The sequence below is a fragment of the Urocitellus parryii genome, chromosome X (assembly GCF_045843805.1).
Source record: "Urocitellus parryii isolate mUroPar1 chromosome X, mUroPar1.hap1, whole genome shotgun sequence".
Taxonomy (NCBI): Eukaryota; Metazoa; Chordata; class Mammalia; order Rodentia; family Sciuridae; genus Urocitellus; species Urocitellus parryii.
Window position 1 is genome coordinate 91,618,876 of NC_135547.1, and position 72,089 is coordinate 91,690,964.

Here is a 72,089-nt window from a genome sequence, read left to right on the forward strand (position 1 = left end):
CACAGAATTGGGCAACTATGATGACAGTCTAATTTTTGAATGTTTTCATCACCTTCAAAAGAGACCCCAGGCCCATTAGCAGTTACACCTCATTGTCCTATTCCCCCAGCCCTTGACAACCACTAATCTATTTTCTCTTTATAGATTTTTCCTATTTGGGATATTTCATATAAATTGAATCATATAGTATGCAGTGTTTTGTAATTGACTCCTTTTATTTAGAATAATATTTTTCAAGGCTTACCCATATTATACCATGCATCGGTATGGATAAAGATCCATATTTATGGCTGAATAATATTCTACTGTATGGACATATCAAAGTGTGTTCATCCATTCCTCAGGTGATGGACTTTGGGTTTGTTCCCACTTTTTGGCTATTATGAATAATGCTGATTTGAACATTCATGAATATTTTTTGAACATTGGTTTTCAATTCTTTTGGGAATATATCTTGAAGTGGAATTGCTGAGTCATATGGAAACTTAACATTTTGAGAAACTGCCAAACTATTTTCCAATGTGGCTGTAATAATTTACATCCCTATCAACGATGTGTGAGTGCTACAATTTCTCTTTGTCCTCACTGACACTTGTTATTGTCCATGTTTTTAGCCACCTGAGTTTATGTGAAGTGGCATCTCATTTGAATTTCACTATGAACACTTTTCCATGCCTATTACTTTAAAAAGAATGTCTGTGGCCTCCTCAAATTCATATGTTAAAGCCCTAACCCCAAATGTGATATTTAGAGATATGGCCTTTGGGAGGTGAGGTAATTAGGTTAAGATGAGTTACAAGGGTGAGGTCCTTATAATGGGATTAGTGCCCTTATAAGAAGAGGAAATGATTAGAGCCTTCCATTCTCTCTGCTATATGAGGACATAGCAAGAAGGTGGCCATCTGGAAGCAGGATTCAGGTCCTTCCTTACCAGACATGAATCTGGTAGCACTTTGATCTTGGACTTCCCAGCCTCCAGAACTTTGAAAAACAAATGTTTGTTGTTTAAGCCACCCAATCGATGGTATGTTATGACAACACAAGCAGACTAAAACATATACATTATTTGCAGAGATGTCTATTGCAACCCATTGCCTTTTTTTATTTGGTTATTTTCTTTTTTATTATTGAGTTGTAAGAGCTTACAATAGCTTCTGAAAACAACTCCATTATTAGACATATGATATGGATATATTTCCACTATGTGATCTTCTCATTTTCTTAATAGTGTTATTTGAACATGAATATTTTTAATCTGTATGTACTCCAATTTATTATTTATTTGTTTACAAATATTTTTTGTTGTTTATAGACCTTTATTTATTTATATGTGGTGCTGAGAATCGAACCCAGTGCCTCACACATGCTAGGCAAGTGCTCTATCACTGAGATACAATCCCACCCACTCCAATTTATTTATAGACTTTTGTTACTTATGCAACATTGCTTGACTGAATGTCAGGAAGATTTACTCCTGTATTCTTTTTTAAAATTCTTTAATTTTAACTTTTACATTTAGGTTTATGGATTCATTTTGAGTTTATTTTTGTGTGTGGTATATGGAAAGGATCCAACTTCATTTTTTGCAAGTATATACCCAGTTGTCTCAGCACCATTTGTTCAAAAAGTATTCCTTCCCTGTTTTATTGTTTCAGCACCCTTGTTGAAAATTAACAGACCATAAATGTGAGGGTTTATTTCTGGACTCTCTATTAATTTCCATGTCTTATTCTTGTGCCTATACAACATTGTCTTGATTACTGTAGTTTTGCAGTAAGTTTTGAAATTGAGAATTGTGAGCCCTCCAATTTTGTTCTTTTCAAACATTGTTTTGGCTATTCTGGGTCTCTTGCAATTTCATATGAGTTTTAGGATGAGCTTGTCAATTTATGCAAAGAGGTCTGCTGGTATTCTAATAAAGATTGGATTGAATCTGTAGATCACTTTGGGGTATATTATTATCTTAACAATATTAAGGCTTCTGATCCATGAACATGGGATGTCTTTTCATTATTTAGAACTAATTTAGCAATACTTTGTGGTTAGCAGTGTAAAAGTTTTACATTCTTTTAAATTCATTTCTAAGTATTTTTTGATGCTATGGTAAATTGAATTGCTTTCTTTTTAAGCTTTACATTTTACTTTTATTTGTAATTGACACATAAGAGTTGTACATATTTATGGTACATATACATAAAGTGTGACATATATAATGTGTACAATGTAATGTATCAATGACATACGTTATGGTTTAGGTATGAGGTATCTTCTAAACACTCATATGTGAGAAAATGCAAGAAAGTTTAGAGGGCAAATGACTGAGATTTGAAAGCCTTAGCCTAACCTGAGAATTAATACCCTGATAGGCATTAACTAGGTGGTAACTGTAGGCAGGTAGGATGTGGCTAAATGTGGTAGGTCATTGGTGGCATGCCTTTGGGGTATGTATTTTGTCCACAGTGAGGGAGGCTCTCTCTTTGCTTCCTGGTGCCATGTTCCTAGCTGCTTTCCTCCACCACACTCTTCCACCATGAAGGCCCGCCTTACTTTAGGCCCTGGGGAATGTAGTCAGCCATCTAATGGACTGACACTTCTGAAACCATAAGTCCTGAAATAAACTTTTCCTCCTCTATTTTGATTATAGTAGAAAAAAAGCAACATGTATACAATGTATAATGATCAGATGAAGGTAATTGGTATAGCTATCTCTTCAAATATTTATCATTTCTTTTGTGGTGGGAACATCCAGGGATTTTGTTTTGATTTTGTATACTGCTATGGTTTGATCGTGTCCACCAGAAAGTATGAGTTGGAAGCTTAATTCTCAACGCAACAGTAATGGAAGGTTGGGACTAGTGGTAGGTGTTTAGATAATGAGGGCCCTACCATCATGAATGAATTAATAGTTATTATAAAAGGGATTGAGATGGTAAGTTCAATTTCTTGCTTTCTCTAACCCACTCTTTGCTCTTCTGTCATGGCTTTACATAGCAAGAAGCCACTCAGCAGATGCTGGCCCCTCAAACTTGAACTTCTCAGCCTCCAGAACCATGAGGTATTTTTCTTCATTATAAATTATCCAGTCTTAGGTATTCTGCTACAGCATCACAAAATGGACTAAGACATATTAACCTTGTGTCCTGCAACTTTGTCCTGAATTTATTTAGGCAGGTAGTTTCGAGCAATATGAGAAAATCAAGAATGTGCCTGGATTAAGCAAAGAAGACTGTGGTAATAGTTACCATGTACTGAATATGCTTGTGATAGGTCAGTGTTTCTCTACCATCAATATGCAAATGAATCTCCTGGGAATTTAGTTAAAATTGAGACTGTTATCACTGAGTTTGGGGTAGGGCTAGGGATTCTGCCTTTGTAACAACTACTCAGTAGATAGTAGCTTTTATTATTTTCAAGCTTAAACAACCTTGCTATGCAGATATTAATGTTTCCTTTTTACTGATAAGAAAATTATATTGGAAGCTGAGCAAGTAACCCAGGTTCATAGAATAGGCAGAATAATGATTTGAATATGGTTCCTTCTGATGCTAATGCTGGATTCTTTCCTCTATCACACTGGATAGCTGGAGTGTGAGAAGGACAGTTGAGAAATGAACAGAGTGTGGGTTAGGAAAAAAATAAGTTTTTAACATCAGAGCTGCTGCCTAGAATACATTTAGGTCTAAATGTACTTTCAGGTATTCTGGAGAGCTGATCAGATCCTTTGCTCTCCAGGGAGCTCAGGTGAAGTTGTGAGACTAGACAATCAGCTAGAAGTAAGATGATACTAGCAGACAGAACTCAAGATTGGAAGAAGTCTTGAAGGTGGTTTACTTCTGATCAGGCTAGACTTTAGAACTGGAATGTGTATACTGCTGAGGTCTATACCTGAGATTACTGTTATTATTGAATCTTCAATATTGAATACTGAGCGTTAGGTTATATTAATTATAATGGTGTCATTGACTAATGCTGTAGTTTGAATATAGTTTCAGTTTGTCCCCTAAGGGTTCATATGTTTGGAGCTTGGTTCTTAGTGTGTGGCAACAGAGGTGGGGCCTAGTTGGAGATCCTTTGGTCATTGGGATCATGTCCTCATAAGGAATTACATTAACTTTTATGGGACACCTGATCATGAGAGCACATTATAAAAACATGAGCCTTATCCAGGCTAGTGGTGCATGCTTGTAATCCTAGTGGCTGGAGAGGCTGAGACAGGAGGACCACAAGTCAAAGACAGCCTCAGCAACTTAGTGAGGCCTGAAGAAATTCAGCGAGACCCTGTCTCTAAATAAAATATCAAAAAGGGCTGGGGATGTGGCTCAGTGGTTAAGCACCCCTGAGTTCAATCCCTAGTACAAAAAAACAAAAACAAAAACAGGAGGCTGACCCCTGATTCACTCTTTGGCACCCTGATGTGATGTGATCTCTCTGTTACATGTGTTCTCACTACTGTGGCACCATCCACCATGAGGTCTTCACCAGAGTTAAACTGATGCAAATATCATGCCTTTGAACCTTCTGAACTGTGACCTGAATAAACCTCTTTAATTTGTAAAGTTACCTATGCTCATGTATGTTGTTATAATAATGGAAAAATGGACCAATATAACTACCCAAAGAGCAAGAAATATATCAGTGAACCAAAGGACAGAGCTTGTGGTCCTGAACTTCTTCTAAGTTGAAAAATGCCTTGCTTCAATCTTGTTGTAACAAGAGAAATTGACCAATGGCATAAACTCTGTGTCTCCTAGTCAAGTTGTTCTTAGAATAGATGTCTAAAAGCTGTTCCTTTTAAAAGGCTATGTCAGATCCTGCAATTTTACTAGGGATAATATATGGTATAGCATCAATATCATCCCTAAGAGCTCAAAGTAGAGGTTTAGGAATGTAGGAGGGCTCTGCTTGTCAAAGCTCTCTATGACAGACAATAGATAGGTGATCAAATTCCTTTGAGATACTTCTCAGCAGAATATTAAGGAATTTTCATAACCTGAGTCAAAACACATGAGACAATTATTTTTTGTCCTTAGCACCTTTTATTAAAATATGACCCTTGATGACAATCTGGCAGGCATATCTATGTCAGCCAAGAAGGGAGTGGTGGAGGACACAAATATAGAGACAGTAAGATTCAAAACAATAAGCTTCACCTGGGATTGATACCCCCCCACACAGTTGTACAACAAACACTGATTCTTTATCTATACAAATGGCCCATGACCCACCCACCCCCTAAAGATCTACTAATCTTCAAATAGTACAATATGCTGTTACAGAAATATTATTGGCATAGGCAACTCCTCTGGCCAAGACAGCAGGAGTTGCCAAGCTCCAGATGGGTGGAAGTAGCCAGAAATGTGCCCAGTTTCCTCTGTCTGGAGCCTGCTACTGGCAAAGCAGCACCCTCAGGGAGGCTGGGGTTCAGGATGTGGCTCTGATGACCTGGGGAAGCTTTTTGGCACATGAAGTTAAATGGAAAACAGAATCTGAACCCAGCCTTGAAAGAGCCATTTCATCTTTTCACCCTCTGTCCTTCCTTCCTTCTCCTATTCTCTCCCATGCTAGGGCTTTATTTTCAGTATCTCTGTCTCATTCTCTTGGACTCCACTTTGGCATTTACTTCTAGATCCTGGATGAGTGTCCAGCTGTGAGACAACAGTGGGACTCACTGCGGGAGATTCAACTATCCAGAGCCCTGGGGATGAGGGAAGTAGAGGGGACAACTGATAGTAACTCTTTTACTGGACTCCTTTCTATCAATCCACCATCAGCTTTCCTTTTTCCCCATAGGGGGCAATGTAAATATTTGAAGGGAAAGAGCAGAAGTCAAGACCAATAACTATCTTTGGGGATACCATCTGGCCTGTCTTCCAAACTGCTACCCCCTCAAAGGCCTTGGAAGAAGGCTGAGCCCCTTACACTGAGAATAGGGGAGAACTATTGCATCTTAGATAATACTGGCAGCTTTGTAGCACTATCTCTCACAAGGGGACTGCCATGGCAGGCAGGTGCTATATGCCAGTGTCTGTTTAGTAGTTCACCTTTATCTACTAAACTTCTACTGCTCAATAGAGTTTGGGGGTTACTTTTTAAGTATTTTGGGACCTATGGTTCTATGTGAAAATGAGCATCCTTGTGTTCTCATTCCAACTCTAGAAACTAATTTGAGGTGGGATGTGGTACAAAAATAACAGTGTTAAGGTTGGGGTTGTAGCTCAGTGGTAGAGTGCTTACCTAGCATGTGCAAGGCCCTGGGTTTAATTCCCAGCACCACAGAAACAAAACAAACAAACAACAACAACAAAAAACAGACTTAATATTTTTGGTATCACAAAATTAAGGTAAAACCAATGTAATGATGGCTAAAAAAAATAAAACACACACACACACACACTCTCTCTCTCTCACACACACACACACACACACACACAAACACACTAGCTATGCCATGGCGACCAGTTAAGTTGACCACTTTTTTCCCTGGGTACATACTTCAAATATCTATTCCAGATGGGCGTGGTGTCGCACACCTGTAATCCCTGTGACTCCGGAGGCTGAGACAGGAGGATCGCAAGTTCAAAGCCAGCCTCAGCAAAAGCAAGGTGCTAAGCAACTCAGTGAGACCCTGTCTCTAAATAAAATACAAAATAGGGCTGGGGATGTGGCTCAGTGGTAGAGTGCCCCTGAGTTCGATCCCCAGTACCCCTGCCCCAACAAAATATCTATTCCAGCCAAAAAATCTTGTAATGATGGAACATATTGGCATCATCTCCTAATAAAAGACATTTCAACTGGGCTTACTATTTACCTAGGGCTTCTGTTTCATTTTGAAAGGTGGCAATAATGGCCTATATTCAAAGCACTCTCCCAAATTTCTCAAGTTTCACTTGGGTAAATCCAGCCCTTTAAAAGCCATCAACCCTCCTGAATAGAGTAGAATCTTCCACCAGAGGGGAGAATGACAAGGTTGACATACTAACAGTGGTCTTGGCATTGGCAGCAGTACTAAGAGCATACCCAGGTCCCCACATAAAGGATTACCACCACCCTCAGGATACCCTCCTGGCCAAGATTTTCCTATTGTTTTCAGACACAATATAGAGGAAACTGAAATTAGTAACCAGTATTTGTAGCAGCAGCAAAGTTCCTTGGCAAATTCTTTGGTTGAGTGAGGTACCCCTGCTGCTACGGTTAAATTGCAAGGGCTCTGAGGAACTCAGCAGTAACAAGATGCCCTGGCTTGGCTGGGATGGGATTAGATGGGCTGTGTAATGCCAAGGATTGACCCTAGTTAGCAAGCAATGGGGACAATGAGCTGGGTAATAGGACACAGTTTGGTTATAATTCCCTTTCTGCCATTGCCCAATGACTAACTTTTCCAGGGTAGAAACTGGCTACAAGTTTCAGGGCCTTGGCAATAGCAGCAACTTCAGTTCTTTGTATAGTAGTCCCCCCTTATCTGCAGTTTTACTTTCTGTGGTCAACCATGGTCTAAAAATATTAAGTGGGAAATTCCAGAAATAAGCAATTCATAAGCTTTCATTTGTGTATCATTCTGAGCAGAATGATGCAATCCTGCTACATCCTACCTGGGACATACCTTTGTCCAACATATCCACACTGTATGGGCTACCCTCCCTTTAATTACTTAGGAGCCATTTCAGTTATCAGATTGACTGTTGCAGTACTGCAGTGTTTCTGTTCAAGTAACCCCTTTTTTATTTATTAATGGTTCCAAAGTGCAAGAGTAGTGAAGCAAAGGAGACACCAGGGCATAAAACAAGGAAGATAGATTAACTCTGGTACTATATGGCAATGCTGTAGGAGGTATAGGAAAAAACAGTACATATAAGTTTTGGTTACTACCCCTAGCTTCAGGCACCTACTGGGGTTCTTGGCACACAGCCTGCAAAGATAAGGATGGATTACCTTTGCCTAAGATCCTGGCTGGATCATAATTTGTTCCCAGCTATCATAGTCTGGGTTCCCTGAGCCAGGTCACAGGCTGAGATAAAAAGTTGTTAGAGGAGTGCCTCCACCCATCCCATGACTTGGAGATGCTAGAGAAATGGGCAATTATTGTTAATTTGGGGAAATTTCTTTGGTTTCAAATATTAGCACAAAAAAAGTTGAACTGTGCTGGGGTATGCTAAGTTCACGGTCGTCTAGATTTCAAAGGAAGAACATGGGCAGGCCATGGTAGGGTGGCTAGGAGTTCAAAGGAAGAACTCCATTCTTAGACACTTGTAGCTATGTGGGGAAGAATTCAATGCCTCAGTACTTGCTTACCTAGACTCAGTCTGATCTGCAGAAAATGCTCTTCTTCCCCTCTTTTTCTTTCCCCTCTCTAACTTCCCTCTCCTCACCTTATTAGTTCAAAAAATGAAAAAAAAAAACAATCAAAACATGAAAATAAATACAATCAAAAGGTCATTGAAAATATAACAAGAACCCTCTCCCCCAATAATGAAACCTATATCTAGAAGTCAACTGGAGTAGCTACTAAAAGCCCATAGTGTGAAGTCCTGGAATAGGCACCTGGAACTCCCAGTGATACAAGGGCAAGACCAAATATGAGGTGATAGGCCTAAGGTCTGAGGACAGGAAGAAGGCCTCACTAGTCAAGGATGGGAGTAGGCCTCTTCCCCTCAACTAGCTTCTAGGAAAGATAGAAGTGGAGCCAACTGTTTTAAGCCTGGCTTTTTCCTGAGGGCCACCTAAGAATGCCCTACCTTTGCCCATCTTCTGTCACATACAATCCCTCCTTCTATACCTCCCACTACAAAGCTTGGGTGAGGCTCTGAAAATCGTGGTAGATGAATGCCCTCAAGTCAGGCAGTTCTCTGTGGGAGATGACTGGGCCCTAAGCCCTGGAGCACAATGGAGCTGCACAGATGGGTGGGGAGTTCTTGGTCTTTGGTGTGCGGGTACAGAGAGAATAAAGGCACTTTGGTGATTCTGTGGGCAGTGACTGCTTGCCCACATACACTGTGGGAAGGAGAATGTGGTTGTGTGATCACACCTTGCCGCAGCTCCCTGCAGAAGCTTGATGACCCCCTAGGGTCCCCTCACTGGTTGGGACCACTGCTAGGGAAGAAGCAGTGAGACAGAGCCAGGGTAGAGGGCTGGGATGAATCACTAACTTGTTGCTGTTTACTTGTTAACAAACCACTACTGAAGATCGAAAGCACTTCCTTCCCACTGTGGCCAGGCAGGGCTGCTGTGGCAGTCTGCTAAGAGAATTAGAAATTGCTGGGCCCCAGGAGTAGGCTCTCCCTGAGACATTTCAGCTGCTCTTCCCCAAGCTTGATCTTCTCTTCCAGCTCTCGCTGTTCAATGATAAGAGCAGATTTCATCTTGACAAAGTGCTGGTAATCTTGGAGCTGATCCTGAGGCAGGTAGCGGGAGACCATTCCAAACACCAACTTCTCCCGGCGGTCCACGTGCTCCTTCAGCTCCTTGGCATCTGCTAACTGGCCTGTCAGCTGCTGCTTCTTCTCTATCAGCACCAACTGGGGAAGCAGAGGACCAATTAAGTGCTCTCCTAATTATCAGGCATCTGCCTAGCAGTGCTCACCAGGGAGGCAGCCACCAAGCAGCTACCCGTTCTGCTAATTGATCACTCCTAGATTTCCCAATGTAAAGGCCACCGCCATAGAAATGCCGTTCTCTCCTGTAGCTGGAGGAGCACAGACGTCACAGCCACTGTGGAGAGGGGGATGTGCTAGAACCTCTTTCCTTCTCTAAGGCTGTCTTTAATCTGTGAACTGTCACTGGGTTTGGCGATCAGGGAAGGCTCTAACAGAGCAGCCTCATGAACCATCACTGTGGTAATGCTTTCTCTATGGCGTGTGCCTCCATTTGAGTGGATGTGCACATGTATATGCATCCCTTATTGTGGTGATTTCAAAGCCATTTATATAGAGAAAGGTGCTGCAGTTTGGTTCAGGAATGGACACAGTGTGTGCCAACCTGTGAAACTGACAGTCTCTCCATCTCAACTGCTTGATGAAAACTCCCTTTCCAATTCTAGAGAGAGTGAGGCAAAATTGCTGCTGCTGCTCCTGCCATTACCACCATCACTACCACTGGCAGCTAACACCAACTCGGTATTTACCCTGGATTGCCTCAGTATTTAACATGGATTATCTAACTTCATCTTCACAACAACCCGACATGGCAGGTAGTGTGTTCACCTCATTGTACAAATGAAGAGATTGAGAGAGAGTGAGGTTAAGTACACTGTCCACAGTTACACAGCTAGTAAGTGGTAGAGTTAGAATTGGGGGACACTTGAAAGCCAGTGCTCACACTGCTAACATTCTACTCTTCTGCCTCTCATAATAGCCAAACATGAAAGAGAGAGTCCTAAGGAGAAACACCTGGCATTTCTCTCCATCCACATCCCCAAGGACCCCAATTCTACCTTCTCTTGATTGGCCTCTGAATCAATGCTGTTGAGAGCATTCTCCACCCGGGCCAATCGTCCAGAAAGTGACAGCAACAGGTTGACCACTTTGTCCAGGTCCCCAATAAACAAGCGATATTTTTCAAACTCATTGGATTTGCAGACGGCTTTTAAGTTAGCCTCCACTTCCTCCCCAAGGGCAGAATTGGCATTCACATCCTCCAGCAGCCCTCGCTGTGCCTCTCGCAGGACAGAAAGTTTTCGACCAATGCTTTCAATAAGCTGTATCTAGGGGAGTTAAACAGGAGAAGACCAATGATAAGCATGGGTACCAACAGAAACTGATCAGAGCCTGTCACTCTTATATTGGGATCCACATAACTGATGGTAGGCTCTACCCCAGTCATTGGAAACCAAGAAAATCGGAGCAAATGGTGAGCAATTCTGGTGCTCTGGACAGGCATCTGCTGTCCCTGTCTGGTAGGCATCTCCATGTCATCATCAGATTTCTTGGCATTAGACAAGTGCTACCCAAGGGCTAAGCCTTATTTGCTCAATGCAATTGAACATTTGTTGAGACTGTTTGATAAATAGGAGTGAGGTGAGATGTTTGTGAGATCCTAGGTTGGAAAAGCATGTGTCGTCATTTTTGATCACTTCATTCATTCTCCTTCATTCCACTGAAGTATCTCTCTGTTTATAGCACTGGGCTAGGTCCTTGCCCCCACAGCTTGGCCTTTGTGATGGTGCTGGGAATGGAACAAGGGTCTTGTGTATACTAGGCAATTGCTCTACCACTGAGCTACATCCTCCGCCTAAGATCCTTCTTAGGTTGGTTGGTTATTTATTTATCATGTGCTAGGGACAAAATCCAGGGCCTTGAGAATGCTAGGCAAGTGCTCTTCCACTGAGCTACACTCCCAGCCTTTTAGCTTGGCTTTCCAGGCCTTTGGATAGGAGTGTACATTCTGGAGTCACCATGACTTGGTTTGACTTCTAGTTCTGCCACTTCCTAATTGGGACCTTGGATGAGTTGACGTTTATGAACTTCTCTTTATCTGTAGAAGTTGTGAGGATATTTTCAGCACCCATTTCACTGAGTGGTAATGATTCAGTGAGATAATACATGCAAAGGGATTAGCACAGAGTAAGTGCCCAATAAAATCTAGGCTGCTGTTATTAATATTATAATCATTCCATCTTGTCCCCCCCTATCATTCTAATTTCACTCCTCAAAATCTTTCAGGATTAGCTCCTCACTGTTCTCTATGTTCCCCATATTTACCCCTGTGTTCCTTTGATGCTTCTACAGTTCTACCCGCTCATTCTTCCCTTTGGGTATTATGATTCTTTTTTTTAGGGCCCAGCTTTTCTCCCACCTTCACTATGGAAAGCCGTTCTCTGGGAGCTCTGGAAGGATTCTTTCAATGATCTTCCTCTCTTTCTTATTTTTTATCCAGAATTCTCAAGTTTTCTAGAATTATAACCCTTCAGAAAAATTTGAAGTTGTTCCTGTGGTAAGTCATGTGTGTGAGTGTGATCCCAGTTCTGGGACCACAGGAAGGCAATATGGAATTTTAGAGTTAGAGACACTTGGATTCCAATTCTACCTCCTCCAACTTTCTGACCTTGAGCAAGATACCTAATCCCACTAAGACTTCTATTTCCACATCTACAAACTGAATAAGTACTCCCTGCACCTGGTTGTTGCGATAGCGGTTGAGATAACAGAGGTAAAATATTTACTATTGTGTCTGGAACATGAAGTGTTCAATGCATGCTAATTGATGCTGCTGTCACTTCCGCCACCACCACCACCATCAGCAGTAGTAGCATCACTACTACTATAAGATCCCCTAAACTAAAGGAGACTCACCTAGCTGCAAGCTTCTGACAGGCATGTAGGCAACTCAGGTCACCCGTAGCTGTTTTAGAGAGTATTGCAAGTGGTTAGGAGTATGCACTTGAGTGCCATACTACTTGTGTTGGAACCTCAGCTTTGCCACAAAGTAATGGTTTGAATCTAGAACGAGTTACTCAATCTTTCTGTGCTTCGATTTCCCCATCTAAAAAAAATAGACTAACCATAATACTCATCTCATAGAGTGGTTATGAGGATTAAATGATTTAACATGTTACCTGCTTGGAATAGTATCTTGCATGTAGGAAGCATGCTTCAGTGCTTCTTTTTAGTATTATTCCAGCTCTGGTATTCTGGGACCATTGGCTTCCAGTTTTCTAGAATGTGTTCCTCACTGGTCATTTATTTAGAGAGGTCCAAGGTGACCAAGACTAAGAGAGTTTCCTCTGGGTTCTAGAGCCTGTTGTTATATTTTAGAAGTGTTCAAAAGGCAGGAGATCATGATTTCGTCAGAAGTGTTATAAGTGTGCATTGGGGGGAAACTCTAAAACCCACCAGGAACTGGGGATTGGTGATGTGAATGAGGCAACATATGTAGATATCAAAAGATTCCCAGGTTATTGTACCATTGTCTGCACCTCCACACAAAACACAATGCCAGGGACACTTAGAAAATCACCTACCCACCCCTGCTGACAGGCTCTGATGTGTGGAAGAATGAAGTAGAAGAGCCTTTTGTTTCTCAGCACTAGGATTCTGCAGCCTGAACCTCAGCCCTAGGGAAAATGCAGTATGTACAGCTGTGGAGTTATACAGACCCAGCCATAGATGGCTGTTTGTCTCTGTGATATTGCAAATCCGTGACCTTCCTCACCTTTCTTCCTCAGAAACAAAAAAACTGTCCTAGCCCACCCACAGTCACTTCAAATCATTGTCTGTTGTTCTGTGCTTTGCCATTTCTGATCATCGCTATCTTCTCCTGGCTAGACTTTTATTAGGTTTGCCCCTTGACAGGCCAGGCCCTGAGTAAGCGTGGAGCAGCCCTGTCATGCTCAGGGAACATGGAATCAAAGGAGCAATCAAACTTCGATACCAGCATGCTTCCATTTTTTTCTCTGACATTTTGCTTCAGATGGGAAATTGGAAGGAGGACTTTTGCAAATGGCCCTGTACCTTCCTACAGGTCATGTCCTGAAAGGGAAATATGGGCAGAAGAGCAATTTACATTGAGTTCACATGTCCACAAAACGGTAAATTGGGCTTTTGAGGTTGCCATGGCAACCCTATTTGCTTATGAAATAAAATGGGTAAGTGCAGGGAGGGCAAAGTGATTCCAGGAACTTGATTTAAAAACTAGGCTAGTGGTATTTAGAGGAAGAAAAGGAGGTTTTGGAACAACAACAACATCATCTCCATTTATCTATTTTGTATTTCTAAGAGATAATTGACCATCATTGCAAATAAATACCAAAGTCTGCCAGCCTATAATTTCTCCTTATTTTCCTTAGTCAAGTCTGTTCTCTCTCCCAGAAAGTTACATAGAGAATAAAAATCAATGACACTGCCATTGGCTAGAACTCACTGGCAGAAGCCCTTATGTGCCCTGGGCGTTCAGTTATCTACAAGGCTGACTTAACTCAGAGGGGTAGCTTGGTAGAGCACAAATCCAGAGTCTTGACTTGAAGTCCTGTATCTATCATTTAGAATATAACCCTTGGGAAAATCAATCCCCTAGCTGGTTAAACGACAACAACAACAACAAAAAAAAGAGCAATTCCTATCTTATATGATGGTCTTAAGGATCGGGGAGACTGATTTGATTACTATGACTGTTACTATTTCTTCAATCAAAAAGAAGCTGGAGTTGGATCCATGAGAAACCCAGAGAAACTGTTTGATTTCCATACTGAAAATACAGGAATGAAAGAGTTTTAGAGGGCATAGAGAAGCTGGTTACCCTCCAGATACAAATGTTAACAATCCCTAGGGCATACTAAGAAACTTTACCTTTTTTTGAGCCAGTTCGTGATCCACTTCCTCCTCTCCCAGGCCAATTTCTGCCATCTCTGGCTGGTCTTTCAACTTGTTCAGCAGCTCTGCTTTGGCCACAGAAATATTGTAATAAGCTGAGTAAGAGGTAGGGATTCCTGAGGTGCCTGGAGGAGGTGAGAAGTGCTGAAACTCTTGTCTGTGGAAACAAAGAGAGACCATTTAAGCATCTCTGTTGAAAAAGACTGCTGATCTTTCTACTTCCTTAATTTACCCATCTGTAAAATGGGACCCTGCTTCAGCAAAGAGTTGTTAAAAAATGGAATAAAATGCACTGTTCACATGTAAATAGGCCATACAAGGGCTCTCTGGAAGCCAAGTAAAGGCATACTTTAAGAATATTCTTAGAAGGCTATTTCTATAACCATCATTTTAGCAATTAGGAGGACCTTAGAGATAATTTGGTTTGGTCATTAACACCCTACTAAAATCTAGAAAAAAATGGCAGGCCCCAGAAGCTCTGGGCTTCTGATCATGATTCCTATTGGTTCATGGCCCCAGTGGAAGGGAGAGATGGTGGAGAAGTACCTGAGACCTTAGCTATGGGTCGTCCAAGTCTGTTGGCCTCTGTACTACCTATTCATGGATTCCCACCCACTCTGGGGCTCTGTCTAATCGACTTTCTTACAAAGGGCTTTCCTGGATACTCTCATCATTTCTCCTTTCCTGATGCCACTCCTGTTTGAAATAGCCCCTCCATTGCAACTCTCCCACAGCAAGGACCTATGACCTTGGCAGTGGTCACTATCTTCAAGGCTGGGGTTAACACCCCTGCAAGTGACTTATCATGGCCAACCATATCTCTCATGAGCTCTTCTGAGACTGCCTGCTATAGAGCAGACCTTTGGCCTAAAAAGAAACAGTATCTCTCCACTTCTACCATATCCTCAATGGCCCCAGCCTCCTGCATGGCTGTAGAGTGCAATGGGGAGAAAATGGAACTAGTAACACCCAGGAACTTAAGTAGAGGAGCAGACCCTGTTGTTTTAGGTTCACCAAAGCCTGCAGGGCTGGGGTGCTGCTTCTCAGAGCCCCAGGCCATGAAAGCAAATTTCTCCTCAGGAAAGAAGTAGCGCTGGTTCCATGCTGGATTAGGTTTCGACTCTTCTGCCATCGAGACTTCTGGTCTGGTGGGAAGAACAAAAGAGAAATGCTACAATGTCGGGTTTCACTGATGGTGCAGTAAATAATTCTGCCTAGGGTTTCTACAAGGGGGAGGCCCACCCTCATCATATATATTCTCTTTGCCTACCAGCCACTCTCTCCCACCACCTGTCTATGTCACTACCCCTTTGCTAACCTCTAGCTGTTTGAAAGGGAAAAATAGGAGAAACTCATTAGTCATTTTTGCAGCTATTTGCAGCTCTTAGATAAAGGTCAAAAATAATGGCTAAAAGGCTCCACAGCTATTTACTGATTCATGCTATGCTGTCTCCTAATTTATTGCACAAAAGAAACTTTGGCATGCCAATATTCCTCATCCTAGGGAAATTCATTTTACATGTAGGGATTCAAGCTTATAACACTGATATAAGAACAATGCTAGCTAATAGTCACACAGTGATTACCATGCTCCAGAAATGGTCCTAAGATAGATACCACACATATGTACACATGTGTGTATGCGTACACACATGCACACACACATTTGCACATATAGATATATAACTGAATGCTCATCATAACCATTTCATAGATGAGAAACATGAGGCACCAAGAGGTAAAGTAAATTTTCTCAAGGTCACCAGCCAGTAAACAGCAGAACTGGGTTTGCCCAGGCAACTTGAATCTAAAATCTGTGCTTTTAGCCATTATACTATACAGGCAAAGGGACAACTTGACATCTTATAAAACCGTATATGTAAGGAATTTTCTAATTGGAGTTTATCTTTGTTAACAAAGAAAAGAGAACATTCTGGGAGGAATAATGAAAATATGAACTTAGGGAAGTCCTATCTGTGAAAAAAATATTAGGGCATGTGTGAAAGTTCTGAGTCAGAAATTATAAAAGAAAAGAAAGGATGCGCTAATTGGGGACACAGTCCCTCAGCAGACACAGCCCTGCATCATATTAGAGTAGATCGTGTTTCACACTGTGCTCGAGGGTAGCGCTCCTCAGCACCTCCATGAATAGGGAAGGAGTTACAGGAGATGTGTGAGAACATATTCAGAATTCAAAAGTGAACATCAAAGCAAAAATCAGAGTCCTTCCACAGAGCCCTGGAAGGAAGTGCAGAGAGTCCCTAAAGCAAGATATACCTACCCTTGACTCAGAGCCTTTAGACGTTACCAACATTTGATAATTCTGCTAATTTGCTTCTGTGTGTGTCGCTGATATTTTTAGTTGAATGGTACATGGGTTACAGAGACATAGTGGCTTAGCTTGGCTGAAATGTCCATGTGTTTGTTTGCATTTCAGAATAAAATAGTCTACATCGACTTGCCTTTAATACTATGCTTCCTTACAAAATTGTAAAGCTTCTTCCTTCTGGTTAGCACTCTCTGCCATCCTAGAGTCTGGAACAGAATCTCCTTCAAGATCCTGGGATGAAGAACCCAGGGAGTCTGGTTACCTGTGATCTTGTCATGAAGTTCTATCATTTCTCTGGGCCTCACTTTTCTTGTCTAATAAATGGAGGAGACTCACTGTCACTATTCCCTAGGATCATTCTGGAGATCAAATCAATCAATATGGTGAGGTTACATCTTGATAAAGTCATGGTACACTGAAAATATCATAAGTTGAAAGTGTCTTGAATACACCTAATCTACGGAACATCAGAGCCTATCCATGCAGTACAGCATAGTCTTGTTTGTTCCCCATGTAATCACGTGGCTGACTGGGAACTGCAGACACTGCTGCTGCCCAGCATTGGAACAGTATTATACTGCATCTTGCTAGCCCGGGAAAAGAAAATCAAAATGCAAAATAGGAAATACATTTTCTGTTGAATGCATATTTTTATTTGTACCATCATAAAGCCAAATTATCCTAAGTCAAATCATTCTAAGTCAGGGACTATCTGTCCATGAAAGTGCTTAGGATACTGCTGGGCACATAGTAAACAGGCAAAAAATGTTAGCTATGTTGGGAATGACGCTCTTCCTTAAATTTTCATTACTCACAGAATCTTCAAGTATTTATTTTTTGCAGCCAAAGCTAGGACTATAAGCAAATATATGTATGTATGTGTGTGTGTGTGTGTGTGTGTGTGTGTGTATGTATATATATTTTCCCCTTGTATCCCACAGTCAGTAAAGAAAAGTCTCCAGCCAGGCACAGTGGCACACACCTTACATGCCTGCAATCCCAGCAGCTCGGGAGGCTGAGGCACGATGATCATGAGTTCAAAGCCAGCCTCAGCAATAGCAAGGCCCTAAGCAACTCAGTGAGACCCTGTCTCTAAATAAAATACAAATGGGGCTGGGGATGGGGCTCAGTGGTCGAGTGCCCCTGAGTTCAATCCCTAGAACACCCCACCCCCAGAATCTCTGGACCAGTTTATAAGATCTGTAGTTACATCTCTGGGTCCAAAGTGCCAAGGTGAATGAAGGTACATAAAAGAGGATGATGGAGGTCCCACAAGTACTGCTCTACAGGAGGGAAGAGGGTCTCCTGAAGACCTAGATGACTGGAATAATAAGTCCTACCTAGAGAGGTTGTTGAAGAAGATAAAATACTCACAGGTTTTAGAATCACATAGATCTAACTTTGAATCTTTGCTGTATAACACCAAATTAGTTAGTCCCTCATTTGCTAAGCTTTTGTTTTCCTATTTGTCAAATTGGGATAATAATGGCCAATAGAGCTATAGGGTGGATTAAATGAAATAATGGACAGAAAATGCCTAGCAGTGTCTAGCACATAGCAAATGCTTAACAAATGTTCAATCATTCATTTAGTCATTCATTTACTCATTTCTTCTGAAATGCTTAACCAGCACCTATTATGTGCTGAGCTACTTTCCCTTCTCCCAGCTCTGATGAGTAACCATTACAGTAACTTTCTGCGAAGTGTTTTCTAGCTGCAATAAGTATGCTGCCCAACTAGACAGACATTTTGAGAAGCAGCCACACTGGGACCTGATAAGGGATTCTCAGTGCCTGGGAGCCAGGCCCTGTACATGCTCTGTGTGTGGCACCTTGGACTGGAAAATTGCTCCAACACCTCCAGATAGGCAAGTGTTATGCTTTACATATGAGGTGTCCCCCAATGGCTTATGTGTGAGTCAATGAAAGAAGGCTTAGAGGTGAAATGATTGGATTATGAGAACCTTAACCCAATCAGTGAATTCATCCCTTGATAGGGATTAACTGAGGGTAACTGAAAGCAGGGAGGGTGTGGCTGGAGGGTGTGTGTCATGGAGGGCGTGCCTTTGGAGTGTGTATTGGTGAGCTGAGCTTATTTTCTTTCTGCTTCTTGGTGCGCATGTCCAGACCTGCTTTACTTTACCATACCCTCCCGCCATAATGTTCTACCTCACTTTGGGCCCTGAGGAATGGAGTCAGTTACCTATGGGCTAAGACCTCTGAAACCATGAACCCCAAAATAAACTTTTCCTCCTTAAAATTGTTCTTGTCAGGGGCTGCAGTTGTAGCTCAGTAGTAGAGTGCTTGCCTGGCATGTGTGAGGCACTGGGTTCAATTCTCAGCACCTCATAAAAATAAATAAAATAAAGGTCCACTGATAACTAAAACTTATTTAACAACAAAAAAAAAATTGTTCTTGTCAGGTCCTTTGGTCACAGCAGTGAAAAAGCTGACTAAAACACCAAGTAACAAGATTTTTCTGTCAATCAAAGACACAATAACAAGGTACTTCCAATAACAACATGTCCCTAGCAAGTTCCTGCTATAAAGGATTTAAGGAAAGCACTCATAAGATATCTACCTCCTGGCACCCACCTCTTGCAAGAGTGCGCATGTCTCCCCTCAGGAGGGCAGGAAGACATGAGAGCCAAAGCACTGAGCAATGGTGGTCCTGGGGTTTTGCTTTGCTGCTAAAAGGACAACCAGGCACTGTGGGGGATGCAAACGAGCAATGTCACAGTGGAGTGAGCAGACACTGGAAGTCCTGCTCTCAGACCACATTCCTACTTGGACCTCCCTGCCCAGTCTACCTAATTACCACCTGTTGCCCACCAGAGCAAATATGGGGAGGCAGGGAAACAGAGAGGGGAGAAAGTAGGACAAAGAATGCACTTAGCTGTCATAAGGACAATGTACTTAGCTGACATAAGGGGCTGGGGACAAGTGCCCAGGCCCAGGAATACCTTTGATGATAGGGTTGGGGGAAGAATTTATAGGTGCAGGCTATTTATCCGAAAGTAGAGGCAGGTCAGGTTGCCAGAAGCTGGCCTCTTGTTCTGGAGAGCAAGTGAAAAAAAAAAAAAAAAGACAGAAAAAAAAAAAAAAAAAAACCAAAAAAACCCTGAACCAGATGTCTGAGAAAGGCCTAGTAAAGGCAAGAAGGGTTTCATGGCTTCAGGATCAGGGGCCAGATACTGATGTATATTTTAAAGAAAAACTAAGAAATAAAGCAGTATTTTAATAATGATGTTAGGGATAAGAATAGCAACAACTCTCTTTTACTGAGCATCTACTAAGTGCTAAGCATGTATCTGTGTCCTTCACATAAATTATCTTAACATTCACAACAACCACAAGGAGCAGGCATCATCACACCCATTTTCTAGGTAATAAAACTGAGGCTAGTAATAGTTTCCTTTACCTGCCCAGTTGGAAAATGGCAGAGATGGAATTCAAACTAATGCTGCCTACTTCTTCAGGGACCCAATACCTTTCACAAACACTTACTTGGGGGAATCAGTGGCCTCCTGCTCTGATGTCCTCCAAAGTCCACCAACACCATAATAGCAAGGGGGCTGAGCCTGCTCAGGTTGAGAACCCGGGTGGCCTCTTATTGGAGGCAGGAAATTACTGGAATGGAGAGCAAAGGCCTCTTGATCTGGGAGGCTTTGTGAACCCTGCCTTGAAGCCTCCCGGTGACCAAGGGGTTGTGGTTGTTCTAGGACCTCCTCAGGATTGGGAGCACATGAACCAGTGGTTTCTGAGCTGAAATACTGGGGTGGCAGCTCTTCTTCCTCTTCTTCTCCCTCTTCCTCTTCTTCTTCCTCTTCCTCCTCCTCTTCCTCCTCCTCCTGCTGCTGTTGCTGCTGCTGTTGTTGTTGCTTCTGCTGCTGCTGCTGCAGCTGCTGCTGCTTCTGCTGCTGGGCTGCCCGGAAGAGCCTGTACTTCTCCCAGTTTGGAGGAGGAGGGCGAGGAGGAGGAAAGGCCTTCTTCCTGCCTCCCAGAGGATCTGGCTGAGTCTCATCCCCTTTGCTAAAGAGCTCCCTGCGAGGCTGTCCCCAGGCCCGGGTACTCTGGGGCTCCAAGCTGATGTGACTCTCTGAGAAGGCCCGGCTGCGCAGTGGGCGGGGCATGGCGGCCAGGGAGCTCCCCTCCTCATAAACGGAAGTTTCCTCCGTTTTTTTCAAGGCCTGTTTGAAGTCTCCAAGGAGATCAAGAGAAGAAACTGCTCGATGACTTGATAAATCCAGTGATGGGTTCTCGAGGCAAGGATGGAAGGGGGTTGCCCATGGGAAGCTAGTCTTGGCATGAGCCATTTCCCTGCAAAACAGCAGATGAAGGTTAAGTAACATAAGCATGTGGTTTACAGGTCCACAGTTTGGATGCCATTACTCCTGTAAATTTTAAAAAAAAATATTCTTTTAGTTGTCAATGGACCTTTATTTTATTTATTTATATTTGGGGCTGAGGATCCATCCCAGTGCCTCACACATGCAAGGCAAGTGCTCTACCACTGAGCCACAACCCCAGCCCCTATTTACATTAAATTTTAAATGGCCACAAAACACTGCGATATATGTAAGAACTATAATAATCATACTACTAATAACAACTTCTAACATTTATTGTGCATATACTAAGTATCAGGTAATATTTTAAGTGTGTTCCTTATCTTAATTTAATTAACCCTCATGATCAGCCTAGGTGGTAGCTATTATTATCATGATTTTACAGATGGGGAAACTGAGACATGGACAGGTCAAGTCACTTTCCTGGGGCCATAAAGTTAACAAGTGGCAGAGCTAGAATCTGAACTTAAACTGTCTAGCTCCAAAGTCGAGATACACACATACTACCTCAGTTTGTTTATACCACTTAGATTGGATAGGCTGTAGTTCTGGGATTTACAAGTCTATTTAACCTGTCTTATCTGTTGTTTTTGTTGATTTTACATTATGAAGATTTCAAATATTTAGAAATGTACAGAGATTGCTATAATAAATAGCCACATTTCCAAGTACCACCCAGAATTAGCACATTTGATATTTTTATGCATGCTTTGTGCATTTTTCTCCACAAATAGAAATAATATGCTTTGTGTCCAGTCCCCTGCCCCTCCAGATGCAACCTATATCATGAATGGGATGTGCATACTTTCCATGTTCTTATATTTGTAACAAAAAACACAAGCAGGTCATTCATACATTTCTGTTCATTCATACGTTTGTGGCTCAGTGGTTAATCATCTCTGAGCTCAACGAGTTTTATAATATATCCTACTGCAGTTCCAATCAGAATTTTCAAAGCAATTTTCTAATATAGAAAATTCTCAACTTCTATTTTTTTTACTTCAACTTTTTTTTTTTAACATTGGGGATTGAACCCAGGGGCATTTTACCACTGAGCTACATCCCCAGCCCTTTTGTTATGTTTTATTTAGAGACAGGGTCTCCATAAATTGCTTAGGGCCTCGCTAAGTTGCTGAGGCTAGATTTGAACTTGTGATCTTCCTGCCTCAGGCTCCCAAGTTGCTGGAATTTCAGGTGCACACCATCATGCCCGTCTATTTTTTTAAAAAAATATAAACTTGCAAAAAAGGAAAGGATGTTAAAGAATGTTCTGCTATAGAAGAAATGGGAAAGGGGATAAGTAAGTTATCAAGCATTTTACAAGACAACAATGATTGAAAGTGTGTTCTTGACAAACAGAACAGTATAGAAAGACCAGAAACAACAAGACCATCTATCAAATCATCATATATGTGTAATCTTCCAAAACAAGGAGCTAAAGAAAGACTATTTAATAAATGTCTTTGAGAAAACTGCAGAATGGTGCTATTTGGAGCTAGACCACTTTTTTTTTAAAGAGAGAGTGAGAGACAGAGAGAGAGAGAGAGAGAGAGAGAGAGAGAGAATTTTTTAATATTTATTTTTTAGTTTTCGGTGGACACAACATCTTTGTTTGTATGTGGTGCTGAGGATCGAACCCGGGCCGCACGCATGCCATGCGAGCACGCTACCACTTGAGCCACACCCCCAGCCCTAGGCCACTTATTAGACACCCAAATAAATTCAAGCTCAAGAGTTAAGGATGTGTAGGTTTATATAAATTTAATGTACTACATATCTGATGTATATATATATATATATATATACATGTATAAATATTATATGCATATATATATAATATACTTATAAGGAAAAACTATCAGAAAATTAAAGACTACCCCTTGTGAGGTGAAATAAAATTCTCATAAGTGATAGAAGAAAATCTCTAAGGAAAAAAGTCCAGGTTTATTTGAGTGAGTGTCAAATGCCAAACTTCTTTAAAATAAAGAGTGACCAATGTTTAAAAGACATCTTTTTGACTTCAGGGTATAAAGAGTTAAGCCCTCTAAACTACAGATCGGGTTTCCTGCTTCAGCCTATGAGAAAACAGCCATCATTCTAAGTCCTGCCCAGTGACAGGAAATTCTGTCCTCAGACAGAATATCCATTCAGTGATCATAATGAAGACTAGGAATATTTTTTTAAAAAAGTAATAATACAGCCACGTGCAGTGGCACACATCTGTAATCCCAGTGGCTTGGGAGGCTGAGGCAGGAGAATTGCAAGTTTGAGGCCAGCCTCAGCAACTTAGCGAGGCCCTAAGCAACTTAGCAAGATCCTGTCCCAAAATAAAAAAATAAATAAATAAGGGCTGGGGAGGTGGTTCAGTGGTTAAGTGCTCCTGAGCTCAATCCCTGGTACCAAAATAATAATACTAATAATACAAAATAAAAAGATAATACACATAATGAATGATAGCCAAGCTCAGACAGAATAGAAAGTAAAATAGCCTTCATTCCCCTTATCTCCAGCCCCCATCCTGGCTAGGTGTTTGTTCACTTGGATCAGAAATTCATATCCAGACATCCCTACTGTTCTCATTTGGGCATATCTCCCAGAAAAATAAAAACCCAAAGTAGTGAGTAGAAAGTAAATGATGACAAATGAATATCAAGCAGAGAGGCCTTTCTTGATTAGCTGATCTAAAATAGAGATGACTAATCCTTAATCATCCTTATTCTACTTTGTTCTTTCTCAGAGCATTTATCACAGCCTACTGATATTATATTACATACTTATTTTTACTTGTTTATTTTGGTATTCCACTCTCAAACTGAAATATAAGCCCTATGAGGTCAGAGATCTTGTCTGTCTCATTCATCTGGTCTCTAGTGCCTGGCACATAGTAGGTGTTCAATAAACATTCGTTTAATAAATTAATTACTGCCAAAACTTTAAAATGCAAGTCATGATACTCATATCATAAAAAGTTGAATTAAAGGAAAAAGAAATGAATAAGACAAAGAAGGACACTATAATGTTAATGACTATAACACATGTAATGTATGATGAAGATCTAAGTACCCTGAATCTTCTTTTCATTTTCTTTTTTTTTCTTGTCCTTCTTTCTTTTCCATTATTGTAGTACTGAAAATTGAATAATGTGGGGGTGTTCTACCACTGAGTTACATACCAACCCTTTTTTTGTTTTTAATTTTGATACAGGGTCTCACTAAGTTGCCAAGGCTGACCTTGAACTTGCAATCCTCCTGCCTTCCAAGTTGCTGGGATTATAGGTGTGCACCTCTGTGCATGGCAATATTCTGAATCTTTAAAAAAAGATTATTTTTATTTTTAAAGAGAGAAGAAAGACTAAAAATAGCGTCAAAATTCATAAAGCAGGGCTGGAGTGTAGCTCAGTAGTAAAGCACTTGCCTAACATGTGCAAGGCTCTGGGTTCCATCCCCAGCACCTCACAGACAAAAAAATCATAAAGTAAAATCTATATAAAATGCTAAAATATTAAAAAGCAGAAACAAAATGTAAGATGGTTCAATTTAAAACAGACCACAGCAGTCAAAAATCAAGATAATGGAAAAATCTAAATTTCTTCATATGCTAAAAACAAAGAATATAAGTTTTTTCCAAAGGCCCATGGAATACTTTTAAAATTGATGTATATTGAATGAGAAAGTGGAAGTAGTACAGGTCATGTTCTCTAATCACAATACAGTAACACTGGAAATTACTAACACGACACATATGAAAGTAAAAAAATCTCCAACGTATAGAAAGTAAACAAGAAAAAAAAACACCTTCCACTTCAATCAAAGAGGAAATGTAATATGAAATTGCAAAATGCTTATAAGGTAACATTAACAAAAATATCTAAAGCTGAAGGATATGGTGAACAAAACGGTAGTATAAGGAAAATATGTAGCCTTCAATACTTATATTAATACATAATAACAAATTAAAATAAATGAATTAAGTATTCAACAAAAGTAGTTAGGAAAATCTCAAAAATAAAGCTAAATCAAGCAGAAAGATAATAAAACTAATGGCAGAAATAATACACAGCAAAACGCATGAACTAATAATGAAAGCCCAAAGCCAGTTCTTCAAAAGAAAATATAAAACAGGAAAAAAATTGTTAATCTAATTTTAAGAAACCCAAACACCCAAAATGTAAAATGGAGAAATTACCACAATTATAGAGTAAATGAAAGAATAAGTGAATACTTTATAAAAACTTAGATTGAGTTTCTAGACAAACAAAAATTACCAATACTGATAGAAGAAAAGAATATCTAAACCCATCAGTTATTGTAGAAAATATTGATAAATTTGACCCCCCAAAAAATAGCACAATCACATAGTCTTTTATTAATTCTACCAATCTCCCCAGAACACACACAATATAAAAATTATATTATATACTTTCTAGACCCTGGAATCTTGAGAACAGAGGAGACAGGTTCCTGCATAATATTCCTGGTTTAACATAGCCAAACCCAACAACTACAAAATATATAAAGGAAAACTAGAGACCAATCTCATCTAAGAACATTGATGTAAAATTCTTAAAATACAGCAGAGATTGCAGGAGGATGTTAAGAATATAATGTATCATAAAATGTAAAGCTCATCCTAGAAATAAAAGACTGCTTCTGTACTAGAAAACCTATTCATATAAATGACAACATTGATAAATCAAAGGATAAAAGACATAAGACAATCTCCCTAATCCAAAAATATATTTCAGGACAATTCAATACCCTTCCAGATTGAGAAAAAAACCTAATAGGGAAATAAGGCTATTTCCTTAACACCATCATTATCATTATACATTTTTTGAAAATATTTTTTAGTTGTAATTGGACACATTACCTTGATTTTATTTATTTATTTTTATATGGTGCTGAGGATCGAACCCAGTGCCTCACATGTGCAAGGCAAGCACTCCACCACTGAGCCAAAACTCTAGCCCCTCTTTATACATTTTTTAAAGACAAAAGTCAACATTGTGCTTAATGGCAAACTACTAGATGCATTTCCATTAAAATGGGAACAAGGCCAAAGTTCCCACTTTTCCCACGAGTATTTATATTATTCTGAAAGTACTAGATATGCAATATAAAATAATAAGTAAGTAAACATTGGAAGAAGGGCTATGTTATTATTATGTATAAATTATAAGATTGTTTACCTGGAAGTTTCATGAGAAACAATTCCAAAACCAATACCAATAATAAGAAAATTCAGTAAGGTGTCAGTGTATAAAATTAATCTATAGAAATCAACAACTTTCTTATATGTGCAGCAATCAGAAAATATACTAGAAGGAAAGATCACATTTACTATAGCAATTGAAAAGATAAAATGCCTAGTAATAAACCTAAACAAGAAATATGCAGGAACTATATGCAGAAAACTCTACATCTCTGTGGAGGGACGTAAAATAAGATATACATAAATGAAATAACATACCCTTTCCTAGCAATATGATTTGATATTGTAAAGATGTTACCTCTACCTAATAATCTATAAACTTAAGAGAAACCCAATAAAATTGTCAACAGATTACATTTTGGAACATCATTCTAAATTTCATGTGGGAAAATAAAGTTGTGAGAACAGCCAGATGATGGAGAGAACAAGCCCTACCTAAAATACATTCTAAAGTTACAGTGAATAAGGCAGTCTCATAAATAGAAAGATATAGCCATGGAACAACACATAGACCCCAGAACTTGGAAGTAAACCCAGATATATTTGGGAAGTTAGAGAAACTTCCCAATAAAACTTGTGATAAAGGAAGCACTTCAAACAGTGGGGGAAAGATGGATTAGGCAATATTATTTTGAAACAACTGGGTAGCCATTGGGACCCAAAATAAGGTGGAATCCTCTTATTACTCTTTACAACAAAATAGAGTTCAGATCATTGAGTCTCAAATGTTAAAAAAAAAAAAAAGCCACCATGAAGTTTCTAGAAGAAAAGAAAAACCATGGGAAAACTTTAAAATTATCTTGGCAGGATAAGCTGTGAGACACCAAATAAAGAGGCAATAACGGAAAGTTGATAAATTAGACCTCTTAAAAATTAAAAATTGATGTTCAGAAAAGTATCATGAACAAACTGAAAAGGTGATGATACACTGGGAAAAATATTTATAACATATACAAGAGGAAATGCCCTTACAGTGTGAAACACACTTAACAATCTATAAAAGGAACCAACAACTCAGTAGGGAAATAGTTCATGGAAAAATGAGGACGACTTATCAACATATCAAAGGTATTCAATTTCACTTCAAGAAATACAAATACAAACAATAATGAAACATTTTTAATAAAAAATAAAGAATTGAGGGCTGGGGTTATGGCTCAGCTGTAAAGCACTTGCCTTGCATGTGTGAGGCTCTGGGTTCGATCCTTAGCACCACATAGAAATAAATAAACAAAATAAAGCTATAAAAAAAGAATTGATAAGGAAACAGGTGATCTCCTACATCACCCTTGGGAGTCTAAACTGGTGTAGTCTCTATGAAGCACACTTTGGTAGGCAAAATGTGTGTAACCTTTCAACCAGCAATTCAACCACGAAGGATTTATCCTACAGATGTATTTTAACATGAACACAGAGAAATATTCATAAGGATATTCACTGTAGCTTTCTGTGTGCTCACAAGAGACTAGAAACATTCAAAATGCCTTTCTAAAAGGGAGGGCTCCATCTGACCTCCCTGATAGAAGGGGCACTAGAAGAAAGCCAAGGAAAAGATTAAACCCTTGGTAATCCAGGAGTGCACCATCAGAAAGCTCAGGTGACCCCACGTCAGGGTGAAGGAATGCCCTATATGCATTATATTATAGGTGTCCATTGGATTAGACAAAGAGGAATGAAGGGAAGGGAGGGGGAGGGGAATAGGAAGGACAGTAGAGTGAATCAGACAGAATTTTCCTAGCCTTGTATTTGAATACATGACCAGGTAATTGCATCAGGTACAACCACAAGAATGGGATCCTAGTTAGCATAATTTATACTTCTTGTGTATGTAATATGACAAACACTACTGTCATGTTTATCTCAAAAGAACAAATAAAAGAAAAAAGAACTAGTTAAATAATATAGGGAATACCTGAATATGAAATGCTACATAGCTGTTAAAATAAGGCAGTGGATCTATATGTGACTTATGGAACCATCTACAGAACTATCACCAAAATGAAAAAGCAACATGTAGCAGAGATATGTCAAGATCATTGTACTGTCTAGTGTAACTAATTAAAACAAATTTTAAAAGCCCAAAAAACAAACAAACAAAAAAAAACATGTAGCAGAGAAAACAATGTGTGGTATGAATGTGCAGCTAATTTTAGGAGTGCTGCCCCCAGATGTTGCTCTTGGAAAAGAGAATCTGGTGGGACTAGGCATACTGGGCATTCCCCCACCCTGATGTGTGGTCATCTGACCTTTCTGATGGTGCACCCCTGGGTTACCAAGGGTTTAATCTTTTCCTTAGCATTCTTCCAATGCCCCTTCTATCAGGAAAATAAAGAGCTTTGGGAAGATGGTTGATGTGGGGTCATTTGATGGAGCCATCCATCCATCCATGGGAAAGGCCAATTAATGTGAAAACGAGGACCTAAGAGGCCAAAGGTTTCTTCTGGATTAACATAAAAATGAAGACATCTTTCCACCCTACTCCAGCTCTAAATCACCTCCAGCCTTATTTTTCAAACTAGGCCCCAACCACTGTTTTTGTTGTTGTTGTTGTTTGTTTGTTTGGCCAGGATCTTGATTTTCTAGTCTATAGCAAGTTTTTACAGAATCTTAATAATTACTTTTCTCATATTTCTTGCATTTAAATACATTAGGATATTTTTACCTATAAGAAATTGATAAATAAACTACCATCATATGTTGAGGTTCATGTTCAGAAAATTCTTTCTGGGATCAGAGCATGTTCCAAAAGTTGGAAACTATTGGTCTGGGTCAGCAGTTCCTAATCTAAGTGGCTCCTGATCATTTGCCTAGAAAGATTGTTTAAAATGAAAATAAATGGGCCCCATCCCTTGAAATTGGGATTTTTAAACCTCTGTGGTGGGTCCTGGAATTCTGCATCTTAGAGAATTAACACATAGGATTCTAACATAAGTGGTTCAGGGACCATATTCTGGAAATACATGTTGATCTGGCCCAGATGATCTCATTAGGGTGGTCCTTCCCCTTCCTGGAATCCTACTTTCTTCTGCCATCCTGTTCTGCATGTCTCTGCAATGTTGAGGCTGGCCCTACTCAGACAAGTGAAAGGGAGAGCGTTACTTTTAACTTTAGGGTTGACACTGATTATAGTAATTTTCAGGTTGCCTTATTAGAGCCCGGTGTCTCCAAAAACATCACGCTGCCATAAATCGGGGTATCAGATGTCCCTAGAAGGGCACATTGTTTTCTTTCAACTGATTTTGAAATGGGTCAGTTTTATATACCACTGACACAGTGGTAATTACCTAAACAAGACACCTTTGAATCTCTAGCCCAATGGATCTTCACACCATTCTTAAGCTAAAACTTGATTTTTATTATCTCTCTCTTTTTAGTAGGTAAGAAGAGTGAACAAATGAGTCTATGGATAAAATCCTTGCTAATGTGGGCCTCCTGAATAGGCAGAGCTGGGAGCTGAGGTCTCCCAGTTTCTTAAATATTGAGCAGGGTTGAATATTAACCAGGGAGCAGTGCGTTACAACTTCCTTAACAGAAGCAACGAGTGGGCTTGAAGCATAGAGCTGTAAAGATTACAATTTGCACAACCATAGGCCATGGACTTCCCTCTAATAATAAAGATTGTACTGTCATTTATTAGGCACCTTGCTATGTACCCAGCATCATTTCGAGGTCTTTTTATAGAGTTAATCCTCAAGGCAGTTCTGTATTTTACTGAAACAGAAATAAGTACCTTGCTCAAGGTCATGCAGCTTTTGAGTTATGGAACCAGATTTTAAAATTCTACTGGAATTCAAACTCCAGTCATTCTGACACTGTGTCCTTTCTGCAGGACTTTGACCCACAGGCTTCCATTGGCATGCATTAGGTTCAAGCCAAGGGCATCAGCCTATGGAGGTTCCACTTTGAAATGCTAAGGAATCCTAAATACACAAAAATTGACAAATTGACAACACTTTGGGACCGAATAAGGTTATTCTCCCTGGAATGGAAGGCAGAGAGTTTCATTGAAAGGCAGGCACTGTGGTTTCTTCCTTCTTACTATGTGTTGAAAACTGTGTTAGACACTTCCATGCATGTATTTCAATTAATCTTTACAACAACCCATTGAAGTAGGTTCCACGATTGGGGTACTCCAGTAGGAGCCATTATTGCCAGTTTGCAGATGAGAATTGTTAGGCTCAGAAAGGGTAAATCATTTTCTCAGTAGGTAAGAAGCAGTAGTTTCCAGACTGGAACTTGCCTTGTCTGGCTCTGAGGGAAATCCCACTGAAGCAAGGACTCCTGGGGTGGAGCAAAAAGGTACTTGCTCCATTAATCCCCAGGTGTCCATGAAGACTTCAGCTCCTCCCTGAACAAAGGGGAAGAAGCATGAAAGATAAATAGGAGAAAGGGCTTTGTTGACACCAGCAAAGAGTCTACATCTCAAAAACAAAAGCAGATTGCCTGCCAAGGCTTGGGCTGTTCTCTTCCTCTTGGCACAGGCTTCATTTTCTTCTGATGAATAGATTTTCCCCTTCTGTTAAAATATTTTTTTGGCCTAATAGTAATTGAAAACAAAAACCAATATTTGCAGAGACTAAAAAAAAATCTCCTCCTGCCTCTTCCTTGCCCCCTTTGAAGTTTTCTTGTTTGGAAATTTTATTTTTAAACCACAATAGCTTGGCATTCCTGGATTTCAGTAGCAAGAGCACAGAGGGCCAGTCCCTCTTGCCTTTTCCTTCTCTCAGCAGTCCAAAGATAAGACTGCTCCAAGAGAAACAGCCACTCCCAGGTTAATGCTGAAGGAAATATTTGTAAGATTCAGGAAGTGATACACAAGGAGGCTACACAAAGAGGGGAGGAGGACCCAGAGAGCTTATTGCTGTCATCTCTCTTTGCCCCTGGGTTCACAGAACTTCCAGTAAGGAATGATGAGTCTGACAACAATAAATACAAGTGGCAGGATTCTCCCTGAGCATTTTCCTGTCCTCAAGAGATTGGTGCAAAGTGCTCTTTAAGAGACCACAGAGGTCTTTGCTTTATTGGACGTTTTCCAGGTGAAGATTAGCTCCCCATTCCCCAGTGACCCTCATCACTATTTGTCATCAAAGTATCCATACAGATAAAGTTACTAGGATAGAGAGTAAACATGCTTCTTTGTGAATAATGGTACCAAAAGGCAAACTATCTGCAAACTACTGCTGATGATGGAAGTAAAGAAAAATGGAAAAGTTGAAGAAAGTGATGGTTCTGAGCCAGAGAATAAAATGGTTATTGGCATGTGGGGGTGGAGGGTACCATATCAAAGTGGTGGTGACAAATTTGGAGTTTCACAAAGGTCTAGTGAGGTACCACCTCAGAAATGTCAAAGTTCACGTGGATTTAGATAAATAGAGGTGCTGATTGATGGGAGAATTCTAGCAAAGTGCACTCTTGCTACCAGTGAGATCAAGCATGTCTGGTAAGTAACACTGTCTATCATTGGTTTGGGGATTTTTTTTTTTTTTTACAAAGCCCTTAATCTCTAACTTCCCAGGCCTAATTGAACCAAGGAAGACTGTTCTTCTTCAGATTTTCTTTTTTATTAGGATTCTCAGCTTCTTGACATGTCCCTAAAGAACATCATGTGCATTCCAGGCCAGCTATTTATATTTTATCAGATTCTTTCCTGAAGCTACTATCAGATTCAACATGTACTTTAGGATTTAGCTTTTGGGGGGTAAATATGATTACAAATATCTATTTCTGTGTAAGACCCAATATTTGTATAACCACCACTATTAATGGGTCTTCTATCATGATGCTATTAGTGGCATCATGATAGCATATTAGATTGGCAAGCCTTTTCTATGATCAAAAAATAGCACTGCTAAGAACATCTTTAAAGAAATTATTTTTCTCTTTTAATTGATTTCTTTAAGGGTAAAAGTAGGGGAAAAATATTATAACACTTGTTACATGTTTCCAGATCACCCTATAGGAAAGCACAACCTGTTTCCTCACAGCCTTGCCAAGGAAGGGTTTTATAATTTCTATTTATCATTTCTATTAATTGTTGATCATTTAATGAGAAGGTCATGGTACCTTGAAATTGCTTTGTATTTGCACTATTTTAATTGCTACAGGGGTTGTACTTTTCCATGCGATGATTTTACTGCCTTTATTTCCTCACATGTCAATTGCCTGTTTATTTTCCTTGCCCACTCATGAATCCAAATCTTCAACCCAACCTTCTATATCTATAGCCATTCTTTATGCTTTGGGGACAGGCAATTGTTATCAGTGACATTGATCTCAGACATTTTCCTCATTCTGCTGTTTAGCTTTTTATTTTGTTGTTCAAAGGGTTTTTTTTAGCTTTTATATATATTATTATATATTTGAACCCATCCATCTTGTCTCTGATGATATCCTTCATTTAACAGACACAAAGTTAACTTCCATCCACAGCTGGAATAAATAACTATTCCACTGGTAGACCTTTTAGACAGTGTGTGCTATGGATCTAAGTAAGGCAAGTGCTATTTAAATTATTTATTCTCCATATTGATCTATAAAATTTCCAAAATTTATGAAAGAAAGAGTGTTTGCTTTCTCACATTTAGCATTGCATCCACTGTGTTTTATATTCTTAAAATAGCTCAAATCTATTACTAGAATTATCTTTTTATTTTACTATTTGACTTTTTAACCCAATATGTTTTTTTGACCACTGTCACTTTATGATAGGGTTTAAAACTTGAGATGGTAAGTCTACCATCATTACCTTTGGTATTCTGGCCCACTCCGTCCAGATAAATGGCACTATGAGTTTGACAAATCTATAAAGTATCATATGGTGATTCTAATGTTAGTGCATTACATCTATATATTAATATAGGGAGGATTGTATCATTACCATATTTAGTCTTCTCAAAATGAAGCAAAGTATAGTTATGTGTTTACTTATATTGTTACTTATCCAATTCGATTTTTTTTAAAAAAAATTCTTTTGTAGTTGTAAATGGACAGAATGCTTTTATTTGTTTATTTTTATGTGGTGCTGAGGATGGAACCCAGTGCCTCACACATGCTAGGCAAGCACTCTGCCACTGAGCTACAGCCCCAGCCTGAACATTAGATTTTCATAATTTTCCTTGAATAAGTTTTGTGTGCCCAATGTTATATTAATACCCAAGTATTTAAATTCACTTTGTCATATTTGTGACGTTTTTTGTGCTTCTATAGGTTGGTTACCTTCTTCTCAGGAGATAAAGGAATCCTGGGAAGTGTACTCTTCCTAATGAAATCGGATTCAAATCTGAATTATCCATTTTCTTTTAATCAATCAGTAAATAATAAATATGTACTCTATATTCCACACTTGCTCATGATTTAGTATGACAAAAGGGACAAAGAGAACCCTCGACTGAGAATTGAAAACTAGGCAGAGTTCTAGTTTTGTCACATACTTGCTGTATAAACCCAAAAGTAATGGACTGTGGAGTCAGATGCCTGATTGACCTTGGGAAAGTGATAATTATCTATTTGTGAGTCAGTATTCTCAACTGAAATACTGGATCAATAAACAGTAACTATCTCATGGGGATAAATAATAAATAATTCATATAAAATATATATGACAGTGTCTGACACATAACAAACACTCTATAAATGTTAGCTATTATATTTGTTCTTGTTGTTAATAATATAATAATATCTTTCCCAAGACTGAGTTTCCTCATAAGTACAATGGGAAAAATAAGGCTTAACTTCACAATGCTGTAAGGATTAACTGTGTCCTACGAATATAAAAAACACCCTACACGTTTTAATGTTCTTTGCAAAGTGTGAAAAAAAAGGAAATGGAAAGAATCACAGCAGGAAATCATAGGTAGAGAAAACCAAGAGAAGTAATCCAAAGAATAATGTCTTTTGGCTTTTAAACACATATACTTATATAACTTTTTCTCCCAGTAAATCTACTCACCACTTTTTCCCCTCCTGCTAATATCAAAATGATTTTGCATTCTCTGCACACAAACCAAATAACAGTGGAGAGAGACAACCAAGAGTGTAACACCTGGAATTATCAATTCATTGCAGGCTTCTAGGCAGAGAGAGTGGCTCAAGATTATACATTTGATTTTCCCACCTACACCCATCATTCCAGTTGTGAAGGAAATGACATAATAATTGTTAAAATGCATGTGTGTGGTGGGGAGAGAGCGTGAGGGAAAATTCCTTAGAATTTTTTCTCAAAAATGTCATTTCTTGCCTGGACCATTCCAAGTCCATCTTGTCTTGCCTGAGATATTGAACTGTCATCTGTCTCTTCTATGTTAGGTAGCAATACTTTTCCCCTTTCTTTTTATCTTTCCTTTCTGTTTTTAAACTTAATGCAGTTTTGAAGATTCTGACCAAACCTTCTCTTAAACTAGTGCTTCTCAAACTAAGCTTGTATCACAATTGTCTAGAGGGCTTAAGAAAACACAGATTGCTGCTCACATCCCCACTTTCTGATTCAGTAGGTCTGAGCAGGGCCTAAGCGTTTTCATTTTATTTTTTCCCTCAAAACAGCTCTTTATTAAAGACTGAGTTAGAACTCTTTTTTATTTCTGGTAATATTTATTTATTTATTTATTTTTGCATTACAATTCTTAATTTTTTAACAAGTTCTTGGGTAATATTGAGATCACTGAGCCTGGAATCACATTTTAAAAACCACTAAATTAAACTCACATGTCCCCAGTTTTCCCTTTCTTTCTCTAGTCAACTTCTTTATTTTAATTTTTTTTTTTAGTTGTAGATGGACACAACACCTTTATTTTGTTTATTTACTTTTATGTGATGCTGAGGATTGAACCCAGTGCATCACCCATGCTAGGCAAGTGCTCTATCACTGAGCTACAGCCCAAGCTCTCTAGTCAATTTCTTTTGAAGCATTTTTAATGTTTAAATTTATTATTATTATTATTATTATTATTATTATTATTATTTGCCAAGGCTCAAATCCAGTGCCTCACACATGCTAGGCAAGTGCTCTACCACTAAGCCACAACCCCAGCCCATAAGTGTCTTTTTAAACATTCTTCATTTTAAACATTTTTAAAAAGTACACAGTATAACATCATATTATTAAAATCAGAGAAAAGAAATGAGGTCCCTCCTACATTGTGGGTGGGAATATAAATGGTACAGCTGCTTTGGAAAACAGTTAGTTCCTCAAAAAGTTAAATGCAAAATTACCATACAGCCCAGAAATTCAACTCCTGAGTGTACACCAAAGAGTTGAAAACATGTCTACACAGAATCCTGTATATGAATGCCTGTAACAGTAATATTCACAACAGCCAAAAGGTGGAAACAGCCCAGATGTCTCTTAAGGGATGAATGAATGAACAAAAGGCTACCTAACCATGCAATGAAATATTAGTTGGCAATAAAAAAGAATAAAGTACTGAAACATTCTATAACATGGATGGCCTGCTACAGCATCATGCCAAATGAAAGACATCAGAAACCAAAACCCACATTTTGTATGATTCCATTTATGGGAACTGTACTGAAATGGCAAATCTATAAAGACAGAAAGCAAATTAGTGATTGCTTGAGGTTAAGGGTTTAAATGGTGAGTGGCTTCAAATGGGTATGAGGGATCTGTTTTAAACTGATAGAAATGGTCTAAAATTGGATTGTGGTGATGACTGCATGTCACTGTAAATTTACCAGAAGTCTTTTTATTTTTAATTGATTTATTTTTTAATTGGTGCATTATATTTATATGTAAAAGTGTAATTTACTGTGAGATGTTCATATACGCACATAGTATAGTTTAGTTAATTGCATTCTGCTGTTTCTCCCCTTTCCTATCCCTCTTCCTTCCCCTTTATTCCCTTTCCTCAATGCCACTGTTCTCCCTTGTATTTTCATAAGGTCCCTCCTCCTCTTTTTAAATCATTTTTTTCTCTCTAGCTTCTGCATATGAGAGGAAAACATTTGACCCTTGACTTGCTTTTTTTAGTTGTATTATTATTTTTTATTATTAGTTGTTCAAAACATTACAAAGCTCTTGACATATCATATTTCATACATTTGATTCAAGTGGATTATGAACATGGATGTGTAACAGATGTGATTCTGCAATCTGTATATGGGGTAAAAATGGGAGTTCATGACCCTTGACTTTCTGAGTCTGACTTATTTCACTTAGCATGATGGTCTCCAGTTCCATCCATTCACCAGCAAATGATATAATTGTACACTGAAAACAGGTGAAATTATGATATGTAGAGCTGTTTGCATTTCTTCTTTATGCTTCCCCCTTATAGACAACTGTGCCATCAGCATTAGCCAATCCCCAAAAATCAAATGCTGAATGATTTCTCTGATTTCAGGATGCTGATCCATAATATGCTGCATAGGGGAGGGGATTAAATGAACTCTAGATAGGGCAAAGGGGAAAAGGGGAGGGAGGAGAAGGAAGGGGTCAGAGGGGTAGGAAAGATGGTGGAATGCAATGGTCATCATTACCCTTAGTACATGTATGAAGACACGAAAGATGTGACTCTACTTTGTGTACAACCAGATATATGAAAAATTGTGCTCTATATGTGTAATATGAATTTTAATGCATCCTGTTGTCATATATAACAAATTAAAATTTAAAAAAATTAAAAGAAAATAACTTGTGATTTCATACTGTCAAAACTATTAATGGTCATCTCTGTGTTCTATGATGGTAGTACATTCACAGATTTCTCTTTCTATTACTTCTACTGCTTGACCCTTCAGTTTCCTTGTCTGGCTTGTCTCCCTCATCCTTCCTGCTGAGTACTCCCCCCCAAAAATAACTCACTTGTATATCTCACTAACTTCAACTACAACATATGCCATTTCTAACTTACTTTCCCCACCAAACTAGCTCCCATTTCTTGATTGCCCCATATATGTTAGCAACTTTCTCTAAGTCACCAGAGATCAGAGTTATTTTGGACTTACCTCCTGTTTCCTCCCAAGCTCTAGTCACCAAGTTTTTCTCTGTTTATCTCTCAAAAGATGTTACACATTTGTGAGCAAGTAATCTGAACAGACAATTCACAGGAAAAGCAATACTAATATTAAACACATGAAAAATGTTCAAAGTAGAATGACCAAAGTAAGTAAATTAAAATAGTAATAGGTAGCATTTACACCTATTGCATTACAAAAAGAAAATTTTCAATGATGGCAAAATTTAGGGGAAACTTATCCTCATATATTGCTAATGGCAGTGTAAAAACCCTTCCCGGGGAAAGCAATTTGGTGAAATCTACAAAGAACTATAAGAATGTTCATATTCTTTGAACTAGTAATCCCAACTCCAGATAATTGTTTTTAATGAGATAATTCAAAATGAGAAAAAGGCTATTGCTATTCAAAATGTTTCTGCAGCATTACATTATAATAGCAAGAAATTGGAAACAACCTAATTACCCAACAATTTAGGAATGATTAAGCAAATTAGAACACATTAAGCTGGTGAAATATTATATAGCCACTAATATTGAGGGAGTCTGTATAGCAGCATGAAAAATTGTTTGCCATACTGCATAATGCAGTTTGGTCGGGGAAATAAGGCCACAGGAAAGCACATCTACATAGTTATTATAACCATGCCAAAAATAATCTCCATACCTATAGATGATGCAGGCAGGGAAATGAAAATAATCAGAGTGCTAAGGTGGTAGGAACAAGTCTCCTTATTCTTCTGTTTTTAATTTCCTGTAATATTGTTTTCATCAAAACAAACTTTTTCTCCCCAAATATCTCACATATTTATCTATGTCTTCTGCTCCGTTTCTATTGTATCTGTACTTCCCCAGTCTAGGCCATGCCACACTCTTCCATGCCTGTATCACTGCCACAACTGGTCTCACTTCAAGCCATCTAGGCTGCAAATACTGCTAAGTTCCCTAAGGTACCACATTTATGAAGTCACTTACCTGATGATTGATCTTCTAATTAATGTTAATTCATTAAATTTTTTCTAGTGCTGGGGATCAAACCCAGGGCCTTTTGTGTGATACGCAAATGCTCTACCACTGAGCTACAGCCTCAGTATCTCAATTTATTTTTTAATCTGATACATAAAAACATAAAAGTACATATTAATGTGTGCCATGCAATGTTTGATACACATACGCATTGCATACTGTTGAAATCATGTTAAACGTAGCTATTTCCTCAAACATTTATCAGTTCTTTATAATGAAAACCTTCCAAATCCTTTTTTGTAGCTTCTTGAAATGCACAATTCATTATGCTTATCTGTAATCACCATATGGTGTAATAGTACCCCAGAATTTCTTACTCCTATCTAACTCTACCTTAGCACTATTTGTTGATCAGTGATCTTTAATTGTGCCCATGTTTGTGATCCTATCTAGTTCTGAAGGCCTACCCCTCCTGGTCCAAGGCTTTACTAGTCACCTTTATTATCTTATTGCTGCTGAAGTTCCTCTTGCTTCTCCTCAGTATCACAACTAAAACTTGCTGAGGGTCTCTAGTGCCAGATTTTGTTCTCAAGAGTTTACATATATAAACTCATTTAAGACTCAACAATCATTTGATTAAAGGTACTCTTACCCCATTTTGCAAATGAGGGGAGAAAGAGATATATATAGAGAGAGAAGAAGAAGGGAGGGAAGGAGGGAAAAAAGAGACTGGGAGGGAAGGGGAGGCACTTGTCAAGGCCACATGGCTAGTAATTAGAAGAACTTGGATTTGAACTCAGGTAGGACTAACTGAAGGCCAAAACTCAACCAGTGATGTTGATTCTTCCAACATACTCTGCTTTAGTCTTCTCTATGGGCCTTTCATCCTGTAGTTCCTACCTTCAGTTTCTTGGCCTTACAGTGAATTTACACAAGGCACAATAATACTTATAATGTACTGACCCTTTAACATGTGCCAGGAGCATCTTGTTGAAACCCTGTATTTTACAAGGCTTCATCTTCTGTCAATTGTGTAAGAAAAATCTGGGCTTCAGTATGAGCTTGCCTCTTTCCTGCCTGTGAGACATTGAGTAGATTACTTAGCCTCCCTGAACTTCAGCTTCTTCATCTGAGTTAGTATTTCTTAAAGTGTGATCCCAGGACCAGCTGCATTAGCATCACCCAGAGAGCTTGTTAGAAAAGGAAATATTGAGCCTCATTCCACACCTGCTGAATCAAACTCCCTGAGGGTGATGTCCAACTAGCTTCCTGTTTTTCTTTTAAAAAAATATTTTTAGTTGTAGATGGACATAATACTTTATTTATTTCATGTGGTGCTGAGGATCAAACCCAGTGTCTCACATGTGCTAAGCAAGCACTCTACCACTGAGCCACAACCCAGCCCAGCTCCCCATCATAATTCTTCAAACTCCCCAGGTGTTTTCTGTCTCACAGTCTCAAGTCTGGGACTCGATGTCATAGTGTAATAATACCTACCTGGAAGAATTGTAGGGAATATAAAACATTACATAACATGTGTAACTCCGTTCATGGCTCATAGGTCGTTTTGCAAGTGGTAATATATTATTATCATTGCTGTTGAACTTTCAGTGGATTGGTCTTCCTTGCTGAAGCTGTGAGCAGGTCCTATGTGTCTTGCTGCTCTTTCACTAGTATTTCCCACTTTGCCTACCAAAATTCAGTTTTAAATAAAGTCCTCTTTAAATAAAGTTCAGGTTTTAAATAAAGTCCTCTTACTTCATTTCACTAGGCAGCAAGAGAACCATTTCAGAGAATTACTGTCATGCACTATAGTGTCTCTGAAGCTAGACTGACTGGATCTAGTCAACTTACTAGCTGTGGGACTTACTTTGTTATGTCAAAAGGAGAAACTAATAAGTACCTACTCCATAAGGTCAGAGAGATAAATACTGGTAAAATTCTTTGAATGGTGCCTAGAACAAAGAACTGAATTTAAGAAATGTTAGCATTATTGTCAGACACAGAGAATGTGGCTATGTCCATATCTAAGACATGGTCTTCCCTCTCAAGGGTCTCAGTCTAAAATAGGAATCTTGGCAGGCTTGCTAGATTGAGGTGATTTCCACAAGGACATGGTACAAGTCAGCCTAGAGCTGGAGAATCAAGGGTATCCCCCCGAATCCCATAGAATCTCCACCCAAGACCTAGACCCCTGAGAATGATACCAGGGATCTGTTTGAAAGGTTTTCTTAGGGGTCCTAATTGAAGCAGGCAGAATGGAAAAAAGCATGAGTTTCGGGTCATTTGTTTGAAATCTAGTTCCATCACTTGCTAGCTCTGTAACCTCAGCTAAGTTATATGACCTTTCTCTGGATCTCACCTACAAAATGGGCAACAAAAGAAACTATGTTTGTCAAAAGATTCAGTCCAATGCTTTGTGCTTAGTAGATGATCCACATATATTGGGTTCCCCAATTTCCCATTGCCAACCAGAAAACGAACAGGTTTCCCAGACTTTGGAGTCAAAGAAAAAGCAAAATAATTCCTGACCATGCCATCAAATCACAGGGAATAATACAGAAACCTAGAATGAACTCTAGACTCTTCAGGGATCAGAAGCCTTAGATTCTAGTCCTCTCTCTTGGTACCTTCACCTTGGAGAACAGAGCACAGCTTGTACTCTTGTTTATTTTGGAGTTCGAGTTAAGAATCAATACAATTTAAGTGCCCTTTGTATCATTTCAGTTGAGAAAAAACTGGCTGAAAGAATATGTGGGGTTTTTACCTAAAAGAGCTTTAGCCAGGAGATGGCAACTCTCTTATCTCATAGTGACTTAGGGCAGTCACTTAGAGCACCTCATCTCTAAGGAACATGAGTGCCCGGTGCCATGAGCCCCATGTTACAGTGGTAGACTTTCCACACTGGGCATTTTTTTCCTTAAGGAAAAGAAGCTCTTTTCTCTTTATCCCAAACCACATGCCCCATTCATAAAAAATATCCCTGTCTTCCTCCAGGAATTATAACCTACAGTCCACATGATCTGGCCCCAGACTTTTAATGAGCAGACCTTAAGTTTTCAATGAGTCTCATTAAAAGAAAGGTGGCAGAACCCAAGAAACAGGTGCCCCAAACAACTCTGGGGCAAAGGCACCACAGTACCTAGACAGTCCTCCCTCCTCTCTGCCTGTTCCAACTGCCCCACGGCCAATGTCAAGGCAGGCACAATTTATGCCTTCACATTTCTTTCAGCAGTTTTATCCCAAATGTCCTTGGACATGGTGAGGGCTGCCTCAGGCCTTTAAGCTAATGGGCATAATGCCTCACAATATACTACCTGACTCCTCTGTATTCCAAAATGTTCTAGCACACAATCGGTTCTATATCCAGCTATCAGGGGGTCGGGGAGCAGGCTGGATTACATCTCTGGCACCAAGTCCTTGGTGTGGATACCAGACCAGTTTCCTCAAAGGAAACTATGCTCAATGAATGAAGATCTTAGCAATTTCTGTTGAAGCCTCAGAGGCACTAACTCATCCCAAATCCCTGAGAGGTCACTTACCTCCCTGACTGGCTGGTCTTTCTGTTTCCTGTTATTGATTTCCATTTGTCCCCAGGAAATTCCTGCAAAGCAAAATTCTGATAAGTTAAGGAACTCTGAACAACCAGGTAGCTAGATGGTTTCAAAACAGTGAGGCAGTCAGGGCCCTGCCCCTGGCCAGGTCACCGCAGTTGGTATCATCTACAGTCCTAGGCAGGCTACCGAAATATGTACCTGGAAGGCTGCCTTTCTATCAGGAGGCCTGCTGAGCTGCTGCAGGCATGCAGAGACTCAGAGAGCACTCAGGGACCTGAACGCTGTAGTCTAGAAATACTGCATTTCCCTCTTTCTGCACTCCCTCCCAAACCACCTTAAAAACCAGTTTAGCATGTTTGCTGTTTGCTCTGGCTCTTGCCAGCATTGAGGGATGGAGGTCTTTTTGTTTATTCTCCTAGATGAACCTGCTTGCTCCTCCTGCCTCTTCCAATACAGAAAGCATCTTCTTGGAAGCTCTGGCCTTGAGTGGGCTTTGAGGGTGTGAACTCCTGCTGCACCAAGTCCCCCAGGGTGGGCAGAGGGAGGCAGGCATGCCAGCACACCCCTGTCCTGCAGGGGCTCTTCTTCCTCTGCTCACCCAATGGCAGGAACTGAGGTTGGCTCATCTGTGGGGAATATAAATGTCAGATGCCATCGTCCCAACTCTACAGGAGTAGTTTCTACACTGGACTTTTTTTTCTTAAGGGTTATGACCAAGCAGCTATTTTCCTCCCAGGCCAAGTCATAACGAATGTGCCATTCGTTTTTTTTTTTTTTTTTTTTTTTTTTTTTAATGTCCCTGTTGTCCTATTCTAACTCTAAACAGAATGCAAAATTGCCTTTCAGGCCTGTCCAAATTTTGTATCCAGGACCCAGGGCCTAGACTCAGAGCTTGCTCAATGGGGATGCACAGTTTTCCCTAAACATCACTGATCTTCCAAATTCCTTTTTCCCAACATTATCATTATTAGTCCCATTGAAAATTGTATTACTTTTGCCCAAGTAGGCTTCCCTTTTGGGGTTCAGACGCCTGGGGAAGTAGAGCAAACATAGTTCTTTGGTGTCAGACATATTGGCTAAGACACTTATTAGCAGTATTGTTTGAGGGAAGTTCTGCCACCTCTCTGGAACTCAGTTTCCTATCTGGCAAATAGGGATTCTGCTATCTAGTCTTGCTGGGTTGCCAGAAGTGAGAATTAAATGAGAAGTACAGAGAATACCTAGCACAGTGGTTGGCATGTGGAAGGTTTTGGATGTTAGTAGCCACAGATAAAGGTGAGGTTTGTTTCCTGGTTCTGGCTTTTTAAAAGACCAAAGCAGTCCTTACCCATATCTGGGATATCAGAGAATCTCTAATCACTTGTACCTCAGACTGTGCCTCAACAATCTTGTGAGATGCCCATATATATATACCATATAGATGCCAATAGATACCACAATTTGTTCAGCCACAGTGGGAGGCAGGGCTTCCTGTCCATACCCTGTAATATGTGATCAGATTATGGAGGAGCAGTGTGGCATACTTAGGAACTTGGCCTCTGAAACTGCATAACATGGCTTCAGATCCCACACCTGCCCTTCACTAGCCAGGTAACTTCAACTTCTCTCTGCATTTCCCCAGCTATCTAGTAGCAAAAGAGAACCTATTTCTTAATTGCTTGAGGTCTCAATGAGTTGATACATCCAGGGCACCTGGAATGATATATCTGGTGCCCAGTGGGCTCTCAAATATCACTTACTACTATGTCATTCAAATCCCATCTCTGCCACTTCTGAGATGTGTGACCTCTCTGAGCCTCAGTTTCCTTTCCCATAAAATGAAGATCCTATTATAAATTATCTCATACTAGTATTAAGTGAAATCATCTAACAATGCATGCAAAACTAACTGGCATGAGATATGGGATGTGAATGTGTGTTGTTTGCAGTTCTCCTAATAACACTGAATAAGAGCTTATTAGCACCCTGAACTTCTCCAGGGGCAGAAGGAGCAAGATGTCAGATCTAACTTCAGAGAGCCACCACAACTACCTTTGTCACTAGAGCTGGAGTATCTTAACTCATGCTGCAAGTTCTCCCCAGGTCCTGCATGGTTGGGGTAGAAGGTTTAGGTGGCAGGGATAGAAATAGGCACAGAGTAACTCCTAGATAGCCAACCATGTGTTTGAAAGGCTAATGTCTAAGCAGACCTGCTTGACCAGTCTAACAGGCACTAGGAACCCAATGTGTCCCTCACCCCCAAGGACAAAAGGAAAAGCATGGTATAGGCACAGGCTCACCTACATTGCTGCTGCCAATTCTGCACCTGCCAATTACACCTCCTTTCCTTAAAGAGTCACTGGTCTTGAGCTGACATCTCTACAGCCACCATCTCCTCACTTCCTGCTTGTCTTTGGCCCCTTTTCTCTATCATCAACTTTGTGAGTCCTTCTTTTAGCCAAAATCTCTCAAGCTAATCCAAACTCTCTCTTTACCTTAATAGCTGCCTTATAAGTTAATCACTGTCTGGCAGTCACTGTTCTAAATGCCTTACACACATGACATCATTTAATCCTCACCACCAACTTTTGAAGTAGGTGCTGCTATCGACTCCATTTTGATATGGGAATGTTTAGGCACTGTGAATTCTGGGGAGGGAATTTGAATCCAGGAAATCTGGTTCTAGCTTCAGGACCCTTCTAGTTCCTCTTTTCCTTTTTTCAACATTGTGAATATTTTGAAAAGTTGAAAGGAATTTATAGTGTATAGAAAGCACGCATATACTCATCATTTCGATTTTCCAATTAGCATTTTGCTACAATTGCCTTATTGTATCTGTTTATTCTTCTATCCATCCACCAGTCCATCTTAAATTCTTGATACATTTCAAAGTAAGTTACAACAATTTCATTCCCCCCAAATTTGAAAACTTAAATGAAATGGACACACTCCTTAAAAGCCACAAACTACCAAAGCACACTGAAGAAGAAATAAATAACCTAATTGATCCTATTCTATCTGTGAAGGAAATTAAATTTGTCACTTAAAACCTTCCCACAAAGACAACACCAGGCCCTGATGGCTTTGATGATGAATTCTACCAGACATTTCTGGAAGAAATAATACCAATTTTATATGAACTCTTTCTGAAAATATAAGGGAAGATAATACTACCCAGCTCATTCTTTAAGACCAGCATTACTTTGATACAGAGACCAGCCAAAGGTTTATCAGTCTAAAATCCCTGATAAACACAGAAAAATCTTTAACAAAATACCTACAAATCAAATCTAGTGACATATAAAAAGGATACTACATCATGACCAAGTGGATTTTATCCTGGCAATGCTACATTAGTTCCTATTTTAAAAACCAATCAACATAATTCACCCATACCAGTATACAAAACGGGAAAAAATATATGGTCATCTCAATAGATACAGAAAAAGCATTTGAAAAATATCCAACATCTGCTCCTGATAAAGACCCTCTGAAACCAAGAATCAAAGGGTATTTCCTCAACCTGATAAAGGTATCTACAACAAAAGCATATAACTAACATTAACAATGAAAGATTAAGAACAAAGCAACAATGTCTGCCCTAGTCACTTCCTCTAAACACTGCATTGGAGGTCTTGACAGTGCAATAAGGCTCCTTTCTCCCCCATGAAAGGGCACATGCTGGAAAGGACCATATAACATTCTTTCCATTCACAGATAACATGATTGCTTATGTACAAAATATTTTATAACCTACCAAAAAGCAACTACAATTGATCAGTGACTTTGGCAAGGTTGCAGGTCACAAGACTAATAATTGTATTTCTATAGGGTAGTGACAAAGAATTTTCAATTGATATCAATAAAGCAATACTGTTTACAGTAGCATTGAAACCCATGACATCTTAGGGACAGGTATAACAAAATATCTAAGATTTCAAAGCTATAAAAAGACTTGTATATATCACTATACTTCAAAAGCAAGTTTGATAGTCACTTATAATATTTTTTAGGTAAAACTTACTTCCTATGACAGGTACAGATATTATGCGTACATTTTTTGAGTTTTGGTGAATACACCTGTGTAACTCTAAACTTTATCTAGTTATAGATAGAACATGTTCCCATACCCTTTTCCAGCCCATTGCTGAGCCATATCCCATTTCTAAGCCCTGCTATGAATTTTTTCCCTTAGGAACAGCTATCAGAGAACTTCATATAAAAGAAATTGTAGGGTCTGTACTCTTTTTTATAAGGCTTCTTTCTTTCCTGAAGTTCCTTTCTTCAAGTAATACATATTAAGCATTTTCAAACATTAAAAGTCATTTCAAAGGTCTGCTATGAACAACAATTTGACACATGAATGGACTTCCGGTTTAACAGCCAAAATGTGTCACTAGGGATGTCATGGGGAAGGAATCTGGCAGTGAATGGGTAGGTAAGGACTTAGGAGGTCCTCCCAGAAGAACCCTGGGGGATGGTAAGGCCTTGTGTTAGAGTGATAGGTCATGACCAGGGTAGAACAGCAGCCAGTTTAGACATGGGTCTCCAATAGACACAGTTTAGACCTGGGTCTCCAAATTTGCAGCATCAAATAATTTTAAAATAGGAAATTAAAGGCAGTTAGTGCTGCTCTGTATCATGCCCTGGGCCTAGCACTCTATAAACTGCTCTTGGGTTCTCCTCAAAATGGATCCATGAGGCAGCCATGATTTTCTTCTGCATTGGAGATGAGGTGATAAGATTTTTCTTACTACTGGAAATAAACATTATTTTCCCTTTTAAAAAAATCATGAAACTTAGCCAGGTTCTGTGGTGCACACCTGTAATCCCAGTGGCTCAGAAGGCTGAGGCAAGGGGATAGAGGTTTAAGACCAGCCTCAGCAACTTAGTGAGGCTTGAGCAACTTGGCAAGACCCTGTCTCAAAATAAAAAAAAAAAATTTTAAAAAGGCTAGGGATGTGACTTAGTGGTTAAGTACCCCTAGGTGTGACCCCAGGAGGAGGAGGAGGAAGAGGAGGAGGAGGAGGAGGAGGAGGAGGAGGAGGAGGAGGAGGAGGAGAAGAAGAAGAAGAAGAAGAAGTAGAAGAAGAAGAAGAAACAACAATTGTGGTAGCTGAATGACTCACTTAAGGTCTTCCAGATTCCAATTTCACAGGATAGAATCCCAGTCCTGTTCATTTTGTGAACCAAAAGTTACTGTATCTAACTCTCAAGATGCGCAGGTGTGTTAAGATGTTGGTGGCTAAGGGTCTTGCCCAAGGTTACTAAGCAACCATCTAGTAGAAACAACGGCTATCTCATTACCAGGAATTACAACTATCATATTTTCAAAAGGTTCTAGTTTGCTCTTCACACAGACAATAATGAAGTTCACCCACTCTAGAACCAGGTCCTCACCTGCACTGGTGGCTTCCTGGGATTCCAAGCGTTGCCAGGTGCCAAGCTGCTGTCCTCAAGAGTACTGTGCTGAGGATTATGATAGCAAGCAGAACATCGGATACACTGGTGGTGGTGGTATCTGCACTTGTAGCAGTTGGACATCATATTTCTCTTTAGCAAGGCAGGACAGATTTCCCCAGAACAATAAATGCAAGGGTCATGGACTACAGCTCCCTGAACACTGCAGGAGTAAGAGCAGGTCCTGTGGTAATCAAAATCACCACAGTGCAGTGGCTTACAACACATGGAATTTTCTAGACCTTTGCTTGCAAAGCATTCTGAGTAAGCAGGAGTTTCTGACTGAAGGGGTGACATGGAATGAAATGGTTGGTCTGTGGCATGATACGGTTGTTCTGTGGAGTGATATGACTGGTCCATGGGATGGCGCCTCAATTCCCGATAGCTGGAGCTCATTGACTGAAAGTTGGGGTCTATAGGTTTTGGTCTCTGGCTAAAAGTCTTGTTGCTCTGAGTGGTTAAACCTGGCAAATGAGATGTGGATAAGGATTTGCTGCTCTCTTCAAAGAACCTTCTTCTGTCTGCAAAGGGCAAAAGGATGGCTTCCTCCCCAGCTTGGACAGGAGAAGTCTTCAATTCCTTGTTGTCACCTGGGCTGGAAGGGCCTTCCATGGCTAGTGCCACATGTGGCTGCAGGTTATGCTCTGGAGACCATCTCCAGTGACCTCCACGGACTCCATGATGAGCATTTGCTTTCTCAGAGTCTGAGGATGTGTCAGAGGCTTTCCACCAGGAGTTTAGGCCCAAAGAGGACTGGCCAGACCTCCGGCCAGGGCTTTTTTGTCCCTCCGGGCCTATCCTAGATTCGTGGCTCTCAGGAGCTTGGCTGAGGCACTCTGAAGACCGAGCCCTGAGTATCATGCTTTTGTTGAAGAGCTTATCTCTGGGGCTAGGGGTTTTTTTATATGAAGATAGAAGAGCTGAGTTAGAGGCAGGGAGTGGAGGACTTTCGGGAGGCTCCTGGGTCTCTTCCACTTGCTCCTTAGTGTCACACAGCTGTGACAAGGGGCCTTTGCTCTTCTGAAGCTGGGCCTTCCTCCTCTGAATTTCATTGCGCAGATTGGTAGCAAAGCGCTCACTTTTCCGCCGATTTTGGATTGAGCGACCCCGGGGACCTCCACTTCGCCTACCGCCCACCCGGCCACATTCTTTGGGCTCACTGTCCCCTTCTTCAGTTGTCTCTTTGCTGCTAGCTACTTTAGCACTTGAAGAACAATCTCTGGTTTGAACGAGAGAGCCAGAGGCAGAGGGCTGCTGGCTGGCCAATTCACTGCCTGCTTTGCTTGCTCTGCTTGGGTCTAAGAAACCTTGTTCTGGAGGGTGTCCATCAGTCTCTCCATGTGTACAACTGCTTTGGCTCTGATGTCCTGAACCCAAAGGCCTATCTTCCATTGGCCTGGTCTTTCTTTCTTTGCTGGGCTGGTCCTGGGTTCCTCCTGGAGGGGAACATGGAATTTTCTTCCCTTTGTGGCTGTTGTGCAAAGGGGACAAAGTCCACTGGTGTCCATCCTGCCCAGTGGGAAGCTCTGTCCCTTTGCTGTCCCTGGAATCGAGGTGCACATGCTGCAGGTGGGATGCCAGCAGCTGTTCAGGGGCACTGTGGCGATGCCCTGTGGGTCCTGTGAGGTGTGGAAAGCGGCCAAAGGAGGAAGTCTTAGGTAGCTCTGCTGAAGCCTCACTGAGTGGGCTAGAAACTCTGGTGGAAGCTTTCTCACAGGCTTTGGGGGAACCAAGAACATTGGCTGAAGCCTCTGTCAGTAGATGTTCAGAGCCCTGCTGGCTGGCTTCGGGAGACTGGCTGAGTTCACAGTTCTGATGGCCCTCATTTGTCATTTGCTCTTGTCCACTGAGGCAGCAGAACCTGTTAGGGTTCCTGGGAACCATCATTGTCTCTAAATTCACTTTCTCCTTCTGTTGCAAGGAATCCACAGGCTCAGAAGCCCTGCTCTGCTCTCCATTGAGAAGTTGGGCTCTGGAGGCCTGAAGACTGTCCCGCCTCACTGGAGGTTGTGGTGGGCCCCTGACCCCCTTGGCAGACCCTGGGTGGTGGCCTTCCTGTGAGCGAGATGACGTCAAATGGCCCCCGTTGGTGCGCTGGCTACCTCCCGAGGTTTCAGCCACATTAGGCCGGACATTGGGGACCTTACTTGGCCCTGGGCCTTGTGTGATGCAGTCTGTGGAGGTTGGCTCCTCTGGCCTGAGGGAAAGAGCACAGTCAGATGCATTTGAGCTGGCCGAGAAGGAGCTATAGGCTGAGTCACGTTGATTGGGGTACATGTTCTGGTCAATGGGCAAGAGGTGGCCCTCATAGGTGGCTTGGCCTGGTTGCTCCAGGCTCTCCATGCTGCCAATAGAGCTGCTTTTCTCGGTGCTACAGTGCCGGGAGAGGGGACACCACTGCACACACACGTCACTGTAAGACACAAGGTACACTGGTTAGTTAGCCGAGCCACCAGATCCCTTTCCCACCTTGGCCAGCCCTGCCATTAAAGAAGGCAGGCATCCCAGAGCTACCCATGTCACAAATGAAAGGGCAATAAAGCAAAAAAGTGAAATGCAGAAGAAGAAGGATAGTGGAGTGCCATAGGGATATGGTAAACTGGAGGGACAAAATGACATATAGAAGAAAGATGAGCAAACATCCTTACGACTAAAAGTGGGAGAAAAACATGGGGGCTATGCACTATTTCTTTGCCATGAGTAAGTTTGGAGTTGCTTCTGGGTTGTCCCTGTCCCTGTGGAATCTGTATATGGCTCTCTGCCAGGAGACACACTCATGGAATATCAGCATTAAAAAGGGGCCCTAAAGGCCTGATTCAATTTCAGTCAGACCATTTCATAAATCAGCAGTTCTCAAACTTGAGTGTGTACCAGCATCACCTGGTGGGTATTATCACCACACCAGCCACTGGGCTTCATCCTTGAGTTTTAGGTCTGGCTGGATTCTGAGCTAAGAATTTCTCAGGTGCTGCTGGTATAAGACCTATGCTTTTGAGAACCACTGATGTCTATAAAGCAAGCCCTGCAAAAGAAAGTACTATTGAGGAGGTGATTTTGCCAGGATCACCTAGCTCTAACTAGTGGAATAGACAGGAAGGAATTAGGCATTCCCCTATTCTATTATTATTATTATTATTACTATTACTTTATTAGGTGCTAAGAATGAAATCCAAGGCCTAGCATATGCTAGGCAAGTACTCTGTCACCAAGCTATAATGACAGCCCTACTCCATTCTTTTCTGAGGTCTTACAATATGCCAGGTACTTTACAATAGTCCATTTAAGCCCAATGGAAGAGATTGCTATCCTCTGCTTTACAACTGAGAATGCAGAAGCTTAGAGAGGTTCACTAAGCTCTTAAAGAATCAGATCTGCAATTTGAATCCAGGACTCTATGAATTCAATGTCTGAGATCTCTGATAATCTCTTTTAGACAGGAATAAGAGTAATATCTATATCAGTGGGTTGCTGTATAGATGAAATCAGATAATAAATAACAGCTCAGGTACCTAGCAAGGGTTTGCTACAAGGCAGTAGTCACTGCCTCAATTGTTGTTATTATTATCAGCATCCTCTTTACTACCAGTATTGATACCAGGGTGGCCTCTGCCCAAACATTACTCCCTCATCCCTTACAGCAGAGCCAAACCAGGGGGATCAAGGAGCAGACACTATCTTGAATTTTAAGTGCCATTTCCCAAACACATAGCCAAACAGAGCCAAGTCATGCCAGTAACTCCTTTGACTAGAACCCAGGGGTTGCAGGCTGATTTCAGAAATGCCGTTGCCCAGAAAGCCACAGCTGAGCAGCAGCACACGAGAGCCTCCGTCAGTCTTGCTTTCTGCCTTGCCCCTTAGTCACTCTGCTCACTTGTACTCCATCAATTTCTTGTTGGCAAGAGAACTTGCTGCCCACCGCACCACCCTTCCTGCTGAACAAAACCACACCCCTACTCCAACAAGAGCCAAGCTCAGAATATGTTTCGGTATATTCTAGAACAAACCTGCCTCTGCCCTGAGCCCTTGACTTCCAATGCCAAATAAACTCACTGAGTCGGGGAAAACTCTTAGTTTCTCTGAGCCTCCTCAACAGAAATTCCTTCTTGGAGGGAAGATTTAGTTGCAGAAAGAAAAAAGTAGTTGAAAGCAACACTTTGGCTCTGAGCTGGTCAAAAAGTTGGCTGTGTCCTGAGCAGCTGTTTCAAAAGCAATAGATAACACTGAGGTGCCTGTATTGAGTGATATTCCAGGCAGGTAGGCCCTGTTATCAGGGAGGTCCCTGTTTTGGAGACTTTGGCCCCATGATCAGCTGATGGACTAGGTGGAAGCCCCAGTGCATCATCATAGATAGAGAAGACCACCAGAACAGAACTGTGGGGTCCTTCTACATTAAGAGAGCAGGGGGATGGAAAGAATCAGAGAGATGGACTGAGAAAGTACAGCTAGTGAATAGGGTGAGAAGCAGGACAGTGTGGTGTCTCCCAAGCCAAATGAGGCATTTCAAAGAAACACTGTCCAGAAGGAAAGGGAGAGCTCAAAGCCACAGAGACTTAGCAGAACACTGGGAAAAGAAGCCAGGTATTCTGGACTCCCATGCCATTTCCCATTTTACTGCTCTTAGTTCTAAAACATCCAAGAGGGACCAGGTCAAAGGAGGGGGAGTGGCCAGGCTGTCCACACTCCAGTTCACCTTGAGGGGAGGGCTCTAGACTCACCTTGTGCTGCAACCAGAATGCCAGGACAAGCTGAAGGCTTCAGAAGGGAAATGCATGGTGGTGGCCGCTTCAGGGCATCCCTCCAGCAGCTTGGCCACATGCCATGAGTGCGGCCTACTGACAGGGGCGTTTCTCCTGCAGTGAGAAAGGGACAGGAAGTTGGCTAAGGGAACCAGGGCTGAAATCACTTCCCAGGCAGCTTTCGCCCCACCCCCTCTTTCCCTTCAGCGAGGTAGAACATCTTGCAAGGAGCTGGTGTGGGAATCTGAGTGGCCCGTGTCAACCCCCAGTACCGAAATCTTTATCCAGTGGGTGACCCCTGGAGAAACAGCATGGCAGCTTCACAGGGCTGTTTTCTTCATAGGAATATCCTAAGTGTTTCTCATAGTGCTGGGCATATAGTAGATGCTCAATAAATACTTGTGGACTAAATGAGAGCCAGTGACCAATGAACAGTGAGCCAAACTCCACTTCTTTTTGAGGGGAAACATCAATCTGGCCAATCTTTACCTTTTTCTCTGAGAAAGGAAGAGTCAAGTGACTGAGATATCTGAATGGATCAACACTGTGCTCTGTGGATTCTCCAATTTTTACTCATTCATTTAATAAGCCCTGTTGCATGTTTATTGCTGTGTGGCATGTATGTTGCTCTAAGGGTACAGATATGAACAAAAGTTCTCTTTATCCTAGAGAGCTTATAGATTTGTGAGAGACACAGACCTCAGTCAAATAAAACATGGTAAAGACACTGAGAGAGTGAAAGATGAGATGTGCATGGAGCTGAGACACTTGAATTTGTAGGGAAAGTGGTGGCAGGGAATCCCAACTCCTGCCAGGGGATGGAGGACAAAGTGGTGAACAGCACAGCACTAGGCTGGCAGAGGAGGCTGGCTACCCAGCTGTCAGGAGTGAATAAAGGAAAACAGGTCTGAGGCAAAGGCCCCAGGTGCAGCCTGGGGTTTGCCAGGTACCTGAGGCTACAGCCACAAATCTCGCACTGACTGGCTTATTCAGGACCTGTCCCTGTCTCCTGGCATACTTCACATGAATAGATGCCATTCTTGAAAGTGGGGAAGAAAATATGTGGGGTACGGTTAATGCAGAGACAGACAGACAGTCCACAAGAGTAAATGATAGAGCAAGGGTCAGGAAGATACTTCAGAAAAGGGGGAGAGAGGAGAAACCAAATGTCAGAAAGGGAGAAAATGCTGAGAAAAGAATGTAGAGGAAATACATAGTTGAGAGAATACTACAAAGAAAACCAGGTAGTATTCTCTCAACTATGTATTTTCTCTACATTCTTTCTCAGGATGATAGATTATTTGATAAGTTTTTCACTCATTATTTACTAATTTATTCACATTCATTGTGCTGGGCTCCATACAAGGCACTCATGGTACAGATCTAAATAAGATATACATTCCTGTTTTCATCAACTTTGTTATAGAGTGGGATAAATCAGCTCTCTACTTTATAGGGCAGTGGAAGATTGCAACCTAGCTAGAAATGTCCCTCCCCACAGCAGAAAAACAGAAGATCCAAGTAGTGTAAGGCTAAGGCCTGGAGAGGGTCTTACTCAGGGTATATGGATTGAGTGCTAACAGGCCAGTCACAGAGAAAGTGGTACACAAGGAAGGGCAGAGAAAGTTGGTTGACAAAGATGAGAGCCACCGGTCAGCAGCAGTGACCTTGACTATCCTGTAGTCAGATGGTCAATAAAAATTCATCAAGCATCTCCCAGTAATGTTCCTGTGTACTACTACGTCTCTGGGCTATGCTTCTAGATACTAAGGCTGTAGTGGCCAGAGCACCTGTCCCATTTGGGGCCCTTTTTCCACATCCTAGATTCCTGAAATTTCTCTGGGGCCAGGATATGTGGATAGTCAGCCTTGCTACCTCCTTTTCCCTAACTGTCCACCCCTCGTACTGAGTTCTACTGTGTCTTCTTTTATGATGTTTCTCTAATACCCCTCCCCCCCTCCGTCTCCCTCTCTCCTTCTCCATTCTCACTGTGACCCTTACACAGAATTGCACCACTCCTTCCAGAATCCACCACCACCACATCCTGTTCCAGTTCAGGCCCTTAGGATTTTGTGTTCAAACTACTGCATCCGCTTGCTAGCCAGTCTCTTTGAGTTCCACCTCTGGTCGCTGCTTTATGATCATACCACACTGAATACCAACTGAATCAAGGGCATTCTCCTACTCAAGAATCTTCCCTGGCTCCCTATTTCTTACACTGTCCTGCCTCACATTTAAACTGGACTCGTTTTTCAAAGACTATTTTATTCACCCAGCTCAACCTTTCATGTCTGCTCCAATCACACCATGTATCCAGCTCTCTCCCTTTCTGATTTTGTGCCTTTAACGTTAATTTTCTAGTAAAATCTAGTACAGACTCAGGAGTTGGACCACCTTGATTTGAATCCCAACTGATTAGCTTCTGAGGCATTAGGCAAGTTTCTTCACTTCTCAGAATCCTTGTTTACTTGGCAGTAAAGTAGAAATACGAGTATCTACCCGCTGGGGTTGTTGAAAGATCAAGTAAGAAAATGTATGTCAAGTGCTTAGAACTGGGTCTGGCCAGCCCTTCAAACAATAATAGTTATCACTATGACCGTTCCCCTGCCTAGAGTGTCCCCTCCCTTTTGTTAACCTAAATCCTACCTGTTCTTCAAGGTACTGCTCAAGTGCCATGTCTTCCTGGGAGCTTGTCCTGAGACAAAAACAAGTGAGAAGGATCTGGATTCAAATCCTACCTCTAGAATTTGAGATGTGTGATTCTATGGGAATCACTTGAATCATCTGAGCTTTAGTTCTCAGATCTAAGAAAGGGAAAAATAATTCTTACCTGGATAGGCGACTGGAGGGATTAGAGAGAGTATTCTCCACGCAAATGGGAAACAGCCTGGTCCATAGCAAATGGTCAGTAAGTACTAGGTACTATAATAATGGTTATTAGCTCAAACTTGTCCTGATTGGAAGCTCAAGAGAACTCCCACAAAGGGCACCTCGATTTAATCATCTACTAAGGTTTTGCTATGACACTCCCTTGCCACACTTTGAAAGGTAGCTTACAAAAGGAACCTTGGGATTTCTTCAGAAGTAGGAATAGTAGGGACTTTGGAGATCCTAGGAGAAAATGCACTGCTCAGAGAAGGAAAATTTTAACAGAGGGAATTGGAGCCTTCTAACCTTAGTTTGGGAGAGGAGAGAAAACTTTGTCAGGTTTTGGCTTATTATTCCTGATTTGACTAGGCTTAGAATTAGTCCATGTTTATATTCAAATCCTAGCTATGTGACCTTGGGCAAGTCATTTCTCTGAGGTGCAGATTCTTCCTTTTGAGGGAGGGGATGCTAGGAGTGCAGCCAGGACCTCATGCATACTACGCAAACCCTTTACCACCAAGTCATACCCTTAACCACTTGAGTGATATTCTTTTTATATATATTTTCAGTTGTCAATAGACCTTTATTTTATTTATTTATATGTGGCGCTGAGAATCAAACCCAGTGCCTCACACATGCCAGGCAAGTGCACTACCACTGAACCACAACCCCAGTCCCTGAGTGACAGATTCTTTATCCCTAAAATGGGGAAAGTGACCATCTCCTTCTTATGAGTTATGATCTGAATTAATTGCAATCCCGGGTGTGAAATCAGTACCTGACATAGATATTTTATGAACTTAAAAAAACTCACAGAGGCCATTTATTGAACAGTTATGATGTACCAGGCACTAGGAACAACAAAGACCTTAGCTGGATTATTCCTCATGCTAGCCTTATATGGTAAGAACTATTATTACCCCATTTAACAGATGAAGAAACAGAGATGCATAAAATTGAAGTGATTTGCCAAGAGTACACAGCTTGTAACCAGATGAGTTGGGATCAAGACTCAGATCCCCTAGCTCCTATTAAGATACCACACAACCCCTCCTCCCCAAAGGGGTCTGACTAAGAAAGCTTGTATGCCCCAAACCATTCCCTCAAGAAGCAGTCAGAAAAGGGACGTCTCAGTAGTCCTAGACTGGAAACCACCCCCTCCTGGGCAGTGGGGAAGGGGGTGATCATGAGAAATGAGCAGAGAGGTAAGACAATTCCAACCACCCACCACGCAGCCCAGACCTACATGTGGGGGCAATGACCTAGCACTTACTCTTTCCCCTAAGGCTGGCTCAGACACTAGCATTGAACACACACTCATCATTCATTACACCAAAACACCTTTCTTAAGGAGGCCAAAAGAAAAGAAAAAGGCATTAAAGAAAGAAAGCAGAAGAGAAGAGGAGTGGTGGCCTTGGCAGCCATGGCTATAGGCTGTACCTACCATGAAGTTGCCCAGAGCGGAGAGATGGCTTAGGAGAGAATGAGGTATCCAGCTAGCTCAGACTCTCATCGACAAACCCCGCAGCCGGAGTCCCTTCCTTAACTGGGACCCATCTGCCTTCCAGTTAAGACCTCCTGGGATGAGAAGCCATCAGCCCAAGATCCTGAGTGTGGTCCAAGGGGCTCAGACACAGTCAGGTCCCAGTTGCAAGAACAGGAAGGAGTAGCACTGAAGGCAATGTGTGGTCATCGGCCTAGCTGGGCTTCAAAGTGACCACAGCCTTAGGGAATGAAAGGCAGTATGAAGAGCTAGATAGGAGTGAAGACAGTGCTCCAGGAACTAGCCAGGAACCCTGGTGGCAAAGGGAAGGATGAAAGGCAGTTCCAACAGCATAAACAGGCCCCCTGTTCCCGACTCCCACCTCTTCTGAGCCCTGGTCCACCCCCTCCACAGCTCAGAGGCCAATAAGGAAGCTGGGCCCCCAGCCACTGCTAGAACTCAGGAAAGGAGCAAGGAAATGATGTTTGGGAAAGATAAAGCGGGTGTCTAAAAAGAATTTTTAAAAATACACGTAAGTGAGAGAGAAAAATACCCCAGACACATACACTTAAAAGAATTCCTGAGCTTCCTGGACTGAGTTGACCCCACCCAGCCATCTCTGTAGGTCTTCAGGGTCCCAGAAAAGGAAAGCTCAGATCAGCCAAGCTGAACAGCCTCCAGGTCCAGAGAAATGGCACCACAGCTGATTGTCTAAAGCTGGGAGCAAGTGAATTAAAACCTTTCCAAGGTGAAGGTCTTGCTGAGAAATAAAGCCTTATGATCATTCTGGGTCTTATTTATAGGGTCTGCATTTCTGTATGAACAAACCCAAAACAAAACAAAACAAAACCTCAATTTCACACCAGAGACTCCAAGTCCAGAAAAGGTGCCCATTAGCAATGCTGAAATAGTGGCATTTGGGGTCAGTATTTGTGGACCTGCCATAAATTTACTCTGACCTCTGGCAACTTGCTCCCCCTTCTCTGGGCTTCTGTTTCCTCTCTGAAAAATAAAACATTGAACTTAATCATCACAAATGACCCTTTCAGCTACAGCATACTATGATGCAGTAGTCCTGAGACCCAGCCTGGGGCTCCAAATTATGTTCTCATTGACCAATACACTAGCCACAACTCAGAGTGCTTCACATGGGTTTATTGTACCCTTTAATCCAGGCTAAGGCATCAGAATTTAATTTCTCTTGAGAATTTAGAGTTAGGGTTTTCCCTTCATAATGTTTCTGATCCTACTCCCATTTCCCTTGGCCTCTAGCCCCAATTCCAGTAATTTCTGGCCCCTGAGAGAGCTTACGCAAACTCCCTCAGGACAAAAAGTATGCTAGGCCCTTTCCTCTCTGGGGAAATCACGTCCGGAGGCCCCTTCTCCTCTCTTCCCTGTGGACCTCATAGAGAAGTCTAGGTTGACTTTTACCAACTGTATAGGAGTACTGTATGAAGGAAATTTTGAGGTTTTGTGGGGGCATAGGGATCTGGCTTGGTGCCTCATCTCCATCATTCACTAGTTGTTTGGTCTTGGACATGACCCAGAACCTCAATTTCCTCCTGTGTAAAATACACCTGGCATGTGAAAGGCACGCAATAAGTGGTATCTGTTATTAATACTACCTTCTACCAAAAATAACAATGGGCAAGATATTGTATTTAGTAAGAAAATGGATATCTTCAATCCAGAGATGGAAAAGAAAGGACTACTTAGGAGAAGGAACTTGTCAAACTTTCATGGGCATGTGGATCACTTGGGTGTCTTATTAAAAGGCAGATTCTGATTCAGCACTGGAGCTCAAGCTCTGACTTTTTTTTTTAACCTCAACCCCTCTTTTCTGCTCTCTCTCTCTCTCTCTCTCTCTCTCTCTCTCTCTCTCTCTCTGTGTGTGTGTGTGCTGGGGATTGAACCCAGGGCACTCTACCACTAACCTACATTCCCAGCTCTTCTTATTTTTTTTATTTTGAGATAGGATCTCACTAAGTTGCTGAGGCTGGCCTCAAATTGGAATCCCCCTGCCTCAGCTTTCCCAAGTTGCTGGGATTACAGGTGTGCACCACTGGGCTGGGCTTCAGGTTCTTACTTTCTAATGAGCTCCAGGGTGGTGGTGGTACTGCTGCTACCGCAGCCATAACCACATTTACAGTGGCAACATACTAAGTAATAAGCCTTGCCCTCAAGAATCACCAGGCCTGGGTGCCCAGCCTTCCCTAATCTTTTCATTGTCAAGTGCCTTCCTCCATCCTTTCAGTAACCTGGCCCATGCAAGTGCATGCTTGATGAGGCTTGCTGAGCCCCATTTCCTAACAAAATAAAGTGCAATGAGTTTGACAGCAGCCTGACCCTGTCAGTAGCAAGGTGAGGCTGAAGAAATAGTACCTGGAAACATATGCCTGTTGATGGAACTGGCTGAGAAGTTCCTGAGGTGAAAGGTGTCAATAAGAATCCAGCAGATTTAACTGGAAGTTTCTGGGAAGGCAAGGTGGAATATGGGAGATTTGGGCAATCTTCAGATGAGGTGATAGGCAGGTAGGCACAAACAGGATATACTCAAGAAATCCTTGTGTAAGGGAAGAGATCTTGGGCAGCAGTTAGGCCAGTTTAGGATTGGGGGAAGAGGCTGGAAGATGGCATGGGGAGAAAAGGAACACTCTGCCACTTAGCAGAACTGAGTTCCAGACAACGTGACCAGGTATAACCTCCTATGATGGGGACAAGGTAAGGATAGCTGCCTCTTTCCTAAGCACTCCAAGGATAAGAACTTGGCATGTGGATGGAGGAGGGTGGATGTATGCCAGCAAAAGTGATGGATCCACCATAATCAACTCCCAGAAGAGTCTTTGTAAAGTTACCTTGAGAGGTTAGGAGAGGAAGGTAGAGCAACTCTGGAAGGAGTCAATCTCCAGCAGCTCCTCTTGGCTGTTTCCCTGATATCCTCTGATGGTACCACTTGTCTCTGAACCTGGCTTTCAGTGGACCTCTCAAGAGACATTTATTGGGAGAGAACAATCAGAAAGAGAACCAGAGCTCTGCACAGCCCAGGGCAAGAAGAAAATGTAACCCCTGTTACTTGGGGCTGTGCTAAGCAAGAAGTCTGGACCATAATGGAGTGTGGGCTCTTTCCGCTTTTGAAAGTGTTTGGATAAGGAGAAGCACAAAAGAGTGTCCTTGATTAGCTCTGTTTACTTTCTGTGACTCTTCCAGCCTCCCCCCAAAGAGCACATTCCACCTGCCCCACATGAAGGAGCCTAAGCTCATTCTGGCCCGCCTGGCAGGAAGGGAAGCCTGCAGACAGGCGGAGGGGACAGAACAATGCACAGCTTGTTTATCTGACAGAGGAGGGGAAAAGCTGCTTGGTCACCATGGAGGGACACAGAGCTCTGAAGGCCCCCCCACTTCACTGTTGGCTGGAAGACCTTGAAGCCTGGTGATCCAGATACCCTTCCTTACTATAGACAAAAACCAAGGGGGAAATTGTGTGTGTGTGTGTGTGTGTGTGTGTGTGTGTGTGTGTGTGTGTGAGAGAGAGAGAGAGAGAGAGAGAGAGAGAGAGAGAGAGAGAGAGAGAGACTGGAGATATGGCTCAGTGTTAAAGTACCTATGGGTTCCATTCTCAGTCCTTTTTGTTTTTATTTGTTTATTTTGTTGTGTTTTGAGGCAAAGTTGCTGAGGCTGGCCTTGAACTTGCAATCCTCCTGTCTCAGCCTAAGGAGACCACTTTTTCCAAAGAAGGTTGGAAGGAAGTAACCATACAGATGACTTGGGAGAGCTTTGCAAATTCTGAGAACTAGAAAATGCATAATAATTTAGAAACACAGTTCTTGTAATTCATTTTTCCTGTAGGCTAGGGAGTAATTTGTAGGCTGTTTGTTGTTGTTGTCCTATTTTTTTTTTTGGTACTGGTTATTAAACCCAGTGATGCTTTATCAATGAGCTACATTCCCAGTCCTTTCATTAAAATGTTGATACAGGGTCTCTTTGTTGCCCAGGCTGGCTGGGCAATCTTACTGCCTCAGCCTCCCAAGTTGCTGGGATTATAAGGCTTGTTCCACTGTGCCTGGCACAAATTTGACATGTAGACAGAGGAGGGTGGGCATGTGCAAGCTGGAGTCATGGATCAACATAAGTTTTTCTAGATATGGTCTGATGAAATATACCCACCATTGACTATTTCTTGTCAATGGCCCTAAAAGCAAAAATATAAATGTTGCAAAACTTTTGCAGCTTCTGGAAGAAAGGGGATCAAATAAAATCTCTGAATAATGAAAAAGGGCTTCCCCTCTCCCACCTCTCCAAAAACTAGGGAGGGTGGGATTGGAGCTCAGTTGTAGAGTGCTCACCTACCACTGGGTTCAATCTTCAGCACCACATAAAAACAAATAAATAAAATAAAGATATTGTGTCCATCTACAACTAAAAAATCGATACTTTAAAAAGAAAAGCTAAGGATAAAACATGAGAAAGCTGAAAGAGACTTCAGAAGAGCATAATGGAATAAAAGCATCAAGTACACTGAGAACCATCTGATTTAACAGATGACCTTAAAGCTTTTGCCATGATGCCAAATTTCCTAAACCAACTCCCAAAGTGATAAATAAGGTGGAGGCTGTTTGTCCTCCAGCTTGGTTGCTACCAGTTATGTTTATAGCCTCCCTTGGGAAGGAGGCAGCAAGGGATAATACAAACTTTCCTTTCTTCCTCCCTTAGGCCCATTGTTTTCTTCAGGTCACACCCAGTGTTAGACACAATGTTTCAAGCATCTGATGGAATCCACAAAGGTTTCCCCAGAGTCATTTCTCAAAGTCCTCAGCACTACTTCTGGCCACTCCCGAATCATCTCTGTTACTAAAGACATGGAACACTAGAGTAATAGCCAACAATGGCTAGGACCCCAATTGAAATAAAAGAATCTACTTACTCTGCTTTGAGCAAATATGATAATGAGGACAGGCCAACCCTCAGCAGAGCTGGATAACCATGAGCAAGATGGACATCAGGAGAGATGAGATTGGTGAGATACCTAGGCATATCATGGAGTTTTCCAAGACCAATGAAGGCCATCAGTTTGAATTGTATTCTCAAGGAACTAGGAAGCTGTGGGAGGTTGTTAAACGGGGCTAACATGATCTACGTTTTGTAAAGATCTCATTTGGCTGATGGATTTGGTAAAGGTGGGGAGGGATAAGAATAGAAACCAGGCACCAAGTTTAAAAGGTTCATGTAGATAAGAGAGAATGGTGGTTTGTTCAAAAAAGGTAGAAGTAGGCATAAGGAACAGAGGTTTATTAATATTAGGGATATTTTGAAGAAGTAGTGCCAACAGCATTTATTAATGGGTTGAATGTGGAGAGTAAAGAAAAAAGAATAACTATGACACTAGGGTCATCTGGCATCTGTACCTTCTTAGCACAGTATTCATTCCCAAAACTGAGTCATTAGTAGCTCTTAAAAAAAAAAAGAAAAGAAAAGAAAAAGAAAAAGAAAGTTGGCAGTCATTGCTGTTTTTTTTTTCTAAGCATTTATGGAGCTTTTATCTACATGTAAGGTGCTTGGAAAGGTATTCAAGAACACATTAAAATGAAGAAGTTATCATCTCTGTGCTCAAGGAATTTATAGCATAAAAGGGGAGAAGAAAAAGACCTAGATAACCACTAAACAGGAAACAAAGTCAGAAGTTCCAGAAAGAAAATGCTAACCAAAGGAGAGTTCAAAGGAGAATGCATAGCTAGCTGAATCAAGGAAGGCTTCACAGAATCTCCAAGCTAATTTTAGAAGACTTAGTACAATTTCAACTAGAGAAGACTAGGAGAGAGATCCTGCCAGGTTTACATGAACAAAAGTGGGAAAGGCAGGAATGTGCTGAAGGAAGAACATACTCTTTCTATAGGGCACATAGGAAGTAAAAATGGAATGACTCAAGAACATGGGGACCTTGAGTTATCAGGTTGAAGCACTGGCTTTTTATTATCCCATAGGCAAGAGACAGGCATTGCAGGTTCCAGAATAGGAGAGAAACAGAATGAAAAGCAGAATTTCATGCAGATATATATATATATATATATATATATATATATATATATATATATATATATATATATATATACTGGGGATTGAAGCCAGGGGCACTTAATCACTGAGCTACATCCCTAGTCCTTTTTTTTTCTTTTAATTTTGAGATAAGGTCTTGGTAAGTTGCTTAAGGCCTCACTAAGTTCCTGAAACTGGCCTCAAACTTGCAACCTCGTACCTGAGCCTCCCAAGTTGCTGAACTGACAGGAGTGCACCATCATGCCCAGCTAGAGATGTGTTTTAACAAGTTTTTATATGATTCTGATGCACTCTCAAGTTTGATAACCATTACTCTATTATACGTTTTAGAACAGATATTCAAATGGCTTCTTCAAAATACTGGCAGAGGCTTTGACGTTGGTGGGTTCTGACCTACTAAGGTAGGCTGGAAGCCTCCCTTCAATTGCCAATACTACATATATAATACAGGACAATATCTTGAAAGGTACATGGGATCCCTCAGGGGAGGGCATGGATCTCTGTATGGTAAAGAAGATTCTACAACCAAGAAGGCAATTCCTGGGTCACAGATACATTTGTCAGGGAGAAGTATTGAGCAGGTAAGCAGGTAAGGTTGCTTTGGATACATTCCCAAAAATGGAGATTGCTGAGTTTAAATTCAATTATTTTTTTGAGTACTGGGAATTGAATCCATAGCTTGTCACATGGTAGAGAAGCTACCATATATGTGCTTCCCCTGTGAGGTATACCCTCATAAAGATTCTCACCTGATTCCACAGTATTTTGCATGAACCTCTGCAAAATGTCCCAGCCTGAGGCATTCACATTCATAAACCTCTAGTTCTTCAAGCTTTTATGTCCTTAGTTTTGTTTCTTTCTTTTTACAGTTTTATTAAAGTTTAGCTACTAAATAAAAATTGCACTTATTTATGCTGTACATGAAGGTTGAATACATGTGTACATAAAAAAATGCTTATCAGACTAATTAGCATATCCATTACCTCTATTGTAGTTTAGATATGAGGTGTCCCCCAAAAGCTCATAGGTGAGACAATGCAACAAAGCTTAGAAGTGAAATGATTGGGTTATGAGAGTCATAACCTAATCAGTACATCAACCGACTTGAACAGATGAACTGGGTGATGATTATAGGGAGAAAGGGTGTGGTTGGAGGAGATGGTTTCCTAGGGCCATAACTTTGGCCTTTATATTTTGTACCTGGAGAGTGAGAGTTCTCTCTCTGCTTCCTGGTGGCCATGTTCTAAGCTGCTTTCCTCCTCCACACCTTTCCACTGAGATGTTCTGCCTCACCTCAGGCCCAGAGCAACAGAGTCAGCCATCTATGGACTGTGACCTCTGAAATCATGGATGACAAATAAACTTTTCCTCTTCTAAAATGGTCCTTGTCAGGTCTTTTGGTCATAGAGACAAAAAACAACCCCACATAGCTACTGACTAAAACAACACCACATAGCTACTCTTTTTTTTTTTGTGGTGAGATTATTTAAGGATTACTCTTATTAGCAATGTGCAAGAATACAATACATTATTATTAACTATAGGCACCAAGCTGGATATTAAATCTCTAGAAATTAATCATTCTGCATGACCAAAGCTTTATATCCTTTGACAACTACATCCCCATTTCCTGGTCCATCCCACCTTCTGGTATCACAATTTTATTCCTATGAGTTCAACTTTTTTAGATTCCAGGTATAAGAAAGACCATGTAGTATATACCTTTCTGTGCTTGACTTATTTCACTTAGCATAATGTTCCTTAATTCCATCCATGTAGTCACAAATGAAATAATTTCCTTCTTTTTAGAGGTTTAACAGTATTTCATTGTGCATATATATCACATTGTCTTTATTTGTTCCTCAGTCAATGGACAACTTAGGTCAATTCCATATCTAGTTATTGTGCATAATGCTGCAATAAACGTAAGAGTGCAGATATCTCTTCATGATACTTACTTCATTTGTTTTGGATACATTCCCAAAAGTGGAGATTGCTGAATTTAAATTCAATTATTTTTTTTCAGTACTGGGAATTGAATCCACAGCTTGGCACATGGTAGGGAAGCACCCTGGCACTAAGCTACATCCTCAGTCCTAAATTCTAACTTTTTGAGGAACCTCCATACTGCTTTCCACAGTGGCTATACTAATGGACATTGCCACAAAGGTTTCCTTTTCTCCATATTCTCAGGAGCACTTGTGATCATTTTGATAGTACCCTTTTGATAGTAGCCATTCTAACAAGTGTGAGGGGATGTCTAATTGTGGTTTTTATTTGCATTTCCCGAATTATTAGTGACATTGAGCTTTTTTTTCTCCATATTCTTTTAAGAAATGTGTATTCACCTTAGAAAATGGAAAGATCTCCTTTGTTATTGGATTGGCACAATTAATATTGTCAAAATGACCATACTACCAAAAGCACTATACAGATTTAATGCAATTTCAATCAAAATCCCAATGACATTCCTTGTATAAATAGAAAAAAGCAGCCATGAAATTCATTTGGAAAAATAAGAGACTTATAACAGCTAAAGCAATCCTTAGCAAGAAGAATGAAGCAGGTGGCATCACTATATCAGACCTTAATCTATACTACAGAGCAATAGAACAAAAACAGCATGGTATTGGCTCCAAAATAGACTTGTAGACCAATGGAACAGAATAGAGGACACAGAGATTAAATCACATAATTACAGTATCTTATATTAGACAAAGGTGCTAAAAACCTATATTGGAGAAAAGATAGCCTCTTCAACAAATGGTGCTGGGAAAACTGGGAATCCATATGCAGCAAAATGAAATTAAACTCCATCTCTTACCATGCCTAAAACTCAACTCAAAGTGGATTAAGGAGCTAGGAATAAAACCAGAGACCCTACATCTAATAGAAGAAAAAGTAGGTCCAAATCTCCATCATGTTGGATTAGGCCCCGACTTCCTTAATAAGACTCCTACAGCATAAGAAATAAAATCAAGAATCAATAAATGGAATGGATTCAAACTAAAAAAGCTTCTTCTCAGCAAAAGAAACAATCAGTGAAGTGAATAGAGAGCCTATAGAATGGGAGCAAATTCTTACCACATACACATCAGATAGAGCACTAATCTCTAGTAAAGAACTCAAAAAATCTTAATGCCAACCCCCCCCCCGAATAACCCAATCAATAAATGGGCCAAGGAACTGAACAGACAATTCTCAGAAGATGAAATACAATCAACAAATATATGAAAAAGTGTTCAACATCTTTAGTAATTAGAGAAATGCAAATCAAAACTACTCTAAGATTTCATCTCACTCCAGTCAGTGTTGGTGAGGATGTGGGGGAAAAGGCACACTCATACATTGCTGGTGGGACTGCAAATTCATGCAACCAATATGGAAAGCAGTATGAAGATTCCTTGGAAAACTTGGAATGGAACCACCATTGACCCATCTATCCCACTTCTTGGTTTATACCTAAAGGACTTAAAAACAGCATATTACAGGGACATAGCCATATCAGTGTTTAAAGCAGTACAATTTACAATAGCTAATAACTGTGGAACCAACCTAAATACCCTTTAGTAAACGAATGGATAAAGAAACTGTGGTATACATACACAAAGGATTACTCAGCATGAAAAATAATAAAATCATGGCATTTGCAGGTAAATGAATGGAGTTGGAAAATATTATGCTAAGCAAAATAAGCCAATCCCCAAAAATCAAATGCCAAATGTTTTCTCTGATATGTGGATGTTGATCCATAATGGGGGTAGCAGGGAGCACAAGAGGAATTGAGGAACTTTAGATAGGGCAAAGGAGAGGAAGGGGATAGGAGGGGGCATGGGGGTAATAAAGTCAGTGGAATGAGATGGACATCATTACCCTAAGTACATGTATGAAGACACAAATGGTGTGACTCTACTCTATGTACAGCCAGAGACATGAAGAATTGCGTTCTATATGTGTACTACGAATTGACATGCATTCTGTTGTCATGTATAACAAATTAGAATAAGTAAGTAAATTTAAAAAAATTAAAAAGAAATGTCTATTCAGTCCTTAAGTTCATTTTTAAAAATCAGGTTATTTATATGCTTGCCATTGAATTGTTTGAGTTTTTTAAAATATATTTTGGATACTAAAGTCTTGTATAGTTTGCAAATATTTTCTCCCATTTATATGCTGTCTCTTTGTTGATGCTTTCTTTGTGATATTTTTAGTTGGTGATTATCTCATGTGTCTATTTTGTCTACTTTGCTTTTGTTGCCTGTACTTTGGGGGTTATATAAATAAATCTTCACCAAGACCAATGTCAAGTTTTTCCATAGGCTTTCTTCCAGTAGTTTTAGTTTCTGATCTTAGGTATTACTTTTTAATCCATGCTAAGTCGATTTTTGTATAAGGTATGAAATATGCCTACAATTTTATACTTCTGCTTGTGGTTTCCCAATATTCCAAGCTCCATTTATTGAAAAGACTTTCCCGGTTCTAAGTTCTTCATAGCATTGTTGAAAACCAGTTGATTGTAAATGTGTGTATTTATTTCTGGGGTCTCTATTCTGATTCATTGATCTACCTACCCGTTTGCTTGCTTTCATTGCAGTAGCAATACTGATACTGGGGATTGAACCCAGGTGTACTTTAGCACTGAGCTATAGCCCCTGACTTTTTTTTGACACGGGATCTCATTAGGTTGCCCAGGGTGACCTTGAACTTGTGATCCTCCTGCCTCAGCTCTCCCTCCATTGTTGGGATTATAGGAATTAGGAAATGAAGGAAAGCATTTAAGATACCATGATTCAAGAATAAAGGGGCAGATTTGAGAATTGTCTAGTCTAAGAGGTAGAACCAATAAATCTTGATACCTTCTACGGTCTGAATATTTACATCATCCAAAACTTACATTGAAACTTAATCCCCAATGTCTTATGGTAATGATATTTGGAGGTGGGGCCACTGGAAGGCAATCAGAATTAGATGAAAGGATAAAGGTAGGGCCCTCTGATTGCATTAGTGGCTTTATAAGAAAGATACCCAGAGACACAAAATCCATAGACTCTCAAGTCCCTTATGAAAAGTGTTTTTTAATTTGCATACAACACACACACAACCTCCCATATGGTTTAAATCATCTCTACATGGCATATAATACCTAATATAATGTGAACACTATGTATATGATTGCTATACTATATTGTTCAGTGAATAAAAACAAGAAAAATGCAAAAAAGAAGAAGAAGAAGAAAGACCTAAGCTCTTTCTTGCCATGTGACACCCTGTGCCAACTCAGGATTTTGCAGAAAGTTTTCACCAGCAGGAAGGCCCTCACCAATGCATCCCCTTGACATTGGACTTTCCAGCCTCTGAAACCATCAGAAGCAATTTCCTTTTCTGTGTGAATGACCCAGTCTGTGTCATTTAGTCATAGCAATAGAAAATAGATTAAGACGGTGCCTGATCTGACTGCTGAAGGGGTAAAGGAGAGAGTCCAGAGGTTCTATCAAATTTCTCTTCTTAGTAAATGACTCAACCCATCACCCTCACTATCAGAAGAAAAGTGGGGAGGAAACTTAGTTCAGTTTTGGACCAACTGAGTTTTAAGCATTTCTTTGTTTTAAAAGTCATATCAAGCTATTCAAGCAGTAAAAATACATAAAATGAAAAAGCAGTTAGCCACACTCCAAAGGAACATTTTTTAACCCCTGAGCGGAAGTATGACATAGTATAAAGAACATAAGCAGACTCTCTAAACTTGAACTCACAGTTTCTAGCTGTTTGGCATCTTTGTCTCAGTTACATTATCTTTAAAATGGAAATTATAATAATAGCACACACAAAAAAGAATATCATAATACTGTTTAGAATCTTGCTATTTGTGCTTAACAATGTATTTTAGAGATAACTTCATATCTGCAGATACTTTTTCAAAAATTCTAATAACTGCATAGTATTTCAGTGTGTAAATTTTTAAGAGTTTATTTAATGTTTACTATCCAAGTAATGAATACTGAGATTGTTTCTAATGTTTTAAAATACAAAAAAATGCTTCAAAGAACACCTCTGTACATGTCTTTACAAACATCTCTGATTGTATCATTTAGATAAAGTTCTACAAATGGAACTCGGGCTTAAAAAGTGTATACATGTAGGATAAAATCTACTAATACCCAGAGAGGTTATGCTAATTTGAATTCCCACAAACAATGCATGAGAGCAGTGCTTTTCAAACTTTCATGGGCATGCAAATCAGCTGCATCTCATTAAGATGCAGATTCTGGTTTATTAGTCTGGGGAGGAGCTGCATTTCTTACAAGTTCTCATTTGCTCACATAATTTGATAAAGCAGATATCATTATTCCCATTTTATTTTATTTTATTTATTTAAAAAAATAAATGACAGCAGAATGCATTACAATTCTTATTACACATATACAGCACAAGATAAGGAAACTGGGATGGGGATGTAACTCAGTGATAGAGGGCTTGCTGAGCATGCAAGAGACCCTAGGTTCAATTACCAGTGACACTAAATTAAATAAACAAATAAATAAATAAATAAATAAATAAATCTGGGATCCAACATGGCGGCCGGCGAGCAAGCAGCATTTCCTATACCTCCGCAGTAACAGGATCAGAGAGACACATAAATACACTTGCATGGGACCTGCTGAAGATCTTCTAACAATATTCCACGGGAAGGAGACCTGCCGATAACTAGTAAGTCTGTGTGAGGGGTCAGTTTGTCCCAGGCGACTGAATCTCCGCAACTCGGATCAGGGACAGATTCCTGCCGGTCACGGCGGCGGCTGATCTGGGCCCTGCAGGACTGAGTCTGGGATCGGCCTCAGGCGGTTCAGCGCTAGGACCCACACTCCTACCACCCCACCCCCCTCCAGCTGGTTCGGAGCAACCCGGATCAGGAACACAATCCTGCCAGTCACGGCGTTTGCTGATCTGGGCCCTGCAGGGCTGAGCCTGGGATCGGCCTCAGGTGGTTCAGCGCTAGGATCCACACTCCTACCACCCCACCCCCCTCCAGCCGGTTCGGAGCGACGCGGATCAGGTTCACAATCCCGCCGGTCACGGCAGCGGTTGATCTGGGCCCTGCAGGACTGAGGCTGGGATCGGCCTCAGACGGTTCAGCGCTAGGACCCACACTCCTACCACCCCACCCCCCTCCAGCCGGTTCGGAGCAACTCGGTTCAGGAACACAATCCTGCCGGTCACAGCGTTTGCTGATCTGGGCCCTGCAGGGCTGAGTCTGGGATCGGCCTCAGGCGGTTCAGCGCTAGGACCCACACTCCTACCACCCCACCCCCCTCCAGCCGGTTCGGAGCAACTCGGATCAGGAACACAATCCTGCCAGTCACAGCGTTTGCTGATCTGGGCCCTGCAGGGCTGAGTTTGGGATCGGCCTCAGGCGGTTCAGCGCTAGGATCCACACTCCTACCACCCCACCCCCCTCCAGCCGGTTCGGAGCAACCCGGATCAGGAACACAATCCTGCCGGTCACGGCGTTTGCTGATCTGGGCCCTGCAGGGCTGAGCCTGGGATCGGCCTCAGGTGGTTCAGCGCTAGGATCCACACTCCTACCACCCCACCCCCCTCCAGCCGGTTCGGAGCAACGCGGATCAGGTTCACAATCCCGCCGGTCACGGCAGCGGTTGATCTGGGCCCTGCAGGACTGAGTCTGGGATCGGCCTCAGACGGTTCAGCGCTAGGACCCACACTCCTACCACCCCACCCCCCTCCAGCCGGTTCGGAGCAACTCGGTTCAGGAACACAATCCTGCCGGTCACGGAGTTGGCTGATCTGGGCCCTGCAGGACTGAGTCTGGGATCGGCCTCAGACGGTTCAGCGCTAGGACCCACACTCCTACCACCCCACCCCCCTCCAGCCGGTTCGGAGCAACCCGGATCAGGAACACAATCCTGCCGGTCACGGCGTTTGCTGATCTGGGCCCTGCAGGGCTGAGCCTGGGATCGGCCTCAGGTGGTTCAGCGCTAGGACCCACACTCCTACCACCCCACCCCCCTCCAGCCGGTTCGGAGCGACGCAGATCAGGTTCACAATCCTGCCAGTCACGGCGGCGGCTGATCTGGGCCCTGCAGGGCTGAGTCTGGGATCGGCCTCAGGCGGTTCAGCGCTAGGATCCACACTCCTACCACCCCACCCCCCTCCAGCCGGTTCGGAGCGACGCGGATCAGGGTCACAATCCCGCTGGTCACGGCAGCAGCTGATCTGGGCCCTGCAGGACTGAGTCTGGGATTGGCCTCAGGCGGTTCAGCGCTAGGACCCACACTCCTACCACCCCACCCCCCTCCAGCCGGTTCGGAGCAACTCGGATCAGGAACACAATCCTGCCGGTCACGGAGTTGGCTGATCTGGGCCCTGCAGGGCTGAGTCTGGGATCGGCCTCAGGCGGTTCAGCACTAGGACCCACACTCCTACCACCCCACCCCCCTCCAGCCGGTTCAGAGCAACTCGGATCAGGAACACAATCCTGCCGGTCACGGAGTTGGCTGATCTGGGCCCTGCAGGACTGAGTCTGGGATCGGCCTCAGGCGGTTCAGCGCTAGGACCCACACTCCTACCACCCCACCCCCCTCCAGCCGGTTCGGAGCAACTCGGATCAGGAACACAATCCTGCCGGTCACGGCTTTGGCTGATCTGGGCCCTGCAGGGCTGGGTCTGGGATCGGCCTTAGGTGGTTCAGCCCTAGGACCCACACTCCTACCACCCCACCCCCCTCCAGCCGGTTCGGAGCAACCCGGATCAGGAACACAATCCTGCCGGTCACGGCGGCGGCTGATCTGGGCCCTGCAGGGCTGAGTCTGGGATCGGCCTCAGGCGGTTCAGCGCTAGGACCCACACTCCTACCACCCCACCCCCCTCCAGCCGGTTCGGAGCGACGCGGATCAGGTTCACAATCCCGCCGGTCACGGCAGCGGCTGATCTGGGCCCTGCAGGGCTGAGTCTGGGATTGGCCTCAGGTGGTTCAGCGCTAGGATCCACACTCCTACCATCCCACCCCCCTCCAGCCGGTTCGGAGCGACGCGGATCAGGTTCACAATCTCGCCGGTCATGGCAGCGGCTGATCTGGGCCCTGCAGGGCTGAGTCTGGGATTGGCCTCAGGTGGTTCAGCGCTAGGATCCACAGTCCTACCACCCCACCCCCCTCCAGCCGGTTCGGAGCAACTCGGATCAGGAACACAATCCTGCCGCTCACGGCGGCGGCTGATCTGGGCCCTGCAGGGCTGAGTCTGTGAACGGCCTCTAGCGGTTTGGCGCTAGGACTTTGGCAGCGCTTAGGGCGGAGTTTCAGCTTTGAGACAGAGGAGAGAAGTGGTCCAGTTTGGTTCCAGACACTGGTCGGACCACAGAGGAGGACAACAGCCGCCATTTCAAAGAGATGATGTAATCATCCCCATGTTCTACTGATCACAGCTCATTCAGTTACGGAAGAGGTGATTTCAGGCTAGTAAATTTCTAAAACACAACAGTTGCACCAAGCAGAAAGAAGCGCGTGCAGTATGAAAAGACAAGGAAAGAAAGGATCACAAGCAATGCAGGTCAACTCAACTTTAGAAGAGGTAATAGCTGCAACAGATGGAATATCAGATAAAGAGTTCAGGATATATATGCTTCAGATGATCTGGAGTCTCAAGGAAGACATGAGACAGCAAAATCAGACAATGAAAGATCACATTGACAAACAAATCCAGGAAGTAAAAGATCAATTTCACAGGGAGATAGAGGTAATAAAAAACAAACAAATAGAAATACTAGAAATGCAGGAAACAATAAACCAACTTAAAAACTCAATTGAGAATACTACCAGCA

The 72,089-nt window shown here is 41.5% G+C and overlaps 1 protein-coding gene across 2 annotated transcripts; it reads right to left on the minus strand.

Annotated features, from left to right (window-relative positions):
• Positions 1-8,715: 8,715 nt before the first annotated feature.
• On the minus strand, positions 8,716-56,536 carry Shroom4 (shroom family member 4). Of its 2 annotated transcripts, XM_026406744.2 has the most exons (10): positions 54,684-54,734; positions 54,500-54,548; positions 51,833-51,967; positions 47,058-49,530; positions 41,664-41,725; positions 20,136-20,948; positions 15,296-15,445; positions 14,277-14,457; positions 10,427-10,696; positions 8,716-9,512 (listed from the first exon to the last, which is right to left on the minus strand). In XM_026406744.2, exons 3-10 carry the CDS (start codon positions 51,886-51,888, stop codon positions 9,243-9,245), a joined length of 4,275 nt encoding a protein of 1,424 aa, XP_026262529.2. In that variant the 5' UTR covers positions 51,889-51,967; positions 54,500-54,548; positions 54,684-54,734; the 3' UTR covers positions 8,716-9,242. The 2 variants fall into 2 exon arrangements, with proteins under 2 accessions (XP_026262529.2, XP_026262528.2); XM_026406743.2 differs by lacking the exons at positions 54,500-54,548; positions 54,684-54,734 and adding an exon at positions 56,166-56,536.
• Positions 56,537-72,089: the final 15,553 nt, after the last annotated feature.

What these genes read in the sequence shown, in the direction of transcription:
- Shroom4 (XM_026406743.2), bottom strand. Translation starts at nt 51,888, where the DNA reads ATGCATTTCCCTTCTGAAGCCTTCAGCTTGTCCTGGCATTCTGGTTGC. An exon ending in CATTCTGGTTGCAGCACAAG is followed by an intron (nt 49,531 to 51,832) that starts GTGAGTCTAGAG and finishes TGTGTCTTACAG; the next exon opens with TGACGTGTGTGTGCAGTGGT. An exon ending in CAGAGGCCAATCAAGAGAAG is followed by an intron (nt 9,513 to 10,426) that starts GTAGAATTGGGG and finishes CTGCTTCCCCAG; the next exon opens with TTGGTGCTGATAGAGAAGAA.